This window comes from Xiphophorus couchianus, chromosome 23, assembly GCF_001444195.1.
Source record: "Xiphophorus couchianus chromosome 23, X_couchianus-1.0, whole genome shotgun sequence".
Classification (NCBI taxonomy): Eukaryota; Metazoa; Chordata; class Actinopteri; order Cyprinodontiformes; family Poeciliidae; genus Xiphophorus; species Xiphophorus couchianus.
Window position 1 is genome coordinate 24,582,589 of NC_040250.1, and position 71,818 is coordinate 24,654,406.

Consider the following 71,818-nt stretch of genomic DNA (forward strand, 5'->3'; position numbering starts at 1 on the left):
CTGCAGTGTATTATCTTGACGTTGCTCAGGACTCAAGCAGCAGCATTTTGGATGAGCAGCAGATACAGAAATCGCATGCTAACATGCTAACACCCAACCATTCAGAGAACCAGAAGATCTTGTTGTTGGGTTCCAACATTTCCATCACTTCTATTTCACACCAGGACTTTTTAAATTACCAAAAAAATGATTTTCCACACCCTGTAGATAAAACTCAGAGGTGATAATATGTACAACCACAACACAAATCAGGAAAAATTAACTTTTCGTGCATTTTGACTACAATTTGTCACTAAACTATATCAGCATTTTTTTTTTAAAATTATAATTTGGAAGTGTGGAGGCAAGTTAACTAAATTAGACAAGTTAAACAAGCCAAGTTTCTGTGGCTTTCATCAGAAATCCACTTATAGAAACCTCGTTGGTACAATGCACTTAGCGCACTAAGTATCTCCAATTCCCACCCACAATATTAGATTTTGCAAATCAATGCAATTATGATCCACAAAGTAACCACAGCATCTCTGCAAACTCCACTCGACTCAGTCAGCCTTTCATCTCTGTTTGATGAAATTACAAAATACGTTGGTTTTTTTTTTCTCAACTTTTATCTCAGCTTCTGTATTTGCGGCAAGTTCTTGGGTGTTTTTCTGACTGCTGTAAATGTGAGAATTGTGTTTCCTGTGCATGTTTCCGGTGTGAAATGGTTTGATTGAGAAGATATTCAGTCAAAGAAAAAAAAAACACTTTCTTGAGAGCTGGAAACGCATAAATCAGACTGTGGGTTTGAATGTGTGTAACACCTTCGTCAATCTAGTAATTAATCAAAGTCTGATCCAAGCTGCAGTCTAGCTGAGTTAGTGATCTAGAGTGCAACCAGTTTAATCCAGATACAGCTTGATTACTCCGCAGCGCATTCAAAATAAATTCTGAGGTCAAATCGGTCGTTTGACGAGAAAAAACACACATCTCCAATACTGAACATTTCACAGTGGTTCAACAGCAGACATACACTACTAGCCCCACGTTGTGGTCTAAAGCAATCAGAAATAGTGAAAACTCTGCAAAAATACAAATTGCCACAAAGTATTATTTGTCTAGTTTTTAGTGCATAATATCTTAGTATACTTTAAATAAGACAAAACTAACTTACAAGTAACCTTTCGGCAAGATACAGGAGCTTGTTTTAATTCAGTAACTCCTTAATATTGATTTAAAAAAGGAAATACTAGTTCTACTGGCAGATTATTTCACTTATAACATGGGGAAATGTTTCATTATCAGTTTAATAATCTGCCAGTAGAACTAGTATTTTTAATGTGAATATTAAGGAATTACTGACTCTGGTATCTTGCTGAAGTTTTACTTGTAAGTTAGTTTTGTCTAATTTCAAGTGTACTAAATGTGTACACAAGTGTAGTTTCTGGTTTGAACCAGAAACTAGACAAAAATTAATAAATACTTGGTATTTTTTACAGTCACTCAGATTAGCCGTGGTCCAGCGGGTTCAGGTGTGTGCTGCAGTCAGACAGGTGAGTAGGCTAGGCTATGCTAGGCTAGGCTAGGCTAGGCTACGCCAGTAAGATAAACAGTGAATGAAGTGCGAGTGAGGAGGAAATGTGGAAAAGCAAAGACCTAACCTGTTTGAAAATCCTTACAAATGCTCCGAAACAGACCAGTTTTGCTCAAAAACCGCTCTGCTAAAGCGGCTCCCTCCATCCTGGCGCTATATTTGCGCTACCAATCTGAGCTCATATTTCTGTGAACAAACAATAATTTCGTCGCCTCCTTAAAATGAAGTGTTTTGGGTTTTTTGGCGTAAAAAACATCCCCATTTTTGACAAAAAAAAAAAACCTAGCTAGGAAAGCTGAGTGAAGCTGGTGACGATTTACAAAGCTGTAGCTCCTCGTCCTCGTGCGCGCACGAGGACGAGGAGCGCGCACTCTCGACCTAACGGCTGCCTTTGTAACGTAACGTAACGTTACGTAACGTAAGTGTACGTAAACGAGCCACTTACAGACCCCACGGCTCCCCAGCGCCGCTCATGAAGACAGTTTGACCAGATCTCCCTGGCTACACGGTCAAGTCAATAATATGGTGCACTGCATTTACTTTAGAGAGGGCGGGGAGGCAACAATGCATTTCAAATAGATACTTTGACTATGCATTTATAAAACACAGTACATACGGTGGAGAAATGCTCGACCCAGGTGTCTCTCTGCTTCCTTTCAGTGGTAAATCGGTTGTCTGAGATAATAATCACGCATTTAATGTCGCAAAAGAGTAACTCCCCTTTAATATAAATTCAAGTCTGAAATAATTCTTCAGAAAAATGGCTTGGACGTTACAAAACGCCCTTTAGATTTTCCTGCTATCTCTTTATTTCATTCATGTATTTTATCGCGAGAGGCTTTTAAATTTTAATTTTGTCTCATTGAAGAACTTTAAAACCCTTTCATTATTATTCGCAAGAGTTGCCCGTCTTGTAAAATTCAACTTCAAATAAGGAACTCCGTGTTTCATCGATTGTTGATTCATAATTTAGAAGTCAATATTAGCCTTACAGGCAGTGATTAAAAAAACAGCAACAACGAACAAACAGTAAAACTGCAATGTAAAAATGTGAGTGTTGCACCAGTCCAACCAGTAAAAACAAAGGTTCACCTCCCCATGGACCAATACATTTTAGATTGATTTACTGAAAAAGAGGAACGCTATTAAATCTGATTTGCCAAGTTCAGCATACATGAATTACAATATTTTATTTAAAATTGGACTTTTAAAGGATTCCAAAGAGTTTGCAAGTCCACTTTGCAAAAGTTGAAACAGTAAGCCAACGCTGCGCTGCGCGTGCACACGAGTGTGTATTCACGAACTACGAAGAGGTTCAGAGGAATCGATAGGGAATTACTCAAAAAACGTACAAATGCACTTTCATCAACTCGCAGAAGGGGTCAAAACACTTTGTGCACTCGCTTGAGATGAGCTTAATGCACAGGCTAGTGAAGCCATAAGCCTCTGAGACTCGCTGGCGTTGACACGCCGACTTCACTGCCGTTTTATCTTGGCCTCCGTCGCTGGTGTCGAATGATTAAAATCGAGTTACGGTCATCGGGCTGCCCTTCCGCCTCCTCGCCAGCCTCCGGAACGAGTGCCTCCATTTCCAACCGGCTTTTCCAAACGCCATCAACTCACTGCAAATGACACTCATTACCGACGCGGGGAGGAAATACTCCACATCACTGGGTTTGGCCTAAGTCTCTGTGTGTGTGTGTATATATAACTGTAAACATCATCGTGTGAGCTCAAGTTTCCTCAGATCTCGACAAGTCCAGACTCGGCACTGTAGTCACGCCAGACACTCCTCTCACATTATGCAATGAATAAAAATTAATCGTCAGTGCAGACCCGCTGGCTCTCCATGGCGACACAGTCCGGTTGTGTCGTCCGTGTGCACGCCTTGTCAAAAGCCACGTCTGCTCGCCTGTAGCCTATATTGCAAACCACTTTGTAAATATGGAGATATCCGTTACAACAGGTTGGATACGAGAGAGCAAACATGTGACCGAGAACGAGTTCATGCCGCACATAATCCTGCATGTCCTGTATTCAGGGTGTGTGTTTGTGGTTGGGGGGGTGAGAGAAGGGAGGGACAGAGAGGGGGGTAATTATCAGGAAGCAGATTCAAGATGCATCAAGAAGTGCATAAAAAGCAGAGCGGCACTAAGCTGTATTCAAACGGCTGCAGGATGGAGAGTTGAAAGAGCCGTCACCGAAACCAAACCCTTCTGCACCGCTGCACCTCGCGCTTCTTCTTCTTCTTCCCCCCCCCCTCACTTTCACCTGTTTCTGCGTTTGCTGCACTGTCTGTGGCTTTCTGTGATGTCACCGGGTTCCTCCGCCGCGTAGCCGAGGAGACAGACCGGTCCTGCGCTGACAAACACATAAAACAGCTGACAGCCTGAAGAGAGAGAGACAGAGAGAGAGAGAGACAGGGAAGGAAGAGAGAGCTTCATCCTTCCGCAGCTGATGAGGCGAAGCGGTGGAGGGGACTCTCTGAAGCGGCACCACCTGGACCTGCTTTAACGGGACAGAAAGTTGGAAAGTTGGTGGTAAGGACGACCTTTCTGAAGCCCTATTTGATGAAGGAGAAAGTTTTTGTTTGGCTGTTTTTACTTTCTGCCTTCTTGACTTGACCAGGAGTGTTTGCTTAAGCGTACGGCGTTTGCTTGTTTTGTCCTTTTACAATGTTTGCATTTTAGCGCATGCATAACATATGAACTTGAATGTAAAAGCTGTAATTGAGACGGTCAGATAATATGCATGAAAAAAAGTTCAGATAAATTACTTTTCCTTACATTTAATTCATATTTCCAGATGGTTTTCTTCATTCTTATTAGATTTTTCCCAGGATGTGTGAATTTTGTGCATTTTCAAATACCTGGAGGACAGAAAATGTAGCAACTCGACTTAAAAACTGGTGCATTGTTAGAAAAAAAAAAAAAAAGCTATTTAAAAATATACTTTTTCACAATTTAGCCACTTATTTTCCCCCACCGTTGTCAATACGTACCATTGTTTTCTTAACACCTTCAAAATGACAGGAAACGGCCCACTGAAATGGTGCCGGGAAATTGATCAACCATTGTTTACTCAATGACTTACTTAGCATATCTGAGCATAATGTGGAGTGTCACTCCTAGATAAGGAAAAGAGGAAGACGAAAGAAGAAGCGGCGGGTTTAAAAACATCGGCAGCAGATAAAGTGATGTCTGAGAATCCAGAAAATAATAAAATACTAGAAACTGATGTACTTCACTTTTTCATTAATACGTTTATTTAAGACATTTCAGCAAACAATAAGGACCGGAGATCAAATCCTAATCCCCTAATCAGGAGACAACAGGTGTAAAAAAAAACTTAAAACTGCCCTGTTAATTGAAATAATATATAAAATTTTTTACAGACTTTTAGGAAGTCCTCAAACTATTTCATCTTCAGCATTTCAACAGAAACAACTAATTGGAGTCTTTCTGATAGACGGATAAAAAAACAAAACGCCAAAGTATCTAACTGAAGGTTTGTTCTCATTTTAACGTTTTTTTATACACTGAAAATATTTGTAGATGAAGCACAGAAGAGGCCTCTTCCTATATGTAAACCACAATTATGCAACTTTACACGGACTGCTTGTAGAACCGCAGTCCTTTGTTGAACAACAATGCTCAACAAAGCCTTAACACCATTTAAAACTATAATAGTCAAGTCAAGAATTTGGCTTCCCTGAAGCACGTAATAATATCATAAGCACATGAATAAAACCTTCCATCAACTAGTCTGCGTGCTTGTTTGCAGGTCATTTTATCACCAGTGATGGTGTTGGTTTCAGAGAGCAGTTTTGCTTTTTGCCTATTTCTTATGACTGACAGGACTGCGTTTGTCAAAACCTGCACAGCAGCGGCAGATATTAGTAATTTCACCTTTCCTGCTTTGATAAAATCTCTTGTCACGTGACAGGACGACGGTCTTAAAAATGCTTATCTGCGCTCTCGGTTCCCTCCAGAGCATGCACAGCTGCTCAAAATAGGTCAAATCTAAATCAACCTATCTCATCAGAACAGCTTCTCATAATGTATGTATCTTCTCCCCCTGTGTGTTTCGCTCACAGATTTTTGCAGAGTTTTATCCCGCGGTCTTCCCCTCGGCCTCGGCAAGCTGCGACCAGACATGGCGTACGCGAACGAGACAGACGGCGTGGGCAACAGAACCGGAGAATGCCACCCCATCGACGACTTCCGTAACCAGGTCTACTCCACGTCGTACTCCCTCATCACGGTGCTGGGGTTTGTGGGGAACGGCTTCGCCCTAATCGTGCTGATCAAAACGTACCGCCAGATCACGCCCTTTCACGTCTACATGATGAACTTGGCCATGTCTGACCTGCTGTGCGTGATGACTCTGCCTCTGCGGGTCCTCTACTATGTCCGAAAAGGTCAGTGGGAGCAAGGGGATTTCCTCTGCCGCATCAGCTCCTACTTCCTCTACGTGAACCTCTACTGCAGCATTTACTTCATGACCGCCATGTCCGTCACGCGGTTCCTGGCTATAGTTTATCCCGTGAAGAACTTGGGGATGGCCACGGTGAACCGCGCTCGCTTTGTGTGTCTGGGGATATGGGTCTTCAGCAGTTTCGCATCTTCGCCTTTTCTCATGACTGGTCAATCCTTCGACCCAAAGTCAAACAAAACCAAATGCTTCGAGCCACCGGAATACAATAGTGAACGTCTACCCAAGCTGCAGGCGCTGAACTACTTTGCTCTAGTGCTGGGGTTCATCCTGCCCTTCCTGGTTATACTAATCTGCTACGCCGGAATAGTCCGCACTCTGCTTTCTCGCAACCCGGCTGCCCGTCGACAGAAGAGCTCGGCTTCGAAAGCCATCAGGATGATCGTCATCGTCCTGCTGACCTTCCTGGTCAGCTTCATGCCGTACCACATACAGCGCACCATCCACCTGAGTCTGCTTTCCACGGCGATGACCTGCGAAGACAAGAGCTTCATGCATAAGTCCGTGGTGGTGACCCTGTGCCTGGCCGCCTGCAACTCGTGCTTTGACCCCATGCTGTACTTCTTCTCCGGAGAGAGCTTCCGCAGTCGCCTGTCCTCCTTGCGCAACACGATGAAAAACAGCGCCATGCGTCGCCCGTCCAAGATGAAGCAGATCGTGAGCTCAGAGTCCGGGGAGAACCAGAACCAGGTCGAAGGCTTAACTCCGGCATGCCTGGCAGATCTTCGAACAAGCAGAGGATCTTTGGTTAAAGCAGGGAATGAAAGCAACATATAAAGGAAACATGAAAGGAAAAAAAAACTAATTTTTTTTTTTTTTTTACAAATGTTGCTGCAGCATGAGTATTAAACGTTCAGTAAGTTATAAGACTAATGAAGACAGGTTTCATTGAAATGGATATTTATTTTTCAAAAGACTGCTTATTTAAATGAGTAATATAATATCACACGAACAGTAAACAGCAACCTATTGTACTTCATAGGTTAGTGTATGATCATATCGCTGTAGGAATGTGTCCTGGATAACGTTTTAACAGATGTTTTTTGGACCCTGAGTGTCATGAATGTGTCTCGTTTCTTATGAAGGACATGTGCCGTCTTTGTGAAATGCTGTGGACGTAAACACAACGTCAAGACAATAAATCATGTGGATAAACAAATATTTCTGTCCAGTTTCTTCCACTGCAGTGTTTACATTCAGCGCTTGCCAGTTTAGAAATGTTCTCAAAGCTTTTGAAGCTGCCTTAGTTTATTTCAACTTTTAAAGTGCTTTTATTTTGATAAGATCTTACCAGCTTGTTAAACTTCCAGTACTACAGTAATGACTTATTCACCCTTCAAGGAGCTCAGGATTACATGACATTCTGCTACAGATTAGGGAACTATTAACCTCTGAACCTCACTTTAAAAAGCACAACAACAAAAAAATCCACAATAACCTTTTTAGTCGTCAATTGATAAATCGATCATAAAACTGATCGACTGTCTGGAATGTTTAATTACACCCAATTTCCATTTATTTGTGAAAAGGCAGATGAGAGAACCCCTGACTAAACCAAAACAGAAACGACTGGCTGACATTCTTCAACTGAGTCTTGAAACCACTTTCTCTACAGCAGATAGTGACAAAATAATTTTTCAAAAACAATCTCAATTAATGCTTTTCAAAGTTAACATGAAGCAGTACCTCCATGGGGCGATGCAAATTGATCTTGATCCAAAACGTAGCAACTATTTTCTTTTTCTTTTCCTACTTTATTTTCTTATTACGTCCCATTAGAAATCCATCACATGACACCATTTCATCTCATGTATTTATCTCATCTCACTTCACCACGTCGTTGCAACAGAAACGCTGTTAAAACTAATAACAGGGTTTGGAAGGGAACCTTTAACTGAAAGAGGTTTTGCTTGCGACTTCGTTGTCTTGGCTCAGATGACACAACCGACACCGCTCTGGTGTCTGGAAGGTAAATAAGCAACAGGCCGTGAGAGTGACTGAACTCAAATATCATCCTATTGATGTGAAACTCATACCAGCAGTTCATAGAACAAGTTTGATTATGTAGAAAACATTACTTCACTCTTAACTCTTTATTTCTCCATTTTAGCAGGGGATGCATTTTATGGCAAAGCCTATCATTAGCCTGCCGATATCTGCATGCCCCCTCTATTTTTGTCATATATCATCCTATTGATATGAAACTTATACCAGCAGTTATGGGAACAAATGTGATTATGTAGAAAATGTTATTTCTTTATTATCGCTATTGCAAGGATACCGAAGGAAATAAATCTGACAATGCAACCTTGCTAAATGTAAAGCATGCACAAGCATTTTTTATTTTCGTTTAACATAAAAATTAAATCACTTTTTTTATTAATTTCAACAAAAGAATATTCATAACAATAGGTTTCCTTAACTCACTTGGAGAGTCCCAAAAAGATGTGAAGAGGTGCTTGGAAGCAACAAGGTGAGAAAAACAAGAACAATTATTGTTTATTATAATAAAAAATGTCATAATTGGATAACTAGAATGTTAATTTAACATTTTATCCTCTCAACAAGGACATTTATGAGAAGCAAAGGGATGAAAGTGTCAATGTGGAAATGTGAAACAGTATAACATGCCATCCAGCAAGATATGGTTTCATATGTATATATATGTATATATATATATTTAAACAGCACTTACTTTAAGCGCAAACACACCTATGTTTTAACTGTCTACATAATCACATTTGTTCCCTTAACTGCTGGTATGAGTTTTATATCAATAGGATGATATTTGGGGAAAATAGGTATGGCATGCAAATATCGGCAGGCTCAAATTCCATATTGCCAAAAAATGCATCCCCCTCCTAGCTTGAAAAAATAAAGAGTCAAGAGGGATTTTACCTTTTCTACATAATTACACTTACCCTCTTAGCTACTGGTATGAGTTTCACATCAATAGGATGATATTTGAGGAAAACAGAGGGGGCATGCAGATATCGGCAGGAACAAAATCCATATTGCCAAAAAATGCATCCCCTGCTAACATGGAGAAATAAAGAGTTAAGAGGGATTTTACCTTTTCTACGTAATGACACTTGTTCTCTGAGCTACTTCTGTAAGTTTCATATCAACAGGACAATAGACAAATATTGGCTGGCTCAGAAATTAAAATGCATCCCCCCTACATTAATAGACTAGACAGTAAAGGATGATATAAAATATTCTACACAACGGGCTTCTGCTTTGTAATGCTTTAAGCTATTATGGTGTTAAAAAAAAAATCGGGAATTTCAAACTATCTGCGGAGAACATTTTCATCAGACACTCACTGAAAAACGTTCGACTCATATGTCTCAATAAAGCAGGGGTCTCAAACTCGCGGCCCGCGGGCCAACTGCGGCCCTCGGGACGATAGTTTGTGGCCCCCGCTTTAATATGAAAGTTTAATGTTAGTGCGGCCCGCGAGTTTGATATAATTGGCACTTTTCAGTGTTGTGTGCGGAGCTGAACGAACTTACCAATCACGGTGGAGTATATTGCTCTCGGGGGCGGGACATCGGCCGGGCCTATTTGCATTTTCTATTTGTCATTATTTGCATGCGGTACATGCGCAATTTCCGCGGCCACTCCCGCTTCACGTGCTTCAGCAACCAGTCTAGACCCGGAAGTTGCTGATCAGTGTAACATAATTAAGGTTAGGCGCTGTAATGCTTGGGTTGTGTTTAAGTTAGGGAGCTAACATGTCCGTCTAGCACGTTTCTCCCACGCTCTCTACAGAGAAGCCGTGGCGCATACTTCTGACATCATTAGCAATACTAGAGTATCTTAAAGAGACACTACACAATTACGGCTGTTACAGCGCCTGACTACGGCCAAATATGGTAATAGCCAATCAGAAAGGTTCGGCTGAGGAGACAGTGTGTGTGAATGCGGCCCAGCCTCACCCAGACTCTACCTCCAGCGGCCCCCGGGTAAATTGAGTTTGAGACCCCTGCAATAAAGCTATAAAAACCGTATTTATTTCAATTAATCCGCGAAATAAAAGCCACCGTTTTATGGCTTACACGGTTAAGAAACGCGATAATGTTACGAATATCTTCAAAAGTTTCGGTCATATTTCATTTTCTCATCAATATGCGAGAGTTTAGAGCGATGCGCGCTCCCGCGACGGGGCACGCAATTCTCGGCATAACACAGCTCTGTATAACACCGGGCTCCTCTTCACCAGAACCCAAATCTATGGGGAACCAGTCCGACTCCCCGGAGCCGTCGGGCGCCTGGTGCTGAATAAACATTTTGACCCAACAACGGCCGCTTCCGCTAATATATCTAAATATATCCAATATATCTAATATATCTAAACACAGTTGTGTTTGTCACCAGACGCTATACACTGTCTTGACCTGAGTGAAGTTGGCCCCCCCACCTTCTTCAAATTAGACAAAATTGGTGTCAATCAACTCGGCTACGTTTGTGCTGGATTGTGCAGCAAAGATTTTCCTTTGTGCTGCTATCATTTTAAAGATATTAAGAAATGTTTTAGAGGTCATCAAAGGTCAACCAGCCCTCTTAATATCTTTAAAATGATAGCAGCACAAACGAAAATTTTTGCTGCACAAACCAGCACAAACGTAGCCGAGTTGATTGACACCAATTTTGTCTAATTTGAAGAAGGTGGGGGGGCCAACTTCACTCAGGTACTGTCTTGTTATGACAACAGGAAGTCAATATTAAATGACCCTCTTGAAAACACGGGTTTCCTCTTAGCTGGAAAAAAAAAAAGAAGCTGCTCCTGGTCCCGCCTTTTAACTGGACCCGTTTTCCATTCGGTATACATAAACCGTCTAACTAAAGCAGACATAAACCGGTAGAGCAAATATCTCCGCTCCGCATTCGGTCCGTTTCGCAGCTTCGTGTCGCCATGGCGCGTCGCAGAGTGAGTGTTTTTCATGTCGCTCTCTGTTTCTCCGCGTAAAGGAGATCGGTTGGAGATCCTGCAGGCTTAGCTGCGCTGTTAGCCGCCCGGAGGCTGCAGAGGAAAATCATCTGTTAAACCACCGCGGTTTTCTTCCCACAGGTCTCTCCCGCCGACAGAGAACATTTCAGGAGATATTTGGAAAGAAGTGGAGTTGTGGACAGTCTCACCACCCGTGGGTCGCTTATGTTTTTTTTATTTGCACTAGAAAGGCTGTAAACTCCTGGGTTTTTACGATGGAGTCGCAAGACAAGACGCTCTTCTTCTTCTGCAATTCATGGAAGCCGATGTGAAATTCTCACTGTTTAAGTACACATTCAAGCGTCACGGTTTTATAGGCAAAAAAAAAAAAAAAAAGAATAAAAATGATAACGTGATATAGCTTCAAATTAAAAAAAATCTTGTACTGCTTTTAAAGTATGTGAAATTGATTGCAAAGTTCAAATTTCATAGCATTTATTAAAACGTCCTGAATTTACTACCAGTTTTCAAGTATCTATTTCTTAGATGATGCGTATTTGCCTCGCACTTACTAGAATAACACAGGTATAACTGACTTCTTATATTCGCCTTTTTCCTTTCCTAAATGAAGACGTGAGATAAACGTGTCTTCCAAGAAAAAGAGATATATGTTGTAACCTCTTTCTGCTCCTTTTTAGTTTTTGTGTCTCTGTATGAGCAACAAGAGAAGCCTGCCCAGGCTCTGGAGTATCCTTCTCGTTTTGCCACCATGTTTGATTTGTTGGTGCAGCCATCAAAGGTGATGATTTTAAGTTTTCGTTGAGCACTCACTGGCTGTGGATCCTTGAACTAACTCCTTCCAGATATGTGAAGGAGCGTCTTGGTGCCATGACCCTGACTGCACCACACACACAGGCTCTGCAGCAGGAGGCGAACGACCTGAGACAGAGGTGTGAATGTCTGGAGGAGGAAAACAAAGACCTCAAAGCAAAGGCATGTTTGCTTCTTTTTATTCTAATGTAATTCTGTATAATTGCTCTGAATAGTCAGTGAAATGTACGTTTTACTCCAATCAATACGGTTCATCCGTCATGGTTTTTATGTGCAAATGACATTTTGCTGGTTTCTATCAGTAGTTTTATTTTTTCATAGCTTTTTAAAAAAAATCTTTTATTGACTTTATAAGTGAATAAAATGGATTTCAGAACCAACATTGGTGTAATCAATAAAATAAAACTCCCTTATAGAACCTCCTCCCATCACTGGCCCAGTTTTGATAAGGATAGAGTGTCAGGATTATTTGCATGTTTTTTGTTTGCGTTGATGCCTTTCGGTGGGATGTTTTCTTTTATTCTAATGATTCTCATTATGAAAAACCAGTAATTGTTCAAATGAAATCAAAGCTAATAGCAGTGTTTTTGGGGACGTCTTCCTAGCTGCAGCAGTATGAACCAGACGCTCCAGAAGACGATGAACCAGAAGCTCCAGAAGATGGCGCCGCTGCCAACTAGAGCTCAACAACAAACTGGTCTTTGTTTCGATAGACGTTTTGTTTGTTTATGCTGCTGTCAGTTTGAATTTAAAGATCGGACGACACTGTAAAAGGTGAAAGTCGAATGTTTTATGTGGCTGCGACGTTTATCTCTAAATGTTAACTTTATAGTTTTCTTATATTCTAACTTATTCTGTATATGTTTGTATGTATCTTTCCTGAGGGTTCAGCCTCGAAATGCGATCACGTGTTCATTGTGTAGGGAAGTAACATCGTTTAATTTGTTGGATTTATGCAGCCTGTGGTCTGAAACTGGCATGAGGGGGGGAAAACAAACCTACAATTATTCTAGCTCTGCTGGCAATTTGCATTTCTTTACAATAGTCCTACAATATTTTAACCCTGATCTTTTATCACTGATCATGCAAAATGCATTCAGAAACAACAATACATTAAACTACAGAAGTGAAGACGGCCGGGGTCCAAGTATGTCTTGCGCTATAATAGGTTCATTGTTTCCAGAAACAAAGGTTGTTGCCATTGTGGACAGTTATGTTCTGCTATTTGCTGACCAACATGCTCAGAAGTCTAGTTTAATTTTTGAAACCCTCACTGCACAGCTTTTAGTGGCCAATACCAGATTTTTCTGAGGCCTGAGCTCCTAATTCAGATTTCCACAGGGTTGCACAAAAACTGATTCATGTTGAGTTTGTCATTGAAAAAGTTATTGACATTTACCGTAAAAGAAAACCAGTACTGCAGACTTCTTAAATAGAGATACAGCCGCATCTCAACGCAGTACATCATGAAAAGTCTGATTTGGACTTGAATTCAAAAAGTGAATCTCCTCTAGATAAGTGATTATTTTTCAAAGGCTTATTTGCTACTTTTACTGATAATTTAAGAAAAAATAAAAAGCTTAATTTCTTGAGGCATAAAAAAAAATGAGTAGGTTTTAAAAATCCTTGATGTCTTTTAGAAATTTGTGAACGCAACCCATCCAGAAAAGTTCACAGCTCACTGATGCACATAGGTCATGACCTTTTGCTTTTATAAGTTTAGATACATATTGTGAATAAACTAGAGCTATGTTATAAGAGGGAAAAACATTTTTTTTATTCACTAGTCTTTACTGCTTTGAGTTTAAAGACAGACAGTCTGTAGCTTTGGTGGTTTTTTCATACATTATAGCAATCCTGTTCAGATTGGACGGTAAAGGTTAACAGATGTTCAGTGTTTTTGTTGAAACAGCCAAACCAAATTCATAAACAATAAATGTTTTAAATTGTTTTGTGTTCAGATTTGTTTTCTTCTCTGTTCAGTTTAAGGATAATCTGTACAGAAACTGCCTCGTGCCTCTGTTGAGCATTATTTGTTTCTGAGTAAATACGAAAAGCGACTTTCAAATAATTTCAATTTCAAACATACACTGCCTGGCCAAAAAGAAAAAAAAAGTTCTTCTTGTGAAGAATAATTCGTATTTACAGGAGTTTTGTGCATACTGGGACGAGAGATGTTGATGCAAACAATGGTTTCCATTAAATCAGTATATGGAAATTAAGAAAGTTTAACGTCTTATCTGGTAAAAATCAAATATGATTTGATTAAATATTCCAAACACCTCTGTTTTGCCTATAGTGTTTAACCCTCCTGGCTTGTCACGGCACCAGTCCAGCCTTCCTTGCTTGGTTGTTTGTCACCTAGTGCGATACAGAATGAAACTCTCTTCACAATGTGGCTTTGACTGCAACAGCTGAAAAATAAGGCAGTTAGTGTCTTTGCAGTTCTATGAGACACCACTAAATGGCCCTATTATAAACCAAGTCACAATACAAGCTTTAAAACTAGAAAATCTGGATCAATACTGTATCAAGATGAACAATTTGTTGATATTCACAAAGACTTTAAGACAAGTCAAAAGAAGACTCCTGAGCAAAACTCTGGGTGAAATCTTCTCCAGTGCTATGATGCAGGAGAGATGAAGATGTTGCAGAACACGGCGAAGATGAGGAAGACGGCATATCCAAATATGCAAATCCAGAAAAGTGGGTTTTTACACAGCTTCACATTGAAATCAATGAAGGAGACGTATCCGATAGTCAGCCCAGCAACAACTCCTCCCAAATGAGCCACAAACGACACCTGAAGAAAATCTGATCAAATCAGGTTTCAGTTCAGGCCTCTGGGCTACAAGTTGCTGTTATCTGACTCCACTAAATGTTGAGTAAAACTCACAGGACTAGTTTAACAGACAGCCAACCAACTAAATGGGTAAGGGGGTAAGGAGCCAAGTTTTCAATAAACACCATTTGTGTTTGTGTAGCCAGGAAGCTAAGGATCAACGTAGTTATTACAAAATCAAGTTGAAACCATAATTTATGCAGGTGTATGCAGAAATACATGCATACCTGTATGCATACATCTGCATGAATGACAGCTGGTCATGAACATACTCAGTGTCGGTGAGTTTATTAACATTTCAACATAGGGCTGGGCAAAATGGCTTAAAACTATCAGTCGCAATCAGTCTATCGATAAATATTGATTAGGTTTCTTTTGCTTTAAATATCTGAAATACTGTCAAACTGGTGATGTGACGTTTCCCGTTTGATCCACATTTTCTCCCCACGCTCCGCTCTGTTGTTGTTTTTTTTACTTTTAAGCTGTTATGAGGCACATGGCGAAACCTGAAACTGCTGCTGTGCAAGTTATTCAACAGAGTGTTTCTAGCTTACCAAAGAATGAGCGAGTTAGTTGATGCCACCCATCTTGCGTGGCTGGTTGTCAGAGGTTGGATTAAAGTTCAGTGAAATTATTAATACTATTGCTGATTTATTGCCCCGCCCACCAATCAACTACCCAGAGATTGGAATAGGTCAATTTGTGAAAATATATCACATCCTTTTTCCTGGGCGCTTATTGGCTGGACCCCAAACAGAGGAGATCGTTTGAATTTAGGTTTTGAGGTAGAGCTAAGATGGTTTCCAGTGTGCAATTATGATGTTACTTAAATTTATACCATAAATACAGCAAAAAGAAATAAAAATACATTTAGTATGACTGATTTGGTCTGAGCGGACATGGATTTTGAACCAAACCTGCACTGTTACCATTGCTAAAACTTTCAGCGTGCAGCCCAGAAGAACAGAAGGAATATTCTGGTGATGATACTGCATACACTATTCTTTATAGGTTCAACAGGTGAAGTAGCATTCATTGCATTTTGTTATATGGCTTCTCCTCCAGTGGAGCATCAGTGTGTGAGGAAGGCCACTGTAGAAGTGACTGAAAACAAGTTTTAAAAGAGGAAAGTTTGAGAATTATGCTTCACTGTATCACATTCGAATAGTCTTCAAAGCAGCCCTTCAAAGTAAAATACATAGAAATGATCAGAGAGCAGAAGGCTTCTAGGAAAAAAAAAGCTGTATTTCCTGTTTCAGTTTTTATTAGATAGGATCACAGTTAGTCTTATTAGTGGGAGGTTGGCACACACATACACACAGAAATATTATATATATACAGTACAGACCAAAAGTTTGGACACACCTTTTAATTCAATGAGTTTCCTTTATTTTCATGACTATTTGACTTAGACTTAGACTGACTTTATTGTCATTTTGCATGCACAGGGTGTATACAGAACGAAATTTCGTTGCATACGGCTCAGGACAGTGCTTTGAGGTTCCAATGTTGTGAGGTTACTCCAGAATAAAATAAAATACAGTATAAAATATGAATATAAATATAAAGTGCAGGACTGACAGTAAAATGGAAGTTATTTAGCTCTGTACATGTGCAAGGTATAAAGTGGAGACCAGATTTTGAGTGCAGTCCAGTTAAGAGTTCAGCAGTTTGATGGCAAGTGAGAAAAAGCTGTTTCGGAACCAGGTGGACCTGCACCGGATGCTGCGGAACCTCTTTCCAGAGGGCAGCAGATCTTTCTATTGTAGATTCACACTGAAGGCATCAAAACTATGAATAACACATGTGGAAATATGCACTAAACAAAAAAGTGTAAAACAACTGAAAATGCCCCTTATATTCTAGTTTCTTAAAAGTAGCAACCTTTTGCTGTGATTACTGCTTTGCACACACTCTGCATTTTCTTGATGAGCTTCAACAGGTCGTCACCTGAAATGGTTTTCACTTCATAGGTCAACCTGCCCTGTCAGGTTAATAAGTGGGATTTCTTGCCTTATAAATAGTGACAGAAAAACAGAAAGGTCGCTTGACCAGCGAGCGGACGTATAGTCTCCCCATTTTATCGGGCGAGGGGGATCTGAGGTTTGTCCTCATTGATGGAGAGATGCTGTTGGTCCTCCTGGGCGTTCTGAGTAGGACAGAGGGCTGAGATTTGGGTCCACTGACCAACCCCGCCTGTCGGGACGTTGAGCTTCCTCATGCACTCCTGCTGGAGTTCCTGGGAAATCTCCGCGGATTGGGAGAAGGACGGGGAGGCTGTGCTTGCTGGGAAGGAAAAGGTTGTCCTCCAAAACCAGTATTTCTGAATCTTTTGCCGTCGCTTTCAGTCACCTGTCCTGAGGAGAGAGCGCCGTCTACGCCGCGGACAGCAGTCTGATCGTGTTCGAGCTGATGCTCCGAGCTGGTGATGGAGCTCACCGTTGAGAAGAAAGGAGGTCAGAAGTTACCAACCAGAATTTTCAATCAAATCAAAGTGTCATCTGGTACAGTTTGCAATATACAGAACATCATGTCTTCCTGGATTTGACAATTTGTTTTGCCATTTTCCATAATTGTTTGCTTTAGCTTCTCCATCCACTGCGGTGCCATGGTTAGGGGTCAAACTGTGGCTCAAATGTCAGGATGAACTCCTTGCATGGCTTCAACTAATGATTGTTTTAGTAATCGATTATTCTATTAATTATTCTGATTAATTGATTAATTAAATTTTTTTAAATGGCACATTTTAAAGATTTTTTTCATTAAGCCACTTCAGCCTTTCTTACGCAACATTTTAAATGTTGTATAAATTATTATAAAAAGATGCAAACAAACAAATAATCCAATTTCTTTTTCGAATAAGGAAATGAACAGTCTGTTGCCAACAATGCAACAACGTAGTGCTGCTTTAGTGACTCTGAACACGGTGAAGTTAAACTATGGTACTTCAGGTGATTTGGCTAAACCATTTTTTTATTATTATTCTATCCATTTTTTAAATAAATGCAAATATGTATAGAGATATTCTGTACAGTTTCGGTTTCATTAATGCTCTGAGTATTTTATTTAAGCAAATAGTCTTTTTTCAGTCAATGTACTCCGGTTAATTATAAATCAATTACTAAATTAGCTGACAATTAATTAAATTGATTAGTCACAATTAATCTGATTAATCGTTTCTACCCTTATAAATTCGCTTCAGAATCTCTATCAAACTTTGTTAAAACTGCCATTTTTAACGGTTGTAAGGTCTGCCATGGTGTTCGCTAAACGCCAAACGATCCGCCCGATTCTCGAGCCTCTTCTGATAATATCAGCCAAGAAATAAACAAAACGGAGTGAGGCGCTTAGTGAAATCCTGCAGTGAGAATCCATACTTCATTAGCCAGCTCTATTTGTTAGTGGAGAAATACACCACTGGAGAACCCCTTTAAAAGGTTTACACAAACTTTCTTTGCTTCTTGGATTCACCGAAGCTACTCTGGTTTAACTTGCCTCCATGTTGTCTTCATCTTGGGCTACGTCGTCGTAGGCCGGCGGCGGCGGCGGTAACGGCCGGGAAGATGCAGGCAGACAAAACGTGCGGCTTTGCTAATGCCAAGAAACTCCTCTGCGAGCATTAATATAGCTTGGTACAAGAATGGCGGCATTTAGCTGTCAGCATTTCCAGTCTTCATGTTAAACCGAGGATACATTTTTAATCTACAGGGGTTGGACAATGAAACTGAAACACCTCTCATTTTAGTGTGGGAGATTTCATGGCTAAATTGGACCAGCCTGGTGGCCAATCTTCATTAATTGCACATTGAACCAATAAGAGCAGAGTGTGAAGGTCCAATTACCAGGGAAGGAGCCCAGTTTTGCTCAAAATATTGCAATGCACACAACATTATGGGTGACACACCAGAGTTCAAAAGAGGACAAATTGTTGGTGCACGTCTTGCTGGCGCATCTGTGACCAAGACAGCAAGTCTTTGTGATGTATCAAGAGCCACGATATCCAGGGTAATGTCAGCATACCACCAAGAAGGACGAACCACATCCAACAGGATTAACTGTGGACGCAAGAGGAAGCTGTCTGAAAGGGATGTTCGGGTGCTAACCCAGATTGTATCCAAAAAACATAAAACCACGACTGCCCAAATCACGGCAGAATTAAATGTGCACCTCAACTCTCCTGTTTCCACCAAAACTGTCCGTCGGGAGCTCCACAGGGTCAATATACACGCCGGGCTGCTATAGCCAAACCTTTGGTCACTCGTGCCAATGCCAAACATCGGTTTCAATGGTGCAAGGAGCGCAAATCTTGGGCTGTGGACAATGTGAAACATGTATTGTTCTCTGATGAGTCCACCTTTACTGTTTTCACCACATCCGGGAGAGTTACGGTGTGGAGAAGCCCCAAAGAAGCGTACTACCCAGACTGTTGCATGCCCAGAGTGAAGCATGGGGGTGGATCAGTGATAGTTTGGGCTGCCATATCATGGCATTCCCTTGGCCCCATACTTGTGCTAGATGGGCACTGCCTTGGTAGTCCACTGCCAAGGACTACCGAACCATTCTGGAGGACCATGTGCATCCAATGGTTCAAACATTGTATCCTGAAGGAGGTGCTGTGTATCAGGATGACAATGCACCAATACACACAGCAAGACTGGTGAAAGATTGGTTTGATGAACATAAAAGTGAAGTTGAACATCTCCCATGGCCTGCACAGTCACCAGATCTAAATATTATTGAGCCACTTTGGGGTGTTTTGGAGGAGCGAGTCAGGAAACATTTTCCTCCACCAGCATCATGTCGTGACCTGGCCAGTATCCTGCAAGAAGAATGGCTTAAAATCCCTCTGACCACTGTGCAGGACTTGTATATGTCATTCCCAAGACGAATTGACGCTGTATTGGCCTGTACATTTGAGGTCAATATTAAGTTTAACTGCTAGGTATATTTTCTGCAAATATGAATGTAGCATCAGAAACTCACCTGCCTCTCTGCACTCCGTCCTTTAACTGCACTGCAGTTACACACTCTGACCAGCAGGGGGTGCACCAACACATCATTTAGTTCCTGTCTGTTGGTCGTTATTTTTTTCTCCCCCCCCCCCCTGCATACAAAACTCATCATAATGTTCCTCCTCACCTCTTCAAGGCTAATTTACAAATTAATTTTTTTTGGACCAGATGAGTCACGAGGCAGTTTTTTAAATGCTATGTACACAAATAAAGTGGATCATGGAGAGCGTGTCCTCTTCTATCTTTGAAGGCACAGCGATGATGATGATGATGATGATGATGATGATGATGATGATGATGATGATGATGATGAGGAGACATCCTGTGCACAGCGCCTCCAGCTCCATTAGAAATACAAAACAGCCGGGAGGGAGGATGCTGCTGAGGCACATAGAAGACCACTGTCTCTCTGCTTCATAAACAGATAATATCGAGCACATGATCGCCTCCCGCCTCCGTTTGCACAAGAACATGTTTGTTTTGAGTCTGCAAGGATAACAGGAGGAGGCGGGTCACATCGTTAATAACGTACCTTGCCAAGACGTTCGTGTAAGGAAAGTCCCAGCTGAATATTTCTAAAGTGGTGGGTCAAAAAAACAAACAAACAAAAACAAAACTCTGGCTGTTAAAGTCATCACTCCCCTTAAGTAATTTAGCCCAAACACTCATTACGTTCTGAGAAAGAGTGAGAATAAAACTTGTTTTGTTTTACAACTCCTGCTAATGTTCTCCACACGGTTCAGTGATATGGCGTGTGTTTGTTGAGTGGATCCAAATGCAGATAGACGGAGGGGCCGAGTTGATGGAAGCACAGGGAGCCAGAAGAGTACAATAAACATCAGGAGCAAACAAAAAGCACGGAGAGCGCAATCGGGGAACTGGATCTAATGGGAGGAACCAGCAAAGAGGAGAGAGGAGCAGAAGTGTTTAAGTACTGGGAGAGTGAATGTGGACCAATGGACCTGGGCTGATAGCAGGTGTGAGAGGAGAGAGCAGATGGCAAGCAAAGAGAAAGAATGAGAGCGAGTGAGTGGTACAGGGGACTATTAAATAAATTTAACATTAAAGAATAACTAGAGAAAACAAAGAATAACTAACTAGACACAAGAAATAAATGTAGTAAACTAGAATCACTGAAGGAAAACAGAAACAAGACTCATCAAACAAAAAGAAAGCAACCGACGGAATAAACAAACGTCAAAACACAGGATCCTAACAGGGCCGGTCTTCAATGCGTCTGACAACGGTTTGGTAATGTCGGTGCTGACCCGTGCAGCTCAGGATCCTGACCGTCGGTCCGACCAAGTCGTCAAGCAAACTGTCAAACACAAACATCCACAGAAACATTGGGATTTCCGAATGGTACTTTTCATTTTTCTTTTGAGTCCGATCAATCTTCCTGCCATGTACAGATGGCAGGAACTTCTCGTTCTGTAAATGTGGGGCACAGGCTGTATCCACCTCCTTTCCTCTGATGCCCTTAAATAAAATCCAGTGGCATAACATTCAAATTAACTTAAAAAAAATAATTGGTCAGTAAGCGGAGTTATGGTTTTGGCCTCTTAATTCGAAGGCTTGTGTTGCTGTCTTCTGCACTAAATAAGATGAGTGATGCATCTGAGGTCAAAACGTTGGTGATGCAACACTCTTCCGATTTACTACACATCAGCACCGATACCACTGGACCCAGCTTTCCTCTGAACCACACTGCTTATACAAGCAGATGTACATGCACATCGCCAGACAACTTCGTCATACCTTTAATCCACATTTGAGTTTCACGCTTGATCCCCACATCTGCTGTTTTGGACATATTTATTACGTCCACAAGGTATGAGCTTCAATCCAAAAAAGAATTAGGCAGCTGTTGCTGGAGGGGGGTAGAGGGTAGAAAGTTTTGTAGCTGCAGAAAATGTACATATTTGCTCTGTGTGGTAGCAGGTTCTAAATGATCACACTTATAAGGCAGAGTTCTGTTAGTTGAGTAAATGTATAATGATTTTTCTGCACGCGTGGGAATAACTGGGACAACCAGAGCTGTAAATCACCTGTAATTTTTGGCACCACTGCTGAATATATGTGGAACGCTCCTAATTATATCTGAAAACACTTATTGCTGCTTCAGACATGCTGTTCTTTTCAGAAAATGTGCCTATCTCAGAATGTTTGGACGGTTTTTGACATGCTAAAACCACAGACTCCAATGTACTATTACGATTATTTTGCGATAAAACAGTTGCTATGTTGAAGGGAAACGACTCATGGTTTCTAAATCGTTCCTCCAAATACAAAATAACTGAAAGCCGACGATTAATGGTAGTCATGTCAACAGATTCTCCTCACCAGAGCCGTGGACTTCTGCAGCTCCTCCAGAGTTTCCGTGGCTTTCTTCTCTGCTCTTCTTGCCTAAGGCGGTTGGTTTCGGTTAGCGTAATACAAGTTTTAGATTTTTTTTTCTGGTTCAAGCAAATGTGGGTGGAGTAACCAGAAATTATACTCAAATATGAGTCGCTTTACGTCAAAATAATTTGACTTAACTAGAAGTAAAAATATACTTCTCATGTGACGTCGCACTCCCACAAAGTTTGTAGACGACAGCCATGTTGGTAGGGATCCATCCGTGGCCAACAATACAGTTGCTACGGAGTTGCTATGACAAAAATAAACAAACCACAAGCTTAGAACCAGCTCTCACCTCGTTCCTACCTAATTTGTAAAACAGTACAACTATGACTCAGTTATAATTTTTGAGTTCACTACTTTCATTTATTTGGTCTCAATGTCATGGTTCATCTCTGCGCTTGCCTACCAAGATGGTGGATCACTTCCGGTTCAGACTCATGGGAGCTAAGTATCGAGCTGTAAGACCACGTCTAGACTTGGATTGTTTCAAGTTACTTATCGTTGGGTGTTACTAGATTTGCATAACGTGCGACGCTTTGTCGATTTTACCGATGACGAAATAAGCCGCTGTCTCATGGCGACGAGTGTTCAGCTGAAAACAATGACGGAGAGCTAGGAGTGACGGATTTTTACTGATGAGTGGCAGCTGCAATAAATGAAAAAATAATACAAGCAGACACAAGAGAATTAGTTATAATCATGGGTGTATCGCAAACAAAGAACTCAGATAAATTATGACAAAGTCATAACAGAAAGGCCTCCACAGAAAAACAGATTTTATATTGCGACTTGTGAAGGCAACTGGCAAACTACTTTTTACTATCAACATATATTAAATATTTATTAGCGTGTGTGAATTTGATGAATTCTATTGTCAGAGCCCACTTGTTCTACTCGTGTCTCTTGAAATCGCCCCACAGGGGCAAATTAATTGAAATAAACAAATAAAGCCATTTTCTTTCCTCTTACAATAATGCACCCCTTTGTGCTGGTCTGTCACAGAAAGTCTGGAAACGTAAAAAGAGGGTTTAACTGTCTTGTTTTTCCTTGTGTGTGCCATGTCTGAAGGGCCGTAATTGTCCGATTGCGCACAACTTCTATTAGATGAAATTTTTCTAAATACTTTGGGTTATCCAACACAATTACGCACTGTAGATGGAGGGAGTAGAAAACGGTTCCAAATCCCTCTAAATGGAAAAATGTTACATCTTCTGAGGACGTTGTTGTTTTTGGCTCATCAAACGGCACCTTTGATAAATATCTATTTAATCTTGTTGTATTTTCCATCATTTTTCGTCTCTATATTTTTGGGCCTTTCTCCCTGATTAGGTGAAAGGACAAATCTGATGATCTTATATCCATTTTACAATGATATGAAACTCCAGGTTACAGTAAGAATTACACTGCATTTCACACACTATCCTTTCTCTCTTTTTTAAACTGTTTACTTGCTCGCCCTGCATGATGGTAAAGGATTTGAAATCAGCTTTAACCGGATTACTTTAGATATAAATTTCCCGAAAAAGATTTAAATTAACCTTGGCTCGGAGCGCAGCAAGCCAAGTAAACATCTAATGACCTTCTTAAACTTTGGCTGTGACGCTTTGTGGGGCCCGGAGGAGCTACTGTTATTGACAATGTTGCCCTTTTTTGCCCTCCATATAAATTTAGCTGATTTAAAAGAATCTGTGACTGTGAATTCACAGAAGTTGTAAATCGCTAGTTAAAAGGAGCAAGAGAGACCCAAAAGTGGATTAGATTTGGATAAAGGAATAGACTCAGATGTCTTTGAATGTGTAGATATAAGGAGGATAATTCAAACTCAGTGTGTTTCCTTTGGTGAAGCAGCCAGAGTTTAACAACCAAAACTCGTCCTTCTTCCGTTTACTGGCTTCACATGATTCCCTCCAACAGAAGCTCATGATCGTCAGTCCATGGCCTTGCGTTACCCTTTGCTCCTAAACATTACACACAAAGAGTTAAGGGTTTCTGGTTCTAATGAGCACATAAATACTGCATGAACCATTCTCTTTATCTCCAGTTTGAATGAAAGTCTTATTAATTTTCTACAGAACAATTTGGATAACATTTGTCTTAGATAACCAGACCCCACTCTACACCTGTCCTTTCCATAATATCCAGCTGAGACAATGAAAGATGTTCACTTCAAGACAATGAGATGAGAGTTTACGAGAATAAATGAGGGGAAACAAAATGGCAATGCACAGCGGCACCACCAGGGGGCAGTAGGTCAATAAATGCATGTAAGCTGGCCTGGAGAGACACGGGCCTCTGATTGAGCTACCAGTCTGTGAAGTCCGGGGTTTTGTTCTGACATGGACTAACTTCTTGGGTGTTTACTTCTTTTTAATGTTAACTTTTTGTTTTCTTTTTCTTTTCTGTGGTAGTTTTATTAGTGTTTACGTAACGAAGCGCTGTCAGCGGCAAGATACGTTTTATTCTGTCCCGAGAGCAGAGCGACTGAAATACAACTTCCTGTTCTGCTTCAAAATAAGAGTCTCAAGCAGGGCACACAGCTGAAAGAAGTCACATTTTAATGAAAGGCTAGTACCACGAATTTGACATGAACGGATGAATTCACGCGATGGCCGCAACTGGATAGAGTTTCCCATATCTTTGAGTAGAAATTTTGTGGCTTAGTAAAATTGCACATTACCTCTGTAATCCCAGCCCTCTTTTATGTTGGTTATTAAACTAAATATAACCACCACTCTCCATCAGGGCGGGGCTAACAACCTAAATATCGATACTATCGACACCAAGGTGAGTATTGGTATTGGATTGACGGTAGGGAGATAAGATCTGTTGTTTCGTTAGCATTTTCTGTTTCATATGTCCAATCAATCACACAGACTTGCTCACAGAGTTAGAAGGCCAAATATCAAGAGCTCACATATTTAAATTAGAGGGCAGAATTAAATATCTTTGTAATGTTTGCAAATATTAATAAGACAGGACATGCCATCACGTTTCTGTGTTAAATATTGAAGGGAAATTAGATTGCAGTTAAAGACTTTAATAAACGATTCACCTGATTTTCCAACATTAGACAGGCATCTTCACTTCCACTTTTTATACCCTTTTTCAAAACATATCTGTTATCGCTGGCCTTTAGCGTAGTTGCTAAGACACTTTTACTCAACTTGTTTTCTGTTTAACATCTCTGTGTTTTTATTTTCATCTTTTTAATCATTGTTTTATGCTCTCATGGTTGGTGGTGAAGCACTGTGTTCAGTTGCCATTGTTTTAAATGTGTTATGCAAATAAATCTGACATTGACAGCCGTGTGCAGCAGAAGGTGAAAAGTGAATCATGTTATTTCCTTTCTGCTACATTTTATTACGTTGTAGTTAGTGAATATCTTTTTTTCCTGCATTTTATCAGAATCAAAGTCAACTGACTCAAGTCAAATCAGCCAGTTGTTCGACAATAATGGCATTTCAAGAGAAAAGTATTGGTCTCGGTGTCTGTATTGGCGATACTAGCCCTGCATTTACCCGATATCGGATCGATACCGACGTCCTCCGTATTGCACGGCCCCGTTCTCCAGATGGCAAAACACAAAGAGCCGATTCTGTTTTGATGTAAATTGCCGAACCATCGTCACACGTCACTTATAAGGCTTCAGATCAGGCAACATGCTTCAGTGAACATTTCCCTTCTGTCCTCTTGGCGCGGTCAGTCCGCATTACTGATTCTGCTCCTCTCTACTGCGGCCCCAGGCTGCTTGTTTAGCCTCTCTGATTATGTCCCTATATTTCTCGTCACATTCAGGGATGTGTTTTTCTAAGATGGAAATTGCAAAAAAATAAATAAATAAAAAATGGTAACAGTAGCCTGCAGCCTGAAGCTACTGGAATTAAGTCGAGCCAAACGTCCGTCAATCAAAAACAGACAGCTCTCCTCAGACAGGCCGCGCCGTGCGCCACCCGCATCCGTCCTCGTTCGTCTCGACCTTCCTCACCCTGCAGACGAGGCACCGCTCAGGCCGCCTGCCGTCTCTCTTAACAGGAAGCCTGTGAGTGGCGGCAGCGTCCCCGAAAGCGACTGCGTATCCCACCCAAACTATTTCTGTCCGCCAGTGTAATTTTTTATCCCCCGCTGTGACGCACGCAGAGAGAAAGGGTCTTCAGTTTGCTCAACTTTAAAAATGTTATCACCACATTGCTTCCCTCCCCTCAAACATCACACAGAGCCCCCTGGCCTTTTATTTCCCACGGAAACGAAGGAAGAAAACTAAATAAATAAATAAAAACAGGTTTTTCCTTTAGTGAATTAAAAAAAAAAAAAAAAAAAAACAACCATTCTGGGGCTTGTGTTTTTCTCTGAATGCAATGTGAGCTACTGAAATCCTCGGTAGGGTTTTGCAGTTTTTACCAAACCTCTCCTTTTTCTTTCTTTTGGAGAAATCTGTACTACGTGAAGTAAAGCAGCCAGTTCATGTCTTTTGTAGTCGGAGTGCAGCTGTTTACTGGAAAAAGAGTCATTTCCTTTTTTTTGTCTACGCTCCCAGAGACCAAGTTTGTTGAAAGTTTCCCTCCCTTCTAAACAAATTGGTTCAACGCGGTTCGAGCTGATTTCCATCATAAACCGAAGACCTAAATCTCTCATTCTCCAAAAACAAAAAAAAAAACCAACTACATATTCACAGTTATTCCAAGTATTTACCTTTTTAAATTGCTCACTGACTTGCAGATGGTTACTGAGGAAAAAGCATGTTTACAACTGGCCATTCGAGCCGGTGGGTCTCAGTAAGAGTCCGCAACTGCCGTATACACCAGAACTGTGAGGGAATATTTGGCAAAATATTCGAGGAACAACAGTGTGGAGCAGAGACGTTACAGTTTAGGGTGAAAGGAAACGATTCGTAGCAAATCTGAGAAGAAAAAAAAAAAAACAAACTTTGTAAATCAATGAGGTGGAAAAGGGAAAAAAAGAAAGAGGATTTGGAGAAGAAGTCAGTGGGAGGACGGGGCGAACAGACCGTACGCTAACACGCCGTAGCAAGTGGCATGCAGGGAAACTGGGTCATTGTGGTGAAAGACCCACACACACACACACACACACACACACACTGATACTGCCTCCACCACTCTGGGCTGCGGTCCCACACATCCATCAGTGCTTATAGTAAAGCATATTAGACTGTCGGAAGGCTTGCTGAGTCCCATGATAGTTTGGTCAGGACTTGGCTTCAGCACGCAATTGAATCTGTGGGTTTTTTTAAAGGTACAACAGAGAATAAAATAAAAAGAACTCTTAAATTATGCAATAATAAATACAAATTTTTAAAAACCTGTTTAGATAAAGGACCGGCCATAATCAGCCCACACACGCAAGTAAAAGTTAGCGAAACCGTTTCCCAAAGCATTGAGAGACTGCTGCCAAATTAGTGTAGTTACAGAGGCACGTCGTTTGGGGATTTGTTTTTTTCTCTCAAGGGGGAAAAAAAAAAAGTAATCCAAGTAGTAAAATCTTACGAAGCAGATCAATCCGTTTTAAGATGAAAATGGATCAAGGAAGAAAAAAAAAACGGAGTCAACACAGAAGTCAGTGAGAGCGCAGGGAAGACGATCCTCCTGTCTCTCTCTCGCTTTGGGTCGTTGAGTTGGGAAGCAATTAGTTTAACAGTTTTACTATTACTTTTTATTTGTGTAGCTTTATTGGTGCGTGCTAAATCTTAAACAAAACCGCAACAGCCGGCTGCTCCTCGTCATAACTTGGTCACACGCTGCTCCATTCTTATTGTTCCTCCTGTGAAATGCAGGTGCGGGTCAGGAAACTCCCCAGGGACAGCGTGTGCTCTCCTTCCTCCATTTCTCCATGTTCAAATGCTCCAGGCCCAGTCTGTGGTCTGTGCTTTGCTTCTTTTTTTTTTTTTTTATTTGTTGCACTTGTTCTTGTTTTGAACTGTTTATTATATCAAACCCTGACTTCCCTCACGATTCCGCCTATGTCCTGTTCTGTGTTTGGATCCTACGCCAACATATTGTTTGACTTATGGCGGCAGTCAATTTTGAGGCACTTGTGATACATCACAACACGGTGCCAGGAAGCGCTTGTGCAAGAGCGACGTAGCACAACGCCGACTTCCCACTGCATGCAGCATTCATTACTCGTGCGACATAAAACATTGAAGTTGTGTTACAGCTGGGAGATCTGAACTCTTTTCCTCAAAGCATCCCAGTTAAAACCCGTGTTGTTTCCTATCGCTTATAGATAAGACAGAATTCAGATTAAAGTCCAGACCTCTCTGGTCTAATGGTTCTGCTCTGCACACCCAAAACCAGAACCAAACATGAAGAAGCAGAGCATTCGGCTTCTGTGAATCCAGAATCTGGAACAAGCTTCCAGAAAACCGCAAAACAGCTGGAACACTGAGTTCCTTTGAATCGAGGCTGAAGCCCCAGCTGCTTTTGATCATTAATAAAAGGAACTTTGACCACCATATTTGTATTGATGATTTTATGGACGACACTTTGACAAAATATGATGTCTGCTGCTGGTTTTCACAACTGTTGACTAACTGCTGATGTTTCCATGATGTAAAGGACCTCGAACTGCCATATTGCTGAAATGTGCTATAAAAATAAACTTGATTGATTTTCTCATCATAGCTTAGCATATCATATCTTATAGCTGGTTGTCATTTGTAGATTATCTGGATGCACTGTGTCACTGTAACTGGGCAGTTATCTCTGTACAGTTTGTTATTCAGCGTCATCACCTCGTCACATTAAATCTCCTGTGTGTCTTTGTTTACTTTCCAGGAATTGAATTCGACTTCTTAAAAGACGAATTCAGGAAAACTGAACGATGCAACTTTAATGTTGCCTCTTTCAAATCTGCAGCAACATTTACAACAGATCGGCACCCGGCGACATCACACACCTGATGTGAACCGGATGTTTCTTAGATAAATGAGCTCAGTTTCGGTTCTAACCCCTCGTTAGATGCGACTAAACGTTCCTTCACACGCCATCAGCGTGAAGAGCTGTTTGTTTTTGCCGTTTTCTGTGCTCATGTGGTCACGCGTGGCCCCCTGGAGAGGGAGGCCAAAGCGCGGGATTGTCTGTCGATCGGCACAAACGTCCGTCAGAAGGGACAGATGTTTTGCCCAAGGGCATTTCGTAGCGGCTGCTTGGGAACAAAGACGCCTGACAATCTTTTGTCCTTCAGCTGAAAGATAGCTCCTCTGCTCCCAGGGGCCAGCCAGCCTGCTCAGTGTGTGTGGCAGCTGGTAAGGAATGCTGAGTGGGTGTCCACCAAGTGTCCACAGCTGCTCCTAGCACAGAGGGTGTGTGTGTGTGTGTGTGTGTGTGTGTGTGTGTGTGTGTGTGTGTGTGTGTGTGTGTGTGTGTGTGTGTGTGTGTGTGCAGATGCAGACGTCCTGGTCGTTTTTTTTTTTTTTCTATAACTGAGGGGTTCATCTTCTCCTAATAAGACTCTCCTGCGTCCCATTACTGGCTGGCAGACGGCGTAATTGGAAGCACGTAGCTGCCGGTTGTTTTTCTGTCAGATAAAATATATGTTGACGTTTCATCCACACCGCAAACAAGGAGAATTTTCAAAGTTCACAAAGGAGCCATGAAAATAACAGAGTAAATGTGATTTGGGGTGATTTTTTATTTTTTTATTTTTCCCCTATCTCGGGACTCTGCTCTGGCAGCAGAGTCCCGCCATCTTTTAGCGTCCCACATCTTGTGAAACGTCTGCAGCTTTCTCGCATCTGTGCGCGCCCCGTGGATGTTGTTTTCGAAGCCGCCGGATGAGACTTGGAGGTCGACGAAAAACAAAAACAAAGACAAAACACGCCACCTCTTTTGTAACGCCTAACCTCGCCGCTCGGCCCGTATGGGTGGTGTCCTGTCAGAATTTATGCTTCAGCTTCTCAGTCCTGCGCGTTTCGGTGGGTGGCGGGGGTTTGGCTGCGCTAACAGGCGCAGCTGTACATCTGCTTTACATCTTGTCTTCCTTCCTGCCCTCCATGTGAAAAACGGCAACAACCTTTTATCGTCATCGGCAACAGGAAAAAAAAAAAAAAAGACGGGAAAATTGTTTTTGAAATCCCCCCAAAAAACGCACGTCTACGTTACAAATCCGAATGCGTGTAGTTGAACGGAAGGTCACGTAGGACGGGGTTCAGGCATAAATTGCCACGATAAGGTGGCAGAGGTAGCCCCCAAAAATAGAATGGAAAAAAATGTACATTTTCCATATCTAATCTGGAAATAAATATGGCATCTTTAATGACCCGGCATAAAAATAAATACATAAAATGTTTGGGGATTTATGAGCTGTATGGGAAAAGTTCATTTGAAGGTTCTGAAGGTCATAGATGCAATCTTATTATTAGATTTATTGTTACCAATATTCACAATGCGGGGAGAAAAAAATAATACTGAAAACACAAATAGAACCAACTTGCACCTCCTTCTTTTTAAGGTACAGTGTGGAGAAAACCGTCCAACATTTCACTGCGTGCCGCCTGCATCATGTCCGGCCTGCTGCTGACTGGCACACAGGCCTTCAGTCTCATTTCCAGCTGTGACTGGAAATGAAATGTTTCTCCAGTAGAAAATCTTCCGGAGTGATGAAGGTGCCAGAGCAGAAGTGCTGAAAAACGCCCCAGTCAGTCAGTCAGTCAGTCGCTTCGTTGTGTTGTTTAATCGTACATTTCCAGACACTATTTAACGACCCCTATAAAGTTCCTCACAGAAGTATTGATAATTCTTAGCTTTTTAAATTTTTATCACATTACAACAAACCTGTCAAGTCTCACGTTTTTGCAGGGAAACTACCGTTTCTCACCTCTCCCGCCGTGGTCCCATATTATTATTTTCCAGTAAATATCCCGGATTATGCAAAATAATCAGCAAAAAAAAAAAATATGCGTATTTCTTAAAAACGTTACACACTGTGGCGTTTAGGGTTTTGCACCTCGATGTGAGCATGAATAGCCTCTTGTCTCGTATGTCTTCATTGTGGCCCTAAGTTGAACTGGTAACCCGTCCTGGGGCGGAACCAGGACGGGTTACCCTCCAGACGTCTGGAGGGACAGACCCGACCCCTCCGGCCCCTCAGCCCAAAGCAGGACAAAGCGGGTATAGATACTTTATGTCTCGATGAATGGATGAATACCAGCTAGCCCAAACTACCATGACCAAGAAAGCCATAAAAACCCTGAGAGTCCGTCACCAGGTCACTGGTTGGATCGTCGCCCTCTTCAGTGCCCTTTAGCACCAAGTAGGGGAGGAAGACCGATGGTGTGTTTAGTGAAAACCCAATGCCTCACACTCTTACACAAATAAAAATATTTGCCCTGAATGTTTATGCTGGCTTTGCATTGAGACTTTTGCTCGTTCAAGGAAACAGAATAATACAAGGCCTTCCTGCTCTCATAAACTCATAAACTGGCTTTCGATCACATTAATATTGGCATCTGAGCCAGGGACGGTTAGCCGCATTGATGAGGTCGGTGGGGGCGAGCGGGGAAGGGGAACATGCGGGCAGCATGTCGACATCATGATTTTGGTTCCCCGTATCTCCCTTCCTGTACACTTGCTGGAGAAAACAAGCGGGCCATTGTGTGCGCTGAAGTGCATGATTTTGTGAGTGTGTGTATTTTTGTGAGGCTGGAAGTGGAGGGTGGCGGCGGGGGAAGGCCTGATGAGGAGACCGTGACCAGGTGTCATGTGACGGGTAGAGACTAACACAATAGGCACTTGAGAAAGAAAGTAAACACAGTTGGTGTCTTCTTCTTCTGTACGTTTGTGCGTCTCATGCTTACAATCTTTACATCTGAACCGGAACGAACACGCGATCGCCGTACGGATAGCGACTGAGGTCATGACGGGTCGTTTTACACACTTGAATATATTTTCACCATGTCACGAACAACGATAAGACTGCACTAGTATGCAGATTAAAACTTGTATAAAAAGAAAAACTCATCATTTTCTCATTCGGATTGATGTTCCTTCAATCTTGAGTTCACACTCAAGACACGAGGAAACACAAACCACGACGTCTTTAAACAGGACAAAAAAATTTACCTTCTTAAATGAGAAACCGTTTGTTTTTCCAACACTTACTTCACCGCTCCCGGAGGGGAAGGAAATCTCTGAAAGCGGACAGAGTAAAGCTGCGGATAATGAACTTGATCCCAGAGGCGGTTCAACAGCTAATAAATTAAGAGCATAAAGAAAGAGAAGATGGCGGCTCGCTGGCTTAAAAGCTTTCCTACTTTTTTTTTTTATCAGCAATACAGCTCATTCTTCTTCTTCTCTTCTTTTTGACTTACTGTTCAGAAATTAAACAAAGCTCAACTGGGGAAAAACAGATTCCTGGAAATCCTTAACGCAGTTAGCAAGACAATCTGTTAGCATGTTAGCGCTGTACTAAGTTATGCTAGTGTTTAATCAATAAATGACGTAATTCTCATCCTCAATGCACACAATTAAACTATCAGTTTACCTATCTGATGCACATTTCTCTACGTTTCCTCTGTGTGATCTGTGTTATACATAACAATCTGACTTATTTTGATGCTACGCTCCATTATTTTTATATCTAATAATAAGAAACTCATGATGTTCTGGAGAAAAACCACAAAGCCTCCTATTGATTCCGTGTGTAACTTTATTTATCAATCAAACTGGCATAAAAATAAGTACAAAACAACCCAGTTCTGCTGTGATAACTGAATGGATCCAGGACAAAGGCTGGGTAAATGTTGTTTTATGAGATTTTACTGGATTTCTGAGAAACTCTGTCTGAGAACATCTCCACTTATCGCTACTTCAGTTCATCTTATCAGCTCTTGGAGGAGAAGGGAGGGAAACTCTTCCTTCCACGTCGGGTTTTTATGCCGTTTCTTGTAAGCGGAGCAGCACAGGACTTCACCTTGTATCCATGGAAACCTGGATGTCTGGCTAGATTAAGTCCTAAAGTTGATGATAAGGAATCAAATAATGTTTTAAATCAAAATGTAATAACAAATACTTGTTTTACCTATTATTTTTTCATGTAAAAAATACTAAAATACTAATGATATTGTTTTAGATTACATTTTTGGTCGTGAAGTTGGGAACAATGTACTTTTTTCTTTTTCATTTTTCATACATAAGATCCCACGTAATGAAACTTGTCCGTCTTCTTCTCCAAAAGTTTCAATTTATTCTAAAATCTAAAAACAGATGGGACTATTTAAAAGAGATACATTTCCTGAAGTACATGTTTTGTACATGCATTTTACATGTAAAATAATAAACGGTCTTTTTGAAGCTCTAAACAAGCCTCATTGAGCTGGACTGAATAAATATGGTCGCAAACCTCGATGATAACTGATGACCGAGACGTTGATCACCCAGAGGAATCATGGGAGTTTCCTCAGTTAAAATCTAGAGATAAAATCGCATCTTGAAAGTCAAACAGGCTCAGGAGAGCAAAAAGGGAAAAAGTCTCATTCGAGGACAACTTATTTGTTTTAAACAAGTGCTTCAGTAAATATCTAAAATCAAATGTTTTACAGTCCAGATTTCATCTCTTTGAAAAAAAAACCTAAACATTTTTTGTTCCCTGTCTCTGAGGCTTCAGAGGCGCCGCTGCAGTTTGGAGCCGGAGCCGAGAGCCAGACCGACCTCTCAGGTAAACGGTAGCGCTGACTCGCACAGACGCGTTACATCTGACGTAGAGCATCACAGGCTGCTTGGAGAGCAGCTTTCGATGCTGTGAGAGAGACGGGGAGGTTTCCAGTTGTGTGTTCGAGTGATTTTGCTTCTGTGAGCGTGTGGAAGTGGAGGGATTATAGTGTGTGCTTGGTTTCAGTGGAGTGTGTCACGTAAAGTCATCTGGTTTCTTCCTCTTCATGTTTTCACAGTTTGCTTTGGTTGGATTTGCTTGTCTTATTATTTGCACAGCAGGTTTCACATTTCCAGTCTGTTTTCTGTGTTTCTCAGTTCAGTTCAAATTCTGTTTAATTCAATTCAATTCAATTCTAATTCAGTTTATTTGAGTTCAATTCAAACTCATTCAATCAAGAGCAACACAGTAACACAATGTTACATGTTACAAACAGAGCACCAGTTGTTTTGCACTCTGGTTTTCTGGCCACAGGCTAAGCTGCAAACCCAGTTCCTGGGCTGGACGTTAATCGAAAGACATCAAAATTAAAATGAAAGATTCCCATCACACAAACAAACGAACACTGAATTTCACAATCTGTTAGCAAGAAAAAGCATGAAAATGCACATTAGCCAAAGCTGATCCTCCACTTAATGCGAAGACTTAAGTGGAGGATGCGAAGACCCCCCCCCCCCCCCCTCGGCAGTTGTGAGGTCTGTGACCTTTGTACAGAGGTCACCTGGTGCATGACTTCTCCTTAAATCCACTTCCTGTAAATATTCGACCTCACTTGTCAACGTGTACTGAAGGTGAGACGGTGGTTGCATTTGTTGCTGTCGATGATGTGCGTAGAAACATATTCCTGAAAGAACCAGAACGGCTTTATGACCATAAACAGTGCGACGTCTGAATGTAAACGTGAATCCTGTACGTCGGGTCTGTAATGCAACAGGAAGACGTGGCTGTGTTTCACATTTAACTTTGACACATGTGAAACTAAAAGACGAATCAAGAAAAAAAACAATCAGATTTTTTGTGTTTTGTTTAAGGCAAAAAGTCCAGTAAAGACTTTTTAGTCAATGTATATATATATATATATGAATATCAGGCAATGATCAATAAACTGAACCGCTTAGCTTTGTATACAGTTGTTGATCAGTGTGACGTCGCCTTATGTCAGATTTCAGACTGATCTGGAAAAGCTCAGCTGTTTTCTAGAGCGTCAGTAAAAAATTAGCGTTAAAAACATAATTCAGGTGATTTTTTAAAAGTCTTTTCTTTTTTGGCTCAGAGGATCGTATGACGTGTACATTATCTGACAGCTCACACTGTGTGGTTTTCGGTGTGTGCGCACTGTTTGGCTGCAGGACGGAGAAAAGCCCAGCGATTTGGGTGAACAGAGTGAACTCTCCAGGAATGCTGCGTGTCATCTCGCTGATAATCTACTTAAAGCTAATCTACAGAAAACAGTAATGGACCCTAATTTTCCTAACCGCATTTGGAATTTGGAGGTGAATTTGATAAAAACACACAGCACTTAAAGGAATGCGGAAAACCAGCATGTCAGCCGCGTTGGACGGGTTCTTTTGCAGTTATATTTTCCAGAACCTGTGGGAAACGCTAAAAGCTCCTGCTGTAGACGTTGGTCGAGGCTGATAGGTGGGGAGTTAAATCCCTGCTGCAACTCGCTGCTCAGATTTTCTGCAGCTACTTTTCAGACAGAAGGAAGACAGACAGATGTCGGTTTTCCTTAAAAACCATCTTCGTGCTCTACTTTCTGTAAAGTCGCTAAGGCTGAAAGCTAAAACAGCAATCAGAAAGTTCATGAGAATGTTGCAGAGTTGCCAGGCTTCCTTCCTTTTTCTTTCTGGAAGTGCAGCTGGGAATCAGCATGTAATTGTCCAACGGGGGACAACGGCAGACCACAGCACCTGCAGCACAGCACACCACTGCTGGTGGGAAAACCAGACGGCACGTCGGCCCAGATCCCGAACTCACTGGGGCATCAGACCGAACGGATTAATGGCAGATAGAAGCTGGTGTGAGAAAAAGAAAAAATCAATTAAAGAACGAGTGTGTAAGTGAGGAGGAACATGTCAGCTTTTGATATCGACAATGTTGCTCCCCATCCAGGAAGGCAGGAACGTACAGCCAACAAAAAAATAGAGTTAATTTGTTTTTATTGTTATTATCATTAATTATTCTGTGGGTTGGCTGTTTATTTACATGTAATAAATAAATAGTGATTCACTGCGTTTCCAATGACCATATAATTTGCGCAATTTAACATTTCAGAAATAAAACGTGTTTTTTGATCAAAGTTTTGCTGCTAGGATGAGGTGGGGGTTTTTTGTTTGTTTTGTTTTGTTTTTTGGCTTTATCAAAATTGGTTTATTTAGCAAAACTGGAATCCAAAAACTCTTTTTGCATCACACCAGTCACACGATCGACAACCGGATGTTGCCGCTGGTGGAAACCGCGAAGAAGAAGACAACAGGAAGTAGTCGGAGGACCACGGTGCAGGATGTTACTTAATGACTTATCGTGTGAACAAACTTATTCACGCGTGATTTTAATTGCGTTCCTGATTTATAGGGAACACTGTTGCGGTTTTTTCCCCCGACAATAGCGTAACGTCAACAACGTTTTACATATATTTGTCATGGAAACGCAGTTACTGAATCTGACTGACTCTCAGCTTCCTACATGGCGCCTTTTGACTGTCTTTGAGAAAAACATTCAGCAATACGCAAACAAAAATGCTTAATAGAGAAATAACACATTGTTAATATTTTTACCAGTGAAGTAAGCATTAATCTTAGTTTTGTTACAAATACTGGATTTATAATGCGTCTCATTCCTTTGTTGCTCTGGCTGCCTGTTAGCATAGCTGTCCTCCAGGAAGATGGCTCTCGACCCCGGTCAAAGGTCAAACGTCTATGCTGTTTACATCTTTCTTCCTGATCTGTCTGCTGTATTTCTTGGTCTTTGTTCTCTAACAAAACCTCTGAGCCTTTCGCAGATGGACGTTAAATAGTGATAATAACAATAAAGAAAACAAGTGGACTCTAGGTTCCCACTTTCTGAAAGCAACTACTGGAAACCACGTTGTCCTTTTCCTTCTGCTTTCAGATGCACTTTGCTTTGTGTTGGTTTGTCTCACAAAATCCTGAAATAATTCAGTGAAGTTGGGGGGTGGGGGGGGGGGGGGGTGCAAATTGACAAACTGTGGAAAAGTTCCCGGTTTTGATAATTCCAGCAACAAAAGCTTTCTGGTTCTGAAGTGTCAGATGAGGCGGGGTCAATTCAGGCAAAAAAAAAAAAAACAACAACAGAAACTCACATCTGCATTCATATTCTGCTTTCCTCTAATAGAAAAAAAGTAATTATGTATCTTTAGATTACATCTAGGGAACTGAAACAAGCCCTCAGGATGACTTTTTAAATATTTTTTTGTATTCCTGCATCTGTTCTCAAGTCTCAGCATGTGGCTTCCTGCACTCAGCTTGAGCGGAAAGGAAGTACACACCTATCCTGACTGTGCTTTTCCTCCACTGTTATACTGTGGCTAACCAGGGAGATTAAAACCCCCTTTGTCTCAACACTAACAAACACTGCAACTTCTGCCCGGCCAATAATAAACCCCCTCCTCCCCAACTCGTTGCTGCTGGAGGTCAAGGTGCCGTTCCTGTTCCCGAGGCGATGATGGATCGCGAAACGTTGATGTCTCCGGTGGTTAACCGGGGTTATCGGCGTTGCCACTTGGAAGAAATAAATGCCCTCAAAAAGAAAAAAAAATCAATCCTCAGCACAATGTGAGGTCACGCTCCTGCTGTTTCCTCTTGCTGCTTTATTCAAACATGCATTTTTGATGGGTTTTCTTTAGCTTTTTTTTCTTCTCTTTTGGTTTTTCTCACTTTGAAAACTCAAAAAAAAAAAACCAAACAAAACAGGGTTCATGGAATCCCATTGTTTTGTCACGATGGCCTCCTCTCGGCCGCGGCGTCCCGGGTCTGACGCAAACCGAACTGCGGCGGCGAGCGCACAAACAGGCACATCTCGCACTGTGAAGCAACGCAGAGCCAGAGGACTGATAACTGCCAGATGCGTTATGATCCCCAAATGCCAGAACGCCGTTTCCAAAAGCTGTGGGAGCTGCAGGGAAAACAAAATAGATTCCCGTTTTATTGTCACTTTGCTTCTGCTTTGAGTTCGGCATCAGAAACCGAAAACATGTTTTAACCTTTGAGACGTTGCAACAAAGGAGAAAAAAAAATGAAAGGGAAATTGTGCCAAAAACCACCATCTCATTGTTTGAGATAGTGAGTAAGTAATCATTGGTGTTTGGGATAACCTTTTTGACATTTTCTACTTTGTTTTGAGAGAGACCGGATCGCGCGGGCCAACAAAAATAACGTAATATTCTTGACACGGCTGTTCGGTGTTTCTGTCTCGTCCTGTTAGGCGATATCTTTGACGAGATGCTGCAAACAAAGAAAAAGAAAAAGAAAAAGCCTTTACAAGGCCTGTTCACCGCCTCGTAAATCATTCACTGGCCAACCTGCTCTCAAAGCAACAGGCTTTTAACCACTCAAACTGATAGGAACCAGATCAAAGCCAGCAATAAACATCTACAGTGTTTACAGCCTAAGACGGCACTGGATCGAATTCATTTAATCCTCCTGTTATGTTCCGGGTCAAACTGACCCGTTTTAAAGTTTAAAACGTTTTTTAAAATAGTTGGAAGCATTTTTTTTGCATGAAACTTTTTCTATTTGTCTTAATAGAACATACATATAAATTGAAAAGTTATTCATTTTACACATTTGTACCAACCCCTGGGTCTACTTTTTACATAGATACAGTTCTGGTCAATTTGACCCGGCAGTCAAGTTGAAGTGCAAACAAAAGATAAAAAAATGTCCAATTCTATATGTTTCCTTGCAACTATGAACCATATTTCACCACACACACACACACACAAACACAACACAACACACACATGCACACCAAGACACACACAAGCCACTTTCTCACTGCTCTCTTTACTTCACTAGGAAACTGCGAGAAAGCAGAAAGTGTTCACAACTTTTGACGGGAACCTTTTCTGTTCCCGTGGACAAACTCCACCCACACTGAGTGACACTCAGCAGAAGTGGAGGGAAACATAAATACTCTCTGCATGACTCATTTATCTTGATTTTAATCAGTGGGTCAATTTGACCCAGAACAGTATGTGTGTCTCAAATTCAATTATAAAGATCAATCATTGAAAAAAAAAAAAAAAGTGTAATATAAAAAAATTGACCCAAAAATCCATTTCAAGGAAATTATTGTTTTTTTGTGTCTAGATTTTTTTCAGTGGATATTAAAAATATAAATTCCATTTTTTTTATGTCCAAATGAGTGAATGAGTAAGTTGTCGTCATTGATCCTTAATTTCTGAGAAATAAAAAAACCATCATTGCACAAATATTGATTGAAATGGTTAATATTGGAGTTAATAATCAGACACAAAAATGTTTTGGAGGAATGTTTTGGTTTCTGACACTATTGCATGATTAAACACGCCCCGGGTCAAATTGACCCACAAACATTTTTGCTGTATCTAGAGACGAACATAACAGGAGGGTTAAAGCTCTGGGGAACAAAGTTTGAACAGGTTGCCATTTTTAATCTGAATCATGTCTAAAAACGTGCTTCTCGTGTTTTTAAGCTGAGTCCCGTCCTGTCTTTGAAGACTGTGTATCTCTTTTCTGTTTTCGCTTTGGATACTTTGTTTGAACCAAAAGGAAGGACGGAGAGTGTCGTGTCGTACTGCATTAGCCTTTTATTTTCATGCTTAATGACCTGGAGAAAAAAAGAAAACGCAAAGAAGTGGATGCACCGTAAGAGAGAGCGCCCAAGTGCCAATAAAACTTGAGCTTTATTATTAAAAGAAATAAGTAAGGGTGCGTCTTTAGGAGCCATTCCAAGGATTTGTTGCTTTGAAGTGAGCTAATCTTCATTAGCACAGACAGAGCATCTGCGCAAAGTTGCATGAGATTGAATAATAATAATAATAATATTTTTCTCTCGCAGGTTTCCTTTCAGGATTACATCTTGTTTAGTGCCATCCATCTTTGTTCAGCTTTCCATTTATATAACTTCTGCAATATTTGAGGAGATCTGCATCGATTCTGTTGCACTGGAGAGAACTGTATCAGCAGCACACGAGGAATCCTTCAACATTTCCAGATCAGGCTGACTTAGCTGGTGATCAAAAGGTGAACGCTAAAGGTTTAAAATGTTTTTGGAATTCAATTTTGGGGGATTATTTATTTAAAGCCATTCACCTTGCTTGAATAGAACTTGTCTAAGAACGTGATGTAGACGAAATAATCTTAAAAAGCAACACAGCACACTTTGATAAAATGAAATTGAAAATAAGATGAGGAATAAAGTCACTCTGACTTTGATCCATTTCTGTTTGGGACTCCATAAAACCACACTGAGCATTATTAGCCACAAATGGCCCAACCTGCCAGTGCTACTCCGAAAGTTTAATAAAAATCTGATAGGAGTTAATTAAAAATGCTTCCACGCATAAATTGGGGCTAATCTTACAATCCATACATTTTCTGTCTGACTCTAAATGCAGCTCATTTCCTTTTTCTTATGGTCAATGTGACATTTATACACCGAATTAGTTTTCAAAAACAACGTTGGGATTTGCCACATCAGATCTGACAGGTCAGTTCAGAACTCGAAGGAAACCACAAATCAATCTGGACCAGCAGAAGCCCAGTCGCTGCACAGCCGTCTAAGATGGCCGAAATCTTCCCCCCATTCTGACGAGCCAACAGATCAGGTCTCTAGAAGTAAACCGAGATCCTTCAGACTACCGAAAGTAAGAAACCAAGCACAGATAGCAACTCTCCAGCACCCCACATTTTAAAAGAAAAGAGTCTGAACTACTCCTTTAACAGCGACAGAGCGTTGAGCCAACATAAGGGAACGTTTGTGTTTATAACGTCGCTATTATTACTACAGATCTATTTTAAAGGCACACGTGACACAATCCAGACATTGTTTCTTTGATTATTTTTGTTTAATGTATAGAACAATGCCAAATTCTGTTCTGCTTACAATATGCCATCATCAACAAAAAAACTTTGTTGTTGTTGAATAAGTTCCGACCTTTCACTCGATAAAAATAGTTTGACTCATCATAAAAGTTCTTAAATTTTAAAACTGTTAGCAGCTAAGGCTGCTAACAAGGCTGAGGAAGAGCAACGCTCAGAAAGCAACTCAGAAACACAACTAAGCGTTAGTCAGAAATGATACCAGAGATACAAGAAACCTTATAGGCACACACACACACACACTCAGGTGTTTGTCACTCTCAGTCATGTCTTAGGATGGATTATGTTTATCTACCTTAGGTTTTGTCACTGATCCGAGATGAAATTTCTAGTTAAGCACGATCAAGATTCTTTAGTCTTTTATTATTATTATTTTTTTCAAAAGTTGAGTGTTTGTCAGGTCATGTTATGGACTTTATCCTAATTCACTGTGACACTATAAGCACAATTTGGATGTTTCAGTGTCTCACTCTGCAAACAAAGAAATGTTTAAGCTTCTTCTTCTTGGCTACAAAAGTTAACCTTACCTGTTTAAAAAGAAAAAGTTTGTCGAGGTTTATTCACGATTTCAAGACAGAGGAGTTTGATTTTTCATGTACAATCAGCTTGGTTTGAATCAACAGGGTTTTTTTCTTCTTTAATGAATGAATCAATATGTATATATAAAAAAAATACTAGTTTAATGATCCATTTGTGTGTAACCAAAAATCCAAAACAATTCATATTTGTAAGGTGACGAAAACCTTTTCACTCTAAATCTGATGCTCCAGTTTTTTTTAGAAAAGTCCCACCACCACCTGCATTGCTGAAATTACAATTTAAAACATGAGTACCGTTAGATAATCTTACACTAACGGTCTGCAACTTTTGCTACCAAAAAAAGCTCTTTTTGCTCTCTGTCTATCACATGTTTTGTCCTTAACACTTGAAGAAATTTTTGAGTGAACCTTTGCATCTCTTGCTGCTGTTACACGTGAATTTTCCCCTTGCGGGACAATAAATGCGGTTTCTATTCTACTCTATGCACATTTTCAAGATTCGAAGTAGAGGTAAAAATAGAATTTTGCAAGAAAATAACGGAAATGTCATTTTGTTGGATGAAACACGACGTGAAAACAAAGCAGATTTCAATCTAACGACATGAAAAACAGATCAACAAGCACAATTGCTTGTACTTTTAGTGTCATTCTTTGTATATTGCAAATATTGCAAAAAAAAACTTTCCAAAACCAGAATTTATAGACAAAGAAATTAAGCGCCATGGTAAGACCACACCAGTGAGGTGGGATAATAAATGGAGCCTTTACCAGCAACCACAAACATCTGTCTGTCTGGAACAGAACGGCGCATTACACGGTCGGCCAAGCGATGTGAGGTCAGCGTCCTGAGACCGCGCGCCATCTCCCAGCAGAGCACCAATTGAGGAAATCCTAGAAGGAACCGTGAGTGTTGGGGAGGGGAAACGGCACGGAGACACACCAGTTCGGAAACCCTGGCTGTACTTCTTGTCCTCGTTGCTGGGGGGGGAGACAGAAACAGGAAGAAGCGCGAGAGAGCGGCCTCCCGATGAGGATATCCGCAGAAAAAACAACAACCGTCGAGGGCAGAATCAAGCTGTCGTCTCCAGAAAAAAAACATTCTCTCCTAACAGAAATATGCTTCTTTTTTTCTTGAAACGTAAAAATAAAACAACAGGAACCGCTTCTTGCAAAAAGGCAGCCATGCATGTTTTGATCTCTAAAACCCAGAGGCGAAGACTGAAACGATCTCAGACCGACATGACAACCACAGCGCTTTGATCCGGTGGAACATCACAGAAGGAAGGAAAACACACAGAAACTGCAGCGCTGCGGCTCGTTGTGGATGTGCGGTTTGCTGTGTTGGGAGAGTCGCGCCACTAATCGGATGTTTCCTGAATGCCTTTTGTCGTTCCAGCGCATGTTTTTTTTTCTCTTCCTTTCTGTGTCGTTTGCATTCTTTGCTGTTTGCAAACCACCGCTTCATGTTGCACAATCCCACTTTTTGGCCTGCGCTTAAAACACAGCACAGATTTGCAGCCAGAGTTACTTCTGATGGGGAGTCGCACTGTAGAAACATAATATCTGGTCTAAATTTCTAGCGCAAATATCTTAGTACACTTAAAAAAACTAACTCGCAAGATATAGATATAAAAACAAATCAGATTGTTTCACTTTTACAAGATATAGTCTCGTACTTTTTCATCTATGCTAAAGAAATTATATTTCTTAAATGAAGCTCCCATATCTTGATGAAAAGTTACTTGCAACTCATTTCAATTGTACTAAGATGTTTACAGGAGAAACTAGGAAATACCTGGTCAGATTTTGTGTTTACATCTTTGAGGCTCCGGCTAATTTATGGTGAAGGTGTCTGAGAGCCCACATGCATCATTCGAAGTGAATGTCGGTCAGTGATTTCTTTACCTCCATCCCCTCGATCGCTATCATCAGCTGGGACGCTCCTTTCGACATATTTATGAAACCTTTGTTGAGATTCCGTTTGATAGCGAACCAGAGATTTGCGAGCCATCGGCTTCGAAGATAAAAGTCACAAACAAAAAAATCTTGGAGTCTCAGGCTTTTGACCTGCCGATGGTCATAAATAATTAGTGTAATTATAGCAAACAGCTGCACGGGACCTCGGGTTTGTTTGTACTTTTTCCTCATGGTTCGAGCATCTCTACGTCTCATATCGGCGGATAGAGGAGGAAGTTAGCGCGCACAACCACAAGGGAAAGAAAGCAAGGAAAAAAGTAAATGGGTGACCAGTTCTGATGAACAACCGACAATGGAAACAAACAGCACTCCAAAATTCAAAAGGTTTTAATGTGGGCAAGAAAAGAATGACAGCATAACCTTGTTCGGTAGAGTTTACATTTTCTCGCTGTGTCCCGTTGGGTTTTCTCCGGAATATTTCTGCCACACTGAAAACCACTTTAAATTGTTCCGCATTTTGTCACGTTTAAAGTATTTCATTGGGCCAGAGGGAAACAACGCAGTGGAAACCGCAAGGTGGTGGGACGATTTGACTCGGTTTTTCAGAATGTTTTAGGAATGTTTTATGGAAAACGAAAACACGAGCATGATTGATAGCGCTAAGACCCTCCCCCTGGCTCTGATTGGTTGTTTCTGGTGAGCACTGAGAGAAAGGGGTGGGCTTGTCAGTCTCATACCATGACACGATGACAGTTTCAACAAATATATATATAAAAAAATTATATAAAAGCTGCATATTGCAGCTTTAAGAAAGATTATTCTTCCACAATCTTTGCTTAATTGCTTATAGAGGACTAAGCAGGTGTGGGAATTAGATGGATGGGACCGGACCAGTACAACCTTCTCTGTGGTCTACGGTGTTGTTCCAGGCAGCGTTCCTCCGCCGTGTGAGACGGCGAAGACTTTTAGTGTTTTGTCTCATCGAGAAACCACAAGAAAATTCAGTTTGGCCGACTAAAAAACTGGATAGCCGATAAAAAGCTAATGTTGTGTGCCAGAAGACGGTTTCGCATCTACACACGTTTGTTTTGAAATTCCAGCCGAGATTCCTTAAGTCGGAAAGGAAGAGAAAACGTCCCCCGCTATTGTCTGAAATGTTGCAATAATGCAAACGAGAAAGTGTAAAACACTCAGCAGGTCAAATAAACTTCTTAATTTATCTAAATGGCAGCCCAGTTTACCCATAGCGGTAAAAGGGTTACTGCCATTAAGAAAAAACTTTTTGAGTGATTTGACATGACCTAAAAACCGCAACAATCGGATCTTCTGATCCTACCGGTGCCTGCAAGTTGCTCCAGACGTCATGCGGTGCAGACAGACACATCCCATCTAGGGAGTGGTTTTTATTCCCGTTCATCCCTCTGGACCTGCGTGGATCCCTGCCATGCAGCTCAGGCAATTATCTCAGCTCCAAGACAATGAGGGGATCTGTCCCGCTCTTATCGGCGTTCTTCTTTTTGATCAGCCTCTGTTTGGTGGGCCAAAAAAAATAACCAAACTTTAATCAAGAGTTCAAAGCTCTGCTGCTTCCTGAGAAAGGCGAGTAGGAAGCAGAAAACGTTTTACAGTAGCTCTCCAAGAGTAAACGTCCCATAAAACAATAAACGTCCATTCAACAAGGCTGCATCCTGTGGAGCATCAGGGACAGCAGCACGTCCACACACACACACACACACATACACACACACCCCACACACACACCGGTGCACAGTAATAAGGCACTGAGTGCCATGCATAATGGTGCTAATGTCAGATAATGGTGTAATAATATGAGACTGTGTTAATGACAGTAATGGTGCCCCAGGAATAGTCACCTCCCAAAATAGAGCAGGGGATGGGTGTCATTAAAGAGACTCCAGAGAAAGGGCCTTTGTAGCTGGTGTGTGTGTGTGTGTGTGTGTGTGTGTGTGTGTGTGTGTGTGTGTGTGTGTGTGTGTGTGTGTGTGTGTGGGTGGGTGGGTGTGTGTTTTCAGCATGTGAGGGTTGGAAACTGTCCCTATCTCTGGTTTTTCTGGCCTGTTACATGTCTAAGTAGATTTGGGCACTGGAACAAACAAATCCAGGAGCATTACAAAACATGTGGGAGCAACTTTTAAGAAAGAAAACAAAACTAGTGTTAAAAGATATATTTCAGGTTTTATTTACTATTTGATTTTGCTCTCCAGATGCTTTTTATTCTTTGAATTAGGATAAAATATTCAGCGGTGTGCATTTGTTTAAGCTTTAGTTCTAATTTCATGTAGTAATAGAACGATTGCACAGTTTTTCTAGAGTAATAACCAACCAGGGCCAGCAGCCTTAGGCTGATAAACCTTAAATGGTTTATCCGTTTCCTGTAACTTCTTTTTACAAACCAGATGAGTAAAACTGTCTCAATAATTACAATTTAACTGATTTATTTGTTTTGTGGGTAAACACCTAGCCTTATTTCTGCTCACTAAAGAGTGGTATCCATATTATTACAGTTTAATTGGGTAATTGTAGAAGCTTTTTAAGCTTAATTATCTTCCGCAAATTAACTTAATGTACAGAATCCCGAATATAAACTCATTAAATGTTCCGTCACTGAGGGGAACATGAAACGTTCGGCCACGTTACAGAAAGACGATAATAAAAGTTTCTGTCGGTTTTTAGAACCTCAAAGTGGATATGGTGGATTTTATTTTGTTGTTGTTGTTGTTTGTTTTTGTTACTTTTTGATGACATCTGTAAAAGTTAGAAAGTTGAAAATAATTCTGCGCTCAGACTGATTCTCGCGGAGGGAAGGATGGCCGTGTCCGGGCCTGTGATTGGTTCTTCCTGCAGCCTCCCGGCCTGCAGCTATAAAAGCAGCGATGCAGCCGCGGAGCTCAGAGGCTGCAGGGAGAGGAGGACCGTCTGTTCCTGCTGCTGCTGCTGCTGCTGGAGGAGGACGAGCTGGGATCTTTAACTCAGGGACGGCGCTATTACAAATGTTCGTTAATTAATCCCAAATCGATCGATGTGATCGGATCGACTCTGCGCGGAATATTGATGCGAACAGTTTGACGCCCCCAACATTCGCCGTGACTCTGGAAATCCGTAAGTGTGTCTGGTTTCCTCTCCAACTGCTGGGAATGTGGCTCATCGTTGCATTTCTGATTGAATGCATGAATATGTGGGATTTATTTACTGACTTCAACCTTTTAGCAGTCACACCTTTGCATGAAACCGATTAGTCATATGTAGGTGGCATTCTATTTTATTTTATTTTAATTTAGTGTCGATCACAACTGCATAAACACAGCGAAAATAAATATCCCAAAAGCTTTATTTAAACGGGACAGATATTTTATTTTACATTTTAATACAGTTTGCTGCATCTGCTGTAACATATTTCACATACATTATTATTCGATAAAAGCTTAATTTGTTTTGCGGACTTCTGCAGAGTCGCTGTAGCCACAACGTCGTTAAGTTTGACAGATTAATGAGTTTTGTGACCAAAGTCATGTTTTATTGTTTAAAAAAAAACAACCAAAAACACTTAAAAGCTTAGAAATCTTTATATTTGGAAACCAACTTCTGTTATAACATTTTTTTTTGCACAAATTTTAATTCGTGCAAAAAGATCATTTATGTAAATTTTAAATGTGATTTGTAACGGTGCCCCCGGTTATTTGCTGACTGAAGAAGCGCAGCTCTTAGCCTTTTCTTTTCACTTGCTGTTTTTCCACTCCTGCCTTTTCCACCTGTTTGCTCTTCTAAACTCTGCAGCAGGAAAGTTTTCTCAATTTTGGCCTCTTCTTCTTCTTCTTCTTCTTCTCCCTCTGCAGGTTTCTTTAAAATAAATAAACACTTTCAACACTCGCCTCTCCCTCCTCTATCCTGACCTCAATCTGGTCACACATGTTCTGACCACCAACAAAAATCCCCCCCCCCCCCCCATCAGCTCTTTCACCCAACTTTTTTCCTTCCTTAATTCTTAAAAAGGGAGAAAAAAAAGAAGCCATCAGAGCTAAAGGTCAGAGATGGTTTGTAATAGAATAAAAGGACCAAGCTTCCTAATTAAATCAGAAAACCCTGCTCTAATGTACTCTAATGAGCCGCCATGTTGCCCAACACAAAAGCATCATTCACAGGGTGGAATATTTACACAGACTGTGGCCAAAAAAAAAAAAATCTAAACTGGTTTCTTGTGATACCCAGGCCTTCCCGTCTCTGTTTGGATGGAGCAGCCGATTGCTGAGATGAACAACGGTCGTCCTTGTTTTGTTTTGTTGGGCCGTTTGTTATTTTGCACTGGACCGTATGGAGGAGGACGAGCGTTTTTAGCAGCGACCTCTGCCATCGTATAAAGAGCCGTGCACTCGCACAGAGAGGCTCTCTTTGTGGGAACGTGTTCGTCCCCGACGCTCCGCTCTCTACCGCCGTCACAATCCCCGCAGCCTGTTGGGCCTCAGATGCCCGTTGGCGGTTTTTATGGACACGCATGATTCTGCAGAGGCTCAGAGCCAAAATCTGTCCAAGAAAAAAAAAAACCCCATAAAGGATCTCTGTTACAAACAGCGGACATACACAGACACAATGAGCTTCATTTATTCTTCCTTTATTTTGTTCTGTGAAAACGAGGCGCTTTGGGTGACTTTGTGTTCGCCGTTTTGTTCATCTTGCTTGCGAGTGGATGGCGCTTTTAGCATCTCGGTCAGAGCTGGAACTTTGCTGAGACGTTCATCTATTACACCAATTGAATTACAAATGTAAGGCTGCATGATGCGTAGACTTATTAAGCAGCGTGTGTGTCAGTTGTTTTTCCAAGTATTTGTTCAAAATTAATTTTGATGACTATTGCTCACAGGATTGTCGTTTATCGTGATAAATTTCTTATCGTGATAAGAATTTTGATTTATCGTTGTTCCAATTATGTTTAAAAATAAACTGTCAGTGTTTTCTGGATTGTTAGCTTTACTATTTTCTCTATTTTTTTTTGTTAGATGATGAGAGAGTCAATAGGTGGCAAAACATTTTCTTTAATATGGTTAGATGTGGTTACTGTGTGCAGTTTATCTGACTGGAAGGACTGAAGGAAGCGTATTACTGATGCTTATGTTTTTCAAGAGCTAGTGTTTGTGCTTGCTGCCTAGACAAGGTATAAGGAATAGTTCTTATTGTCACTTTTATTGTTATCACGACACTGCCGCAAAGTGTTTTGATGAAACTTTAAGTTCGTGTCGCTCACGTCTACTTACAGTTGTTCAAAATTTCAGTTTTTCAGATTTATTCTGAAGAATCTTCCTCTTGACAGTACTAGAACTTGGTGAAGTATAATTATGTCATTGTCATTAGTTTTTTGTTTCCTTTCACTCAACTTTCCATTAGCATAACTCAAGTAGGTTTTGCTTCACATTTGGATCTTCCGGCTCTTCGGCTCAGTCCTGTTAGGAACCTTCAGCTTCCCTGTTTTTATCAACTGAGAAAAGTGAGCCACGTTTTCTCACGCCCTGAACTGGAAACAATTATTCATGCTTTTGTTTCACCGCGCTCGGATCACCGTGGAGCATCAAGCGCAAACCTTAGCAAAGCCTCTCCGGAACAGCTGCAAGTCGTTTAAAACGCTGCTTTGAGGCTTCTGACAAAACCCTAAAGGTTTTCAGGAGTGCCTCCCATGTCGACACGACGACACAGGGTTCTGCTTTATTTTACAATTTAAGATTATTTCACTGACTTGGAGAGTTTTTCACAAACAGACACCTGGTTATGTCATTCTGTTCAGTTTCACCTGGAGCTCTCCTCCTTTTGTACTTGAGATCCAGGGACTCTGTGGTCGCCTTTAGAAGCCAGTTTAAATCAACTTCTCCTTAATCTGCGCTGCTTTATTCAGCGTTGGATCGTGTGAAGCTCGTTGTGATTTTATATTTTGAAGGAGCTTTGTAAATAACATGTTACTACTTCCTCGCTTTTGCTGGCGCAAGTTTTTCCACAGCATGTTTTTCTTCCACTCTACTTTCCGTCAACATACTCTTGGACACAGCATTCTTTGAACACCCAGCTTCCTTCGCAATGACCCCTTGTGGCTCCCCTCCTCATGCGAAGCGTCGCTGACGACTGTCAAGTGACGAACTAGCATAACATTTCTGTATTTCAAATATTTTTATTGGTTTTAAGAGATATTATAATAGATTTTCTGCACCTTTTTATTTTATTTTTTTTATATTTAGACGATTGCACATATGTATGTCTGTTTGGTTGCTAATCTTGATTTTTTTTTATGCGGACCATGAGTCATAAAGTATCTATACAGCTAGCTACGATAGCTAGCTGCGAACTTCATTGCTATCTATCTAGCTATGATAGCTAGTTAGCTATCCATGTAGCTATTCATCTAGCTATACAGCTAGCTATAATAGCTGGCTAGCTATCCATCTAGCTATTTAAATAGACAGCTAGCTAGCATCAAACTACTACAGGTGCATGGCAGGATGTCTGACTCAATCAGAAATCTCTGGGAAAACGCATAGTATCTATATCGCATCTATATCTATATCTCTTGCTATAACCCCTTATAGTCCATACATACATAGTCTTGTATATCCGTAAATAAATATTTATATCTCGTAGAGCACTTCTGGATAGATGCAAACTACATCTCGTTGCTTGTACTTGTGACAGTGCAATGACAATAAAGTTGAATTCTATTCTATTCTAGTACATATTGGCGTGTTATCAGGGCACACCAAGGACGCAACCCACTAAAATTGCCCATCGTATCACTCTTGCTGTTTAAAGTTTACATAATGAGATAAAACTCCAAATGACGAGCTATGAGCTTCCAGTGTTCGGGTTTGAGGCTACAAACAGCTGAGTGGTGGTCAATGTGTTGTGCTTTCCAGCTGCGGTGGGAATAATTGTAGCTTTCCTGGATTAAATGAAAGCAATGAAATCAACTTGCACACTTTTGTTTCAACAGGTTGTACTAATGCAGTGACGTACATGGTGGTATGTTTACTGAAACTTATGCTGCTGCAGCATACAGAGAAAACACAGTGAGCATGACAGGATTAGCACTGTGTGTTGGACAAATTGTGGGTGTTCCTGGAGCGTAGCAGGGACTCAAAGCAGTTCATATAAAGTTGGGTTAAATTTCCAGTGGAGCTTTGGTTCTTAGCTCAGATATCGAAAATAGAATCATTGCATATTCCTCGCATTATGTGGCTGGATAAGCAAGCTGGCAACTGATAAGACTTACTGTAAAAAAAAGGTTCAAATGATTCTAAAAGGCAGTAGAAAAGCACAGTAAAGATTTTTTTTTTAGTTTTCCTCCTTCCATCCATTTTCAACTCAGAGAGAATCACTTGAAAACAGCTGTAGGCAACATCTTGCGTCTGTGGTTTTATTTTAGCTGCAAGCGAATTTCTGAGGCTAACCCAGCAGAGAAGGAGTTCATATCACTATTACAGTCTATTACCACAACAGTACGTCTATAAAATGACTGCTTCTAAAAGCAGAAATAAGACTTCATCATACACTATGAGACGCAGGTGATAATATTCTAAAAATTCACACAAAGTCAAGTCTTGTGGTTGCTTGCAGAGGTCTGACCACAGGCAAACATTGCTGACGTCATGAGTCGGTACAGCTTCATGTACTGACTCGTGAAGATTTACGCCTTCGCTGTTAAATTTGCAATAACATTGACCATAAATCAGTGTTGTTCTGTGGAGCCACATTGATTTCTGAACCAGCTTTCCTTACGCTCTCTGCCGAACAGCGTTAGCTTCTGGCTGGAGACGCTCTTTTCTACAAAACATGTAAAGAAACATAAACTTTTAGAATGCTTTCCTCACTTTTATTCTCTACTTTCAATAATTATTACATGTGTTTAGCATAAATGCTGACTCATAGCGTTCAATTTTAGCTATGCTAGCATTGGGAGCAAAACAGCTTGAGAACTTTGACTAGCAGCCAGTCAGAAAGACAAGCATGGTAAATGACATTTCAATAAATTAGTTTATATTTTTAATAATAGTGATTGGAAAACATTAGATATTTTTTTAAATTAAAAATTAGAAAAATATGTGAAAATGAATTAGTTTAAATTTCTTTTTTCTTATCTTCCCTCAAGTTTCCTGAGGCTCCGCTAGCGCCCCCTGGTGGCTTGACTGTTACTCTGAAAATCATCTGTGTGTTATTCATTTTACGTCACCAGTTTATGTCCATGAGTGCTTTGAGACCTACAATTGCAGATATTTCATTTATATGTATAGGTGAGTCTCTTATTTTGAAAAAAAGTTTTTTTTTTTTTTTTTGAAAGCATAAAAAAAATTCTCTAATCACTGGTTAAGATCTCTTATTTTGAAAAGTAGCTGTGTTGTTGTCTACTTTGAATGTCTAAGTTTAAATCTTAAAGTCATACAGTCAGATTTCTACATCCAAAAGTGCTGGTTGTCATGGTGATTTTTTGGGCTGCGGGTGTGAAAGGTCAAACGAAGCGCCACACTTTCTTTAAGCAACCAAAGATTCAACAGTGCAAACAAATGGGCCCTGACCTGAAACGTGAATAGCAACATTTATGGATTTTCATATTTCTGCTGTTTTCCGTAGAAAATATAAAAACATATAAATACAGTTTAAATCTAGGTTTTACAAGACATCAGTCACAAAAACCATTAGCTTATATGAAAGAAATGTGCGGCTTGCTTTGGCTCTCTTGTACGTTTCACAGAAAACTGCAGTTCCTGCAGCAAAAACAGCAAAAACATATTCCGTATTTCTGTCTAGTTTCTAGTGAAAATATCTTAAGACTAAACTAACTTACAAGAAACTTTTCAGCCACATATATGACCTGTTTTAAGTCAACAATTCCTTAATACTGATTTTTAAAAGGCGTTCTAGTTCCACTGGCAGATTTTTTCACTTACAACATGAGAAAAATATCTTGTTATAAGTGCAATAATCTACCAGTGGAACTAGAATGTTTTCTCATAAATATTAAGGAATTATTGACTTAAAACAGGCTCCGATATTCTGCTGAAAAGTTACTTGTAAGTTAGTTTTGTCTTATTTTAAAGTGAACTAGACCAAAAAATACTTGATAAAATGTTGTGTTTTCTCAAAATGACTTAGAAATGCTGTGTGTGTGCCGATACTTGTAATGCTGAGGAAGATGAAAGCAGAACTCTTGAGGTTTTTCAGGAAGACTTTGACTAAAGTGAGAGAATTTAAAACGATTAGAGTGGTCATTTCCTCGAAACCTTCTCCATTTCTCCTAAACACACTTGGCGTACTTCAGTCGTATTGATTACTGCAACAGCGTCTTCACAGGTCTGTCCAACAAATCAATCAAACAGCTGCAGCTGATCCAGAATGCTGCTGCTCGCGTTCTGACTAAAACCAGGAAGATAGAGCACATAACACCAGTTTTAAAGTCCCTCCACTGGCTCCCTGTAACTCAAAGAATAGACTTTAAAATACTGTTGTTAGTTTATAAATCACTGAACGGCTTAGCACCACAATACATTAAAGATCTGCTGTTGTTGTATTAACCTTCCAGACCTCTCAGGTCTTCAGGTTCTGGTTCTGCTCTGCATCCCCAGAACCAGAACCAAACGAGGAGAAGCAGCTTTCAGCTTCTATGCACCACAAGTCTGGAACAAACTTCCAGAAAACTGTAAAACAGCTGAAACACTGACTTCCTTTAAATCTCGACTAAAAACCCACCTGTTTAGGATTGTATTTGAAATGTAATCAATTACAAATTTATTGATGGAACTTTATTTAATGCTGTGTTTTGATTATTGATTCTATGTTGCATGACTTTATGTTTTTGTGTTTGTTATGATGTAGAGCACTTTAAAGTGCCTTGCTGCTGAAATGTGCTATACAAATAACATTTGATTTGATTTTTGATTTTGGCAACAACACCCTGCTCTTTGTTCAGCGCGACGCTCGCTGTGTTTTTCCTCGCAGGATCTGAGTTTGGACGGACCGAACCCCCGATGGTCGACATGTTTGTGAGAGCGAGGGCCGTCGTGCTGCTGTTGTGCCTCCTGGTGGCGGCGGAGGCCGGGGCCTCGAGGTCGGCCCGCGACTCCCAGAGCGTCCCCGACCCCCTGGAGCCCTCGGAGGGCAACTCGTCCGTCCGGCTCCCGGCGCCGCAGCCGGACCGTCCGCGGACGCCGTTCCCGCCCATGTGCGTCAAGCCGACGGAGATCAGACACGCCTTCAAGTACGTGAACACCATCATTTCCTGCCTGATCTTCGTGGTGGGGATCATCGGCAACTCGACGCTGCTCAGGATCATCTACAGGAACAAATGCATGAGGAACGGACCCAACGTGCTGATTGGCAGCCTGGCACTCGGAGACCTGCTGTACATCATCATCGCCATCCCCATCAACGTGTACAAGGTAGCCTTCAGCCTGATGTCTGCGTTTTGACTCTAGTTTCCCTTCTGTGTGGCTTTTTTGGGACTAAGGCCAGGAAAAGAAACCTAGACCTTCTGGAAATTGTTATTAAGTTACAATAAACATCCCAGCTGTTTAATTTACATCAGTAATAATTAAGAAACCAGGCCTTTTATGCTCTTAATCATTTATATTTATCATACAAGCCTGACTCTGGTTCCAGCTTAATTTGATTGTGAAGCAAAATGGTTTCCAAAAAAAATACACAAAAAAAAACAAATCATTTGATTTTCCTTTAGCCTCATCCAGCGATCAGGCCTTTCACATTAACTTTTTATCAACTGGTTTATGAGTCGCCGCTTGTGTTGAAATGTACGTCTGTGGCAGAAAAACGTGGATTTTAAGTTAAGGGATATGAATTACGGGGTTGTGATTTATTTTTATTTTTTTTCACGGTACAGCCTCAAACTCCCACGCGTCCCCCACCCGAGGTTTTTATGTGATGGATCGACACGAAATAACGAAAAGAATTCATAGACAAAGATATTAAGCGCCATTGTAAGACCTCGATCTTTTTTTTTTAGATGATGGCTATTTAATACCCATTAAAGCATGTAGAATAATTAAACACGCGGTCTTATTTGTTATTCCTTGCTCAGTCCAGACCAGAACTGAAACTATCCCCCCCCCTGCAGACCGCAGCGAGGAGCGGCCGTCCAGCTGTAGGCTTTGGCCTCGACTAAATTCATTTTGGAAGAATTAAAGACAAAGGGAGCCTTAAGTGAACCTCTGAGAGATCTGCGTGTGTGTGTGCACAGGCGATACTGAAATCTCTCTTATTACAAGTTTTTATTGTTTCTGCCGCAGCTAATAGCCGAGGACTGGCCGTTCGGCGTGCACGTCTGTAAGCTGATCCCGTTCATCCAGAAAGCCTCGGTGGGAATCACCGTCCTCAGCCTGTGCGCCCTCAGCATTGACCGGTCAGCGCACACACACACACACACACACACACACACACACACACTCCCTACTGGCCACCATTGTGGACACATTTGAGCGACTGTGTCCGCGTCTGAATGGTTTCTAGCTACTACGCCGTGATATCGTGGAGCCGGGTGAAGGGCATGGGGATCCCCCTGTGGAAGGCCATGGAGGTGACCGTGATCTGGATGGTCGCCGTGGTGCTGGCCGTCCCCGAGGCGGTGGCGTTCGACATGATAGAGATGTCGTACAGGGGCAACAAGCTGCGCACTTGCCTGCTGCACCCGGAGCAGGCCACCAGCTTCATGAAGGTATATGCTCCGCGCTCATCCTGCTTGACGCAGATGAACAAGTTGTTTTTCCCTCAATACATGCTCCAAACATTGCGGTTTATTGCAGTTCAACTAGTGGTGGGACTCGATTAAGGTTTTAAATCGATTTAATTCCAGAGTCTGGAATTAATTCCAGCATTTTAATCAACAAAACTAGCATTATTTTCAACTCAACAAACCCTTTTGCTGCTGAATTATTGAATAAATAGACAGGTGAGCTCAGCAACAACAATACTTATCGCAATATCTTCGAGAATGTGTTCTTGCATTATTTTGCCATTAGCATCATATAATTTGAAAATGGTCTCAAAACAAGAATATTATCATTCAGTGCAGTGACTTCTGGGAGATTTTATTGTCATTGCAGACATCTGTGCTGCAGCTACATGCTTAGCATTGAGATGCTACTATAGACTTGATTAACTTTGTTGACTGGCTAGCCCTTTTTAGCACAACGCTCACGCAACGATAGTCCAGTTAGATTGTTTTTGTAGCAAATGCCCAGTGGGCCAAGAAAAGCCACTTGTTTGCGGACGACGCTTGGGCGTCAGACTTTCGGGTGAACCGGAAACGCAACACAAATATTCTGGCCAGAACTTTTGTATGTGAAAAAGGAAAAAAATGTGATTAATTGCGTTGACATTTTAAACACGTCAAATGTAAAAATGTAATTAACTAATTGAAATTAACGGGCGAAAGTCCCAGCACTAATATTAGTGAGCAGCGGAGTAAATATTGACAGTGTTTGATTCACTTCCTAAATCTAATAATTGTGGGCTAAAGTGAATATCCTGGTTCAAATGCTCCTATTCTTGATATTGCACATTTTCAGCCAGTTCCTTAAAGTTCTTCCTTCTTATATTAAAACAAAGATAAACAAACAAAGGAACCCAGCGCTGCGTCTGCATGGATCCATACGAGGTTCCCGCGGTTAACCTCAGGTAACCTCTGTCTTCTCACAGATGCTTGAGAGTGGCTTAGTCAAAGTCTGGACTTAAATCTAAAACAGGCTGAAAATGAACAATTCTGCAAAGAACAGTGGGGTCAAAATTCTTCCACAGAAATTGTTGCGATTAATTGTCACAAAAATGATCAATAATTTTGGCCAATCATCCAATCAGCTTGGGTTAGGGGTAAATCTGGGCAGAAGGAAGGCACGTAAAAAATCTCAAAAAAGGTAAATAAAGAAGAGGAAAAAGATGATTAGGTCATATTTCTGGTCACTTGTGTTGTACATTTTACATCCTGATCTTAAACAATCACAAAATGGAGAGTTTGGAGACAACAAATAAGAGCTGCACGGACTGCAGTTCATGAACCTCGTCCTCCGCTGAAGCTACTCCTTCACCTTCCCATCAAATTAGTCAGACTGATCATGCTGGTTTAGCGTCTGCACAGGCTCCGCGTTCAGGCTTTGGCAACCGCGCTTCTGGTGAATAATAGCGCAAAAACATCGGAAGAGTGTTGGGAATGCAATGAGAGGTTGTCACCAGAGCCAGCCTCCTCGCTTTGCGAGCCTCTAAGTAAAACGTATTGTAGTTAATTACATTTTTCGGTCCAGCAATGACATCAGGAGGCGACCGGCAAAGGTTATTTGTGTGCAATGTTGAGGTAAAACAGGAAGACAAATTGCTTCTGACGTCGACTGTACCAGGCGCTGTGGGGATTATCTCTCAGGAACTCAGATAGGGAGGAAGAAAACTCATAAAAACACGAGTGACTTCAATACTAACAGCCGCACGGCTTTCTCTTTAGGGGCAGAACATCTGGGATGATTGTAATTTTGCATGAATCAGTTAAAAAAATGATTCCTTTTTGTTTATTTTTAATTTCTGCGGCGTAGCAGTAAGGAGAGAGCGTTCTGGACGGCGTTCAGCGTGTGCACCTGGTGTTTGCTTTCCGGCTCCAACAGAACTGGTTTCGCGTCAGAGCTATACGAGAGCCCCGGACGCTCGGTCCGTTTAATCAGGGCCTCCCTTTTGTCTTTGCCAGAAAGCAATCACAGAATCCTGATAAGGCGGCGCAAATCACCCTAATGTGGCGGCCTCTCGTGATCTCCGTGGTGAATTCATAGGAAGAAGGAAATTGGAAAGAAATGTCAAACATGTGATCCCTTTCAGTCAGAGGGAAAGACCCAGAGTTAAAAGTTTTAAGTAAAAAAAAAAAACAAAAAACCCCCCAAAAAACATTATATAATGAACAGGCGTTCGTGTGGTAGAGGAAACGTGTTGCAGTTTATTTTCCGAACAAAGAAGGAGGATCATAATTAAACATGTTTTTGAATCCAGTTTTGAATTATTGGAGCAAAAAAAGTCAAGCATTTAAACTCTACTCTTGATCCTTTTATGCGGTTCGAGAGTCTGAGGATAATTTATTAGCTCTTTTCTTTGAGAATTATTGCATTCACAGCTTTTACGCCAGAAGGAAATGATTTGTGCTTTATTTTTAGCTAAAACTAATTGCGTGTGTGGTTTTTTTTTTTTCTTTTTTTCTGCCAGCTGTACAAGGAAGTTAAAGACTTTTGGTTGTTCGGCTTCTACTTCTGCCTCCCGCTGGCCTGCACGGGGATCTTCTACACGCTCATGTCCTGCGAGATGCTCAGTCGCAAGAAAGGCATGCGGATCGCGCTCAACGACCACATGAAACAGGTGTGTAGGAAAGAAAAGAAAAAACACAGAAAGAACCTGCCAGTAGAGTTCAGCTGAGCTTAAAAGGCCGGATGTTTGGAAGAGGGGTAATGCGGAATAAAAGCGAGCAGACAGTATCTTGCGTACAGAAGATATAATTGCGGTGAGAAGAAAAGGCGCCTTTTATCAATCTGGAAAAAGATCTGGGGTTCAAATCTGAACAGTACAACACTTTGGCTTTAATTTGCTTTTGTAAATAATTCATTTTAACAAAGTGAATTATAGCTTGTAGAACTGCTTTTTGGAACAAAGACTTAAAGTTGTTTGGGGTTTTTTTGTTTGTTTGTTTTTTCATCTTTTTGTGGTTTTATGGCCCATTCATCTTTAAACAACGTTGCTTCAGCAACAACGTGACCAACATTTAATAGTGTTTTATTTGACTCTAGAGCAGCGGTGTGCAGAGTGCGGCCCGAGGGCCATATGTGGCCCCTGGATGATAAAAAGTTGTCCAGAAACTCTTAAATAAATTCTAGATGGGGTGTTAGTGAGAGTGCCCATAAGGCCAGATCTATTCCATCTAGTTCTATGCTTTGTGCCCTGAGCGACGTCATACTTTTGTTTTGCTTTATATTTAAAATTCCTAACTGAACTTTCTCAACCATTTGAAAGAAAGTTTGTTGCAGTTTATTTTTTTACATGTTTGTCCCAAATAGTCAACTTTTTGTTTTTGTCAGTTTCTTTATTATTGATTTTACATTTGACTGTTACCCTCCTGAATTCACTTACTGAGCAGATTAAGGTTGTATTTACATGTTTCACCAAGCTTGTGAAGAAGCTATTGGTGTATGTAAGTGTGCTGTACTGATGCAGAGTTAAATAAAATTACAATTCAGTACATTTTGGTGCGTGTTTAAAATAAAGAAGCGTTTTAAGTCGGTGAGGCAATGTCTTTCTGTATCGGATCGTATCGGTCGATACTTAGCATCAGATATCGGTATCAGAAGTGAAAACAGTGGATTCCTCTTAGTGGGGACAGACTAATTCCTGATGTTTAGTTAATTAGTGTTGATTTATATACTTGCTAGTAAAGCAGTACAAACACAGTTGGCTCTTCACACCCTGGTCTTACTTTTGGCTTTGCGTTTAGCAATAATGCCAATGTGTTTGTGTTTTTGCATTCTTCAGGTTAGATGTGAATAATTTAATAAGTCTTTGTTAAATAATGAGATGCAATAATACTGGCGGAGGGTGTACTTTCCTTTATTTGAGACTAGCTTTCTAAAAGTCTTCAGTTTGCATGTATAAAGAAGATTTAAGGCTCACAGATGAACCTATCTGAACGTATTTACGCTTCTACAAAATACCGTTTGCATCAACAGATATGACATTTCTAACTTGCTCCGACTAGCTGTCAGCTTTAGCCTTTGAGGAGTCTATATTAATAAAAAAAAAATGAAGACCTCCAGGGCTTTCTCAAGCAGTGAAAACGTTCTCCGCCGAAGCCCCGTGTTTACGTTCCTCTGTGTGTTTGGTGCAGCGGAGGGAAGTGGCGAAGACGGTGTTCTGCCTCGTGCTGATCTTTGCTTTCTGCTGGCTGCCGCTCCACCTCAGCCGCCTTCTGAAGAAAACCATCTACGACGAAAAAGACCCCAACCGCTGCGAGCTGCTCAGGTAGGAAAACAGATTTCCACCTCAACACCCAAAGAAAGCCTCATGAGAATCCATTGTTCTCCGTTTCTTGGGCTTCCGGGAGTCTGTACAGTAAGTTCTGCCCTTTTCCTCCTCCCGTCAGCTTCCTTCTGGTGATGGATTACATCGGGATCAACATGGCCTCTCTAAACTCCTGCATTAACCCGATTGCCCTCTACTTTGTCAGCCAGAAGTTTAAAAATTGCTTCCAGGTAAGGAGGATCGCTTTGGCTTTAAACAAAGGGCACTGGAAGCAAATACAGCGTTTGAACGTTTTCCCATTTTGTCACGTTACAGCCAACTCTGGGAGTGTAAAAAATGTACTTTCAGGAGTATGTTTACTGTACCTTTTATTTGAGTACATTTTTTACAAAGTATTTCTACTCTAACAAGAGTAAAATTTCTGGATTCTCTACCCACTGTGAATAACAGCACTGAATGAGGAACAAGCCAAAAATTTACCTGACAGACACACACCTGCAGTTTCTGTTAAAGTTTGGTAAGTTTTCTAACGGAAAATTTGTATCAGTTTTTTTTTGTACCTGATTTTCTTTGAAATGATTTTCATTTTGGACTTTAAAATACCAAAATGTCCACATAACTTTATATTTCAGCCCATCTAAATATGTAATTTTTAAATCTTAAATTATTGATGTTTTGATTAATCATTCAAGTCTTGAACTCAAGACTTGAGTAACTTTATTATATAATACTTTTTCCCCCTCTTACTTGAGTCATTTCTTGGACATCTACTTTTGACTTTTACTTGAGTAAAAATATGTTTTAGTAGTGCTACTCCTTCTTGAGTACAATGTTTGGTTGCTCTACCCACATCTGTATAAAACTTAAGATTTTACAAATTCAAATCTGAAAAGTGGGGTGTGCATTTGTATTCAGCTCCCTTGACTCATCATCAGTATTAGGAATTTATGGTGACAACAACAAATCAAAAGTCTTTATCGTGAAGTGGAATTTATCACGATAAATGATACAATACGATACACCTCATAAAACACACTGCAGTTTGTGGTTGTGTGACAAAATATTAAGGATAGAGGCTGGCAGAGCAGCCAAAAATTAACACGACTTCAACATATCTACTCAAGCAAAAGTAAAACATAGCCGTCCAAGAAATTACTCAGATAAGAGTAAAAAGGTATTTGGTAAAGACTCTACTCAATCACTTAGTAACTGATCAAATTATCAGTTGTCAAAATAGTTAAAAATTTCATCATCAGATGGACTGAAATATAAAGTTATTTGGAAATGTTGATATTTTAAAGATCAAAATGAAAATAATTCACTTAAATAACATGAGTACAAAACAATCAGAGAAAAGAGAGATTTTTTCTAAGTTAATTTGTTTCAGTATAAAACAGACGAAAGTTCGACAAAAACTGCAGGTGTGTGTCGGCGTCTGGTGAACTTATGGTCAGAACGAGCTTGTTCCTCATTCAGTGAAGTTGCTCACAGTGGATCAACTAGCCAGAAATTTTACTCAAGCAACAGCAGCGACACGTCACAATAAGGTTACTCAAGTAAAAAGGACAGTGTAGTAAAACTACTCCTAAAAGTGCATTTTTTTCCCCCAAAAATCTACTCAAGTAAATGAACCTGATTAATAGCCAACTCTGGTTAAGATTGTAAAAACTTTTATGAAGCACAATACGTTTACCGACAGCTCTCGTTTTTGCCTCGTAGTCCTGCCTGTGCTGCTGGTGCTACAGGACGTCTCCTCTGGACGACCGGTGCTCCGGAGGACGCTGGAAGGGATCTTGCCATGGCAACGGACTGGACCGCACCAGCTCCCGCTCCAGCCAGAAGTACACAAGCTCTTCATAGACACGCACAAACACTCTCTCTCTCTCTCTCGCCGCTCTCCAACCGAACCGGACCGATATTCCCCATCTGCTTTCCCACCTGGAGAAACAGCGCTGTCACTGCCAACACACACACACACACACACCATCACTTTGGAGTCAGGAGTGGGATGAGGAGGAGCCAGGTGGAAGGGCTTTTGTTTCGTTTTTCTTCTGCAGACTGAAAGACTCTGTGATCAACCCAAAGCTGGAGAATGAAACTACAGGATTGTCACCTGTTCAAGCCGTTATAACTCAGGCCACCAACCAATGCTACGTGAATGTGTTCGAGGATACCAAGCCTCTCAGTGGACCAGGTTGAGTAGAGTTAGGTCAAACCACTTGTAAATGTGTGTACTGGGTTATTTACATGTAGAATACAGACTTTACCCTATGTCTAGCTTGGGGTATGAATGAGCGCTGATCAATCAGCCTTACCGGTGACGCTGTAATACCTCGTAGGGGAAACCGTGACGCAGAGTCATTTGAGACTCAAAGGACCGGAGCCTTTGAGAGTCTCCGCACCTTCGAGGCACCGCCGAGACATCAAAGACCAGAGCGCCGCCTTATCTGGCGAAAGACGCGGTCCGCGCTCAAATTCGCGGAATCTCCCGGCAAGAGAAAGAGAAAAAAAAGAAACGGGGGCCCTTACTGTGAATCTCCCAGTCATGTGGAGAGTGGCTCGGCAGAAATCCTTTTCAGCTTCGCTTTCAGTCACAAGAAGGGCTGCTGTCGTCCAGGAAAACGAGAAAAACACCATATGATCTTCATCATGACAATGCAGCTTCTATTTTTCGGTGAGTGTAGGAACATGAAAGGCTTGTGTAAGCCCTCCGCCCAGCGAGGCGTCCGCTTCGCCTTCTCCAAGCCTTTCACCTCAGTCAGACTAAGCTGCCGACGCAAAGACATGCCTGTTGCTGGAACTTAACTTGTTATGTTGCGCTATTTAAAAGATTTAAGAAATGAAAGTGTATACAGCTGGCTGGACGTTTTAAGAGATTCCTGAACTGCATTATGGTCATAAAAGCACCAAATATTTTCCCACTGTCGCCCTTGCAGCAGGGGGATTCTGGGAAAACTTTGGCCTTTTTTTTTTTTTAAGGCATGATTACTGACTTTGTCATCCATCTTTGAATCGGGGAGTCCTTCATTTATACGGTTGAAACCAGGTATTTGGATATAGTGTTTATTATTGTCATTTCTATACAGTGTAAGACAACTTTTTTATTATTATTTCTCACCACCTCACATTAAACCGGATTAAACATTTCCTGTTTTAGGTCAGTTAGAATATTTGGGTTTTTTTACTTTGCTCAAACTGGGACGTTTACATACATTTCTTCACTTCGAAACATCGACTTTGTTGTCTGTATGACTAGTTAAAAGTGAAATAATCTGCCAGCAGAACATGACATTTTTACCATAATGCAAGTAAAAATGTCTTGTTCCATATTTTTCATCAATATTAATATGTATTTGACTTAAAATAGGCTTCCATATCTTGCTGAAAAGTTACTCGTGAGTTAGTTTTGTGTTCTTTAAATTGTACTAAGATATTTGCCCTAGAAACCACAAATAGTTGGTAACATTTTGTGTTTTTGTGGCGAAAACTTCTGATTTTAAAAGAGCTAACAGAAATGTCATTATTTTAGTATTTAGTGAACAGAAATAATTTGGGAAATCCAAACTGACATCAAACAGGAAATGTTTAATCATCAGACATTAAAAAAGACTTTGTCTCTTCTTATGGGTTCTAAATATTTGGTTTCAATTTTTCATTGTTTGCAGTTTTAACAAGATATATTGAAAACATTACATTAATCAAGTTGGGGTTGTTTTTTTTTTGTCAATTTCTTCAAAAACATTTTATCACTTTGTTTCTAAGAAACTTATTAAATTATGCATTTAATGACACTCTTGGTTTGTTTTATAAGTAGAGCTGATATATTCCCATGTTCATTGTTGGACTTGTTTTCTTTACCCTTTATAAAGTCTTTTTATGTTTTACATCATAGTTAAATCAGTAGCTGACGCGGAATGTGATTCATGAAACTTTTTATATCTGCTTTTAGCCACGTGAATGAAACCCTGTGAAGGAGACTCAGAGTAGCTTTGCCAGCGTCTTTACTGAGTGATGTGTGAGGTTGGACATGAAAATATATGTGAATACTGTAAAGGCTTTGGTCATTTAAATACATTTACACAGTACTATTTTGTTAAGGGTATACATTAATAAATAGTATTTTATACTGTGTGTTGCTTGACTTATTTACAGTGGCTTTCACACAACAGCAACCTAAAAGGAGACGACGGCCTTTGAGAATTTGTCAGAGAAACAACCAAGAGGCTAAAGGTAGCTCTGCGGTATCGGCAGAGCTATGATGGAGAATCAGTTTCCAAGACAACTATTGGTTGTTCACTTCATTAATCTGGCTTTTATAGACGAGTGGCAAGAAGAAAGCGGTACAAAGACGCTTCCTTTGTACTTTCCTACTGACTTTCTTGGGGACACAAACTTGCTAGAGGCTGCAGAAGATTTGAGGATGTTTTCATACCTGCAGTGGTGGAGAAAGTACTCAAAAAATGTACTCTAGTAAAAGTACAAATACACAGACAAAAATGTACTCTAGTAAAAGTAAAAGCACCACATTAACATTTTTACTTGAGTAAAAGCAAAAAAGTACTGGCTTTTAAAAATACTTAAGTATTAAAAGTAAAAGTACTTGCTGAATGCATTACCTAATCGCTAATACAATACCATTAAGTGTACCTATTGTATTTAATTTTAATGCATCAGAAATGGGCCACTTTAATGAACAACACCACAGATAAAGCATGTTTTTATTGTGTTTACTCTAACATAGCTTAACCTTAGATATGTGATTCTATGCATCATAATTTCAGGGATGGAAACATTTTGTCTCCTGTCCTAACATGGCATGAACTTCACTTTTTTTTTTTTTTGCCACTAATGGCATTTATTTTGAAAGAAATCCAACAGAAAGGTGATGGAAAGAAGGTGGATGAGGGAGGACATGCAGCCAAGGAGCCACGTACAACACGTGGCCTGTGGTGGCGCTGGACTAAGAACCGCTGAAAAAAAAACTCCTGAAGAAGACACTGAGCGGAAAATCCTTCTTCACGAAACGTAAACAAAATGGAGTAGCATCAGGTTTTAACGGCTGAAGGATTTCTTGTCCTTGCTAAAAGACCACAAACCATTTCCCCCGCTAATGCTAGACTCTGGCATTGGTGCAGGTTGTATTTACCCAGAATGCACTGAGCTGCAATCCAGTCTGCTCGGCGTTCACACATCCGCACTTCAACCGAACCGAGCCCTAGGGTTTTAAGCAGACCAAAGTTCACTTTGTTGGTGTGAATACGCGTTAAGATGGGGAAGTAGGTTCGTGTTCAATAACTATCTTTACAGCCAGACCTAAAGATGAAAGATGAAAGCATGTTTCATAGTGGCCTTCTCAAAGTCCAAACCAAAATACATTCTACAGTGTGAGGCAAAATATAAACACTTCAGTTCTTTTTCCAATCTGACAGAGATTGGGCTTTTTGCTTCGTTCACTCTCCAGAATGAACAAACAACAGACGATGCTCAGAAAGGCTTGCTGGCTGTTATTCCTGTGGTTTTGCGAAACATTAAATCAACAGTTGTACAAATGTGCACCACTTGTTTTTATTTTGTTCCACTTTTTAATCATTTACTGCTTTGCGGTGGACCGTCACATGAAATGACAAGGTGTCATTTTTAATCACTTCACATGAAATCTTTTGGCTAAAAAAACCCACTATGAAATATTTTATGAAGCGGTCGTAACAAATTACAATACCGCATTTGGTTTGGTGTTTGAGCAACATGATGGACCAAATATTCAACATGGATCCCATTTTCCATTGTCTTAGTAAAATAGTTTTAGTGACAGGAGCGGTGACCTCTTGCTATTGTCAGCCATTTACAGTCTGTAATGGGCTCCATGTTTCTTTCATTTGAAGGGAAAGTTACATTTGGTTCCCATCCATTTTCATGAATCATCCGAGAAAAACGTCCAATTGTCCTACATCTCCTGGGTATAAAATGATTTTGCATGACAAGCAGACATCATACTCCATGGAGCAAATTCCAAGAAGAAGCTTGTGTGAAGAGAGAATCCAAGATTAAATCTAAAAAAAAAAAAAAAAAATCTCCTGCATGATATCAAATTACAAATTTGGGGTTCTGTTTTCTCCTTTGCTTCCTGGAATCCAACACAGGAAGTTATATATATCAGGTGCAATTTTATTCCTCCGTTTTTCCTGCCAACTAAAAGCTGCTTATGAAGCCGGACATTTAGCGATGACAGAAAACAGATTTTTTTTCTGTTTTTTTCTCTTTTGTGGGTTTCTGGGAGTATCTGAAAAAATCCCACACAAGTGGATGTGGCCCATAAATTACCCCGAGGTCAAACAATGTTGAATTGAGAAAAAAAAAGAAGAAAGAAACCTGTAAGGACAAGAGGAAACACTGGAACACAATGTGTTTCGAATAAGTCGAAACGTGGCTCTTTATTCCGCTTGCACTAAACCTTGAAATTTGTGACACCAAAAAAAAAAAAACACGTAAGGCGTTGCATAAGCCACTTCACGTAGAGATCTGAACCCTGCTTCGGTGTGCGGCCCGTGGGACAGATGAGCCGCTCCGTGAACAGGCGTCGATATGAATCTTGTTCCAATCCCAGACCGATTTGGGTTGTTTTGAAATTGGGACAGGTTTAAGAATTTCATTTCCTCGCACGTCTGGCACATTTAACTGTAAAGTCCCTTCGGGATCAGTAAGATTTTTATTATTTTTGAAAAACAAACGCCGGCTTCTCGAGTCCTGTCATCACGTGCGCCAGTCTGTAACCAACTCCAGGCTCCCGATGGCGACGAAAACAAACCGAAAAAGATATGTTTAATCTATTGAAACCAAAGACTTATTCTCTAACAGAAGAAAGAATTCATTGCTGAAAAAAAGAAAAAATGGGCTCGACAGCAGCATGCACATCTGCCAAAAACATAAATACAGTTGAAACCAGATGTGTAAGAATGCTGCACAAAACCACACGACCCAATCACTGCACAGGATCACCTAAGTTATTTCTATTTGCAGGATGACGAGGAAGAAAACAGTTTGATAACACGAAATTCGGACGTAAAATATATTTCCTTTGACTGTATGACTTGGTTGAAATATTCTAAGTAATGTTCTGGCCCGTTCCTGTTAGAGCTGGAGTAGTTTTGGTAAGCTAGGTTCTCAATTTTTATTGTTTTGTTTAGTTTTAACTAAAGCTTCATGCACCGTTCTGTTTTTACAGTTTGTGGTGACGCACTTTGATAGATTTCTGTCTGGAAAGTGACTTAAAAATACGTCGTTTCCTCATTAGGGTTCAGTGACGGTCACTTCAAAAACGGTCACTTTGCTCAATTAGAAACTGAACTCATATGACCCATTACTTTGCTGATATGTTGGTACAGTGAGAAAAGGGACAGTAATCTTACTGCAGAAAAAACATTGGAGGTAATAGGTTTTTTAGCACTAGTCTGGCATTTAGTAAATAGAAAAACATCTAAGCTATTCTGATCGACTGAAAGAAAGAAAGTTTAGCCTGACTTAATGTTGGATGCAGAGGGGAAGAAAAGTTGCATTTTTATTTACATAAACATGTGCATTTCTGGTTTCAAGTTCAAACTACTTGAAGTTGAAGTAATCTCTACCTTTAACTATAGGCATATAAAACTAAGTTTGATATTGGCATCGTATTCAAGAGTTAAAACATAAAACAAAAAAGCCTACACAACCAGGGGAAGGAATGTTGACTTGACTTAGTTATCCAGGTTTGAGAATCAGTAAATAACTTACTAAAATGTACAAACTTTTGATGATCGTCAAATTTGAGATGCATCCACCCAGCATTTCCAAAAGAAATCTTAGCAACCTTTTCCAACGTATCTGACAGATTGTGTATTTCTACATTTAATCGACGTAAAGAGCGGTCTCAGACTGACAGTAGTAGAATAAAATGTGGCTTTAATTTCTCCTTTTGTTGCTTTACGGCAAAAGCCGTTGAGTTCCAGATGAACTGAACAACTTTACCCTGTTACTGTTGATAAAAGAAACGCTGCTAAAGTCAATTTTTTTTTAAGTCTTGGCAGGCATTTGTTGCCTAAACAACTTGGAATCTGGTATCCTTCCTGCCCTTTTTACCGCCAGCGACCCGATGCTGGACGAGCGGCAGACGATGGATGGATGGATTTAAAGGAAATGAGTTAGAGAAGAAGAGATTTTTTTTAAATTCAGGGGGGGGGGGGGAAGACAACGTCTCTTCAAAGTCTTCCAAAAGGATTTTTTCATATTAAACAAACATTTAACATAAATTACTAACGAACCTCGATGGGATCTGAACACAAACTGTGAACGTTAAACGATCAGTTTCCCACCGTTCCAGCTGTTTACATAAAGCTTTCCAGCGCTGGCTCCAGCTTCGTTACCTGACAGACATGACGCTATTGAGCTATTCACATGGTTCTCTGACACAAAAACACTTTATTTCTCTAAAATTTCAGCTACAGAAAACTCTTCTAAAATCTTCCGGGACCCATTTATTTTGTTAAATGAGTCGTCTTTTCTTTGTTGAAACATCCTGAACATGTGATGCGATTACCCTCGACCACCTTCAAGCTTATTATTCACACTTCTTTCCCCCTCCTCCCTCATTTGACCTGCCGTCCCTCCAGCTCAGTTTCAAGTGCCCGGCTCCGCATTCCTCTGCTAATAAGGATATATCAGCTTCCAGAACTTTCCTCGCTCCCGTCAGGAGATTCAGACGTTCGAATCCGAGCGCCTTTCAAAAATGCCGTTGCACGAGTCGTGAAGTGAAATGTCCCAGAACGAGTCCGACGCCCGAGCGAGGGAAGGAAGGAAAGCTCTTGTAGGCCCGTTTTTATCATTGCAAGTGTTTTTGCTCGCCAGCCAGGCGGCGCGGGAATGAAAAGCAACATTGATACGCGTTTACCGCACGTTATGAATCCCTTACATAATTACATTTTTAAAAAATAAACTGTACAAGTATTTAAGACGTGAAAACTTCCTGGACTTCTGAAGAGAAGAAGGAGTTGGGTGAAGTTGAGTCTTTATGGTTCCCGTTGCGATGTTTATTCCATAGGTTGCTCCTGGCCTTCTTTAAACTCGGCAACTCTCGCCTGCAATGCAGCAAAAACAACAAGCAGTTACTGAACCCTGAAGACGACAAACCTGTCTCACTTTCCCAAGCCTGAATACAACCACATTTTGAAAAAAAATATATTATTAAACACAAAGTTTAGCGTCATACGCACCCATTCAATATATTCTAATATTAAAAAGCCCATTTATTGTAAAGTGAAACACATACAAATTAGTTACACACACCGACGGATATTTAAAAGCCTTTATTTCTGTTAATTATGATGATTTTCCACTATTTGAATATTAGATCCAGGGTTCCCACTGGTATTTAGAAAAAAAATTCCATGACTCTCAATATAAATTTCCATGACCCACATACAACAGGTTCAGAAAGAAAAGTGTATGACTGGAAGACCAACACCACCAAGTGGAACAATAGCGAACATGTAACAGAGAGATAGGGAGGAACATAAATGACAAAAATGAGAAGTTGAAGCCCACACAGACGGGTATGGGCTGAAAAATGTCACTGAGGAATCATATAATGTCAATACATAAAAACACATTGGCAGTAATGCAAACACAAGACTGTACATGTATGTAATGAACGGTTTCTACAAAGGTTCAGAACAGACAGGTGTGGCACCTTGCCATCGTAAATTAACATTGCTCTGTGTTTTTATTTACTCGTCGTGTTCTTGGGGTTAGATAACAAAGATTTCATCATTTTGGTTATAAAAATAGGGAGTATATTATTAATCACCAGTCACAGTTTGACATGGTGCCAATAGGGGACAGTATCGCTCCACCAACGATAAAGATGACCGTTGCTAGGAGAAAACTGTTGCTAAGACGGATGTGTATCGCTGTGTAGCCATACTTCTGATTGCGTTATTTTGTGTTGCAGGTAAGCTGGTGATGTTAATAATATACTCTATGTTATGTTGTTGGGTTCTGTTAAGTCTCAATTACCACATTAAGTTCCGTATTAGTGTCGTTTCCGTTATTGTAACTTTTACTTTGTTACCTGCCGCCGCTGTTACCGTGTTCAGACGAAGGAACAACTAGCAGTGTGTATGTAGTTGGAGAAACCTGGCTCCTTAGTGTTTTAGTGTCATTAAAGATTCTCAATTGGATTTAAGCCTGGACTTTGACTAGGCCATTCTAAAATACAACTAAGCTTTGATCCCAGTCTCAAACTATAATTGAATTGAAAACGTGGATTCCTTTCACTAAGTGATTTCTGAAGAGAGCTAATGGTGCGCGCGCGATGTTGTTTTGTTACTCATTCTGCTGCAAGTTGGCTCAATTTTGACACGCAAGACGTCACCGGTAAAATCCGGTTTAGGATTTTCAAAATAAAAGATCCAGAAGTAGTTCATTATTTCTTGCGCAGCCCGGTACCAATTGGTCCGCGGACCGGTGGTTGGGGACCACTGCTCTACGAGATGGCTGAAAAACAAAAAGCACGCCACACTTTTCAGATATTAGTTGGGGTTTTTTTTAAAACAAAAAAATATGCATTTATTTTTCTCCCTGTCCAGAATTATGCTCTACATAAGAGTTTGTTGCATAAGATATTCATACAATACATTGATGTTTGTTGTAAAAAGAAAAAACATGAGTACTTTTGTGCGACTGTCTGAATTAATGGCGCCTTGCAGGCCAAAGCTGGAGACCAGCTCGCTTTTCTGCTTCGTTTCCAAAGGACTGAGATCACACCAATCCCCATGGCAACCGGATAGTCGGGCCTTTCCAGAGGATCGACGTTGTCGACAGCCGACTCAGAGAAATGACTGATGATCTTCCCTGTTACTTTAAAGTGAATTTCCAGCCTTGGTAGCAAGTCAGCAAGAAGAGTCAGGCTTCATTGAGCCAAACGCTCAAAGACGATATGTGACAAAAGAATATATTAAGTCTGCGACCTGCTGTCAGGTTTCAGCAGGTGAAAAAGGAGCAGACGTAGCTCAGCCACGTAGTTTGAGGTTTTCTGTGCCATGAGCGTTCAAATGATAATCAGCGGCGGAGCCAAATGACCTAAACAGCACTTTGATCAGGAGGAGCCTTCATCTGCAGCTGCTTCAAATCAACTGGTAAAGCTGGAGCAGCAGAAAAAAAACAAATAGCACTGAAGAAACTCATCCATGCGTTTATCTTCAGTCGTATTGATTATTGCAACAGCGTCTTCACAGGTCTGTCCAACAAATCAATCAAACAGCTGCAGCTGATCCAGAATGCTGCTGCTGGCGTTCTCACTAAAACCAGGAAGATAGAGCACATAACACCAGTTTTAAAGTCCCTCCACTGGCTCCCTGTAGCTCAAAGAATAGACTTTAAAATACTGTTGTTAGTTTATAAATCACTGAACGACTTAGCACCACAATACATTAAAGATCTGCTGTTGTTGTATCAAGCTTCCAGACCTCTCAGGTCTTCTGGTTCTGGTTCTGCTCTGAATCCCCAGAACCAAACGAGGAGAAGCAGCTTTCAGCATCTATGCACCACAAATTTGGAACAAACTTCCAGAAAACTGTAAAACAGCTGAAACACTGACTTCCTTTAAATCTCGACTAAAAACCCACCTGTTTAGGATTGTATTTGAAACGTAATCAATTACAAATTTATTGATGGAACTTTATTTAATGCTGTGTTTTGATTATTGATTCTATGTTGCTTTGTGTTTCTGTTTGTAATGATGTAAAGCACTTTGAAATGCCTTGCTGCTAAAATGTGCTATACAAATAAAATTTGATTTGATTTTGATTTGAAGCGCCTGTGTTGGGAGTTGACGTAGCGACACGGCCGTCTACAGGCCGCGCTCCAGCAGCGCTCTGAGGTGAAACAGTTTTCTAATGACGTTGAGGAGAAAGTTTTTCACTTCCTCTCAAAGCCGTGACACAGTGTTAGTGTGTGTAGGGACTCCACATTACGTAATTTCTGGAGTTAAATTATTCCTCACTGTAAAGACAGACAGGCAAGAAAATAGGTCTGAAATGATTAAATGAATTATAGAAATAATTGTCAACTGATTTATTCCTTGATTACTTGTTACCTAGAGTATAGAGACTCAAACCAAAATGGCCATTTGTGGAAAGAACAGCATATTAACAGCAGTCAAGCTAAAATGTGCAAAAATATATTGACATTTTGTGTTTAAGACAAAAACATAAAAACTGTCTGTAAATCTGTTCTACCCAGAACTCCTCAGGTGGAAGTTTTAGTTTCACTTTGGTCAAATTCTGTAAAAATAAATAAAGTACCTTTTGCTATCCAATCATTAGTCCAAAAAATTTAAATAAACAGACAGAATATTTTTTTTTTAGTTTAGTTGCATCGTTTGCTACAACAGACTAAGCTACATTAAAGGATCACAATGTTGTTGTATTTCAGGCAACACATT

At 40.7% G+C, this 71,818-nt stretch overlaps 4 protein-coding genes and 1 long non-coding RNA gene across 5 annotated transcripts in view; 3 read left to right on the top strand and 2 right to left on the bottom strand.

The window, feature by feature from the left end:
• Positions 1-3,660: 3,660 nt before the first annotated feature.
• On the top strand, positions 3,661-7,228 carry cysltr1 (cysteinyl leukotriene receptor 1). The gene is made up of 2 exons (XM_028009843.1): positions 3,661-4,113; positions 5,670-7,228. Exon 2 carries the CDS (start codon positions 5,729-5,731, stop codon positions 6,842-6,844), a length of 1,116 nt encoding a protein of 371 aa, XP_027865644.1. The 5' UTR covers positions 3,661-4,113; positions 5,670-5,728; the 3' UTR covers positions 6,845-7,228.
• Positions 7,229-10,784: 3,556 nt separating this feature from the next.
• LOC114138769 (c-Myc-binding protein-like) lies at positions 10,785-13,780 on the top strand. The gene is made up of 5 exons (XM_028008189.1): positions 10,785-11,000; positions 11,142-11,214; positions 11,699-11,747; positions 11,864-11,993; positions 12,437-13,780. The coding sequence occupies exons 1-5, from the start codon at positions 10,986-10,988 to the stop codon at positions 12,509-12,511; spliced, it is 342 nt and encodes a 113-aa protein (XP_027863990.1). The 5' UTR covers positions 10,785-10,985; the 3' UTR covers positions 12,512-13,780.
• A 2,810-nt stretch (positions 13,781-16,590) lies between these two features.
• LOC114138709 (uncharacterized) lies at positions 16,591-34,704 on the bottom strand. Its single transcript, XR_003594273.1, has 3 exons — positions 34,693-34,704; positions 18,447-18,450; positions 16,591-16,950 (listed from the first exon to the last, which is right to left on the bottom strand). It is a non-coding gene; the product is annotated as an uncharacterized LOC114138709 (long non-coding RNA).
• Positions 34,705-46,215: 11,511 nt separating this feature from the next.
• LOC114138910 (endothelin receptor type B-like) lies at positions 46,216-61,843 on the top strand. The gene is made up of 8 exons (XM_028008402.1): positions 46,216-46,434; positions 53,299-53,738; positions 54,603-54,715; positions 54,823-55,027; positions 57,547-57,696; positions 59,213-59,346; positions 59,468-59,576; positions 61,066-61,843. Exons 2-8 carry the CDS (start codon positions 53,328-53,330, stop codon positions 61,204-61,206), a joined length of 1,263 nt encoding a protein of 420 aa, XP_027864203.1. The 5' UTR covers positions 46,216-46,434; positions 53,299-53,327; the 3' UTR covers positions 61,207-61,843.
• A 3,906-nt stretch (positions 61,844-65,749) lies between these two features.
• Positions 65,750-71,818, bottom strand: part of polr1d (RNA polymerase I and III subunit D) — a 10,077-nt gene continuing 4,008 nt past the window's right edge. The window contains exon 5 of the mRNA XM_028008403.1: positions 65,750-68,453. Within this exon, the coding sequence (XP_027864204.1) occupies positions 68,406-68,453 (48 nt within the window). The 3' untranslated portion in view covers positions 65,750-68,405. The remainder of the gene's footprint in view (positions 68,454-71,818) is intronic.

Coding starts and splice junctions, on each gene's coding strand:
- LOC114138769 (XM_028008189.1), top strand. Junction 11,748..11,863: donor AAGCCTGCCCAGGCTCTGGA/GTATCCTTCTCG, acceptor AACTCCTTCCAG/ATATGTGAAGGAGCGTCTTG. Junction 11,994..12,436: donor ACAAAGACCTCAAAGCAAAG/GCATGTTTGCTT, acceptor ACGTCTTCCTAG/CTGCAGCAGTATGAACCAGA.
- LOC114138910 (XM_028008402.1), top strand. CDS start 53,328: ATGGTCGACATGTTTGTGAGAGCGAGGGCCGTCGTGCTGCTGTTGTGC. Junction 53,739..54,602: donor TCCCCATCAACGTGTACAAG/GTAGCCTTCAGC, acceptor TTTCTGCCGCAG/CTAATAGCCGAGGACTGGCC. Junction 54,716..54,822: donor TGCGCCCTCAGCATTGACCG/GTCAGCGCACAC, acceptor AATGGTTTCTAG/CTACTACGCCGTGATATCGT.
- cysltr1 (XM_028009843.1), top strand. CDS start 5,729: ATGGCGTACGCGAACGAGACAGACGGCGTGGGCAACAGAACCGGAGAA.